At 49.1% G+C, this 69436-nt stretch overlaps 2 protein-coding genes across 4 annotated transcripts; both read left to right on the forward strand.

Annotated features, from left to right (window-relative positions):
• Positions 1-1123: 1123 nt before the first annotated feature.
• Positions 1124-19056, forward strand: CARD10 (caspase recruitment domain family member 10). 2 transcript variants are annotated; one of them, XM_062588390.1, is made up of 21 exons: positions 1124-1194; positions 3152-3370; positions 3736-3873; positions 4205-4530; positions 6807-6989; positions 7940-8095; positions 8224-8349; positions 8518-8712; positions 8809-8955; positions 9702-9817; positions 10039-10079; positions 10774-10894; positions 11375-11555; positions 12409-12532; positions 12886-13126; positions 13439-13508; positions 13851-13950; positions 14448-14606; positions 17018-17139; positions 17777-17892; positions 18148-19056. In XM_062588390.1, the coding sequence occupies exons 1-21, from the start codon at positions 1188-1190 to the stop codon at positions 18353-18355; spliced, it is 3096 nt and encodes a 1031-aa protein (XP_062444374.1). In that variant the 5' UTR covers positions 1124-1187; the 3' UTR covers positions 18356-19056. The 2 variants fall into 2 exon arrangements, with proteins under 2 accessions (XP_062444374.1, XP_062444384.1); XM_062588400.1 differs by having other exon boundaries at positions 9702-9799.
• A 5194-nt stretch (positions 19057-24250) lies between these two features.
• On the forward strand, positions 24251-39471 carry MFNG (MFNG O-fucosylpeptide 3-beta-N-acetylglucosaminyltransferase). Of its 2 annotated transcripts, XR_009957589.1 has the most exons (9): positions 24251-24608; positions 30701-30749; positions 31508-31610; positions 31946-32099; positions 32725-32810; positions 34181-34346; positions 34889-34974; positions 35826-36874; positions 39419-39471. XR_009957589.1 is itself a non-coding variant. In XM_062569272.1 (8 exons), exons 1-8 carry the CDS (start codon positions 24261-24263, stop codon positions 35890-35892), a joined length of 1059 nt encoding a protein of 352 aa, XP_062425256.1. In that variant the 5' UTR covers positions 24251-24260; the 3' UTR covers positions 35893-36882. The 2 variants fall into 2 exon arrangements, 1 of the variants encoding a protein (XP_062425256.1); XM_062569272.1 differs by lacking the exon at positions 39419-39471 and having other exon boundaries at positions 35826-36882.
• Positions 39472-69436: the final 29965 nt, after the last annotated feature.

Here is a 69436-nt window from a genome sequence, read left to right on the forward strand (position 1 = left end):
GGAAATGAATTAAGCTTAAGTCTTGGAGTGGGAAGCATGTGTAATTACAGGGACTGAGACATTGTGTCCAATATAACCCTGCATTTCTCCCAGACATCTGCTAGTCTCAGTGGCATAGCACAGGTTTGGGCAGTCTGGTACGCAGCAAGGGTGGAGGTTATCTTATGCGAGCTCTTTGGAATGCTGTATGGATGCAAATCCATTCCTGGGATTACAGTGGTTGCCTGGGCCGGGAGAAAGGAAAGCTTCCTTGCATCTGCCTCTGGGGTGAGGGAACATCAGGTTGGCGCAGGCCCCTGCGTGCCTTGGGGTCGTCAGGGAGGAGACTTCTGCCTGGGGGATGCCTCCATGCCCAGATCCACGCACAGACACTACTGAGGACCAAAATTAAAGCCGTGGGGCCTCTCCTTGGGCTGGATCAGGCCTCTTGCAACCAGCCTCCTGCCCCGCTCCCACTTTCTCCCCTTAGTCACCCCCCCCTCGCTCCAGAACCAGGCTACACCTTCTGGAGCCCTTAAATCAAAGGCCTCCCCTTACCCACCTCCTGTCCCCCAGCAGAGCTGTGCCCTGCCACGTGCCGAGGACCTGAACCCCCCTGCCCGGGCAGGGGGGCCAAGCCGGGTACCCCCTTCCCCCACCGGTCTGCGGGAAGGTGAAGCCGGGTGCGTTTCAGAAGAGAAGCTGCCAGCGAGCCACATCCTTCCGGAGAGCAGCTCCAGGCCGGCGGGCGGGGTGGGGGCAGAGAGAAGACAAAAAGCCTTTGCCCAGTGCGCCCAGGTGAAAAGCAGCCGGAGGCGCTCGGAGGCCGGGAGGAGCTGGGGGGCTGCCCCCCCGCCCTGCTCTGCTCCCGGAGCCCCTCTGCTCCCCCGGGGCTGCTTTGCGGAGGTGGGGGGCGCCGCTCGCCTTCACCCGGGGCCCGCGCCCGGGGGCCGCCGCACCGGTGAGTGCCGCCAGGGCCCTTCAGTGCCGCCGGGGCGGGGGGAGCCCCGGGGCGGGGGCGCCGCGCCGCTCCGGCTCGCGTTGCCTCGGGGCTGCCGGCTCCCTCCCCTGGCAGCCGGGCGGAGGGAGGGAAGGAGGGAGGAGAGGGGAAAGGTGCAGCGGGGTGGGGAGAGCGCGGCAGACACACCTGCCGCAGCGGCGAAGCGGCCGCGCTGCAGCGGGGCGCAGCCCGCCCGGCAGCCGCCGGCATGGCAGGTAAGGCGGCGAGCCCTGTGCCCGGGCGGGGGGTAGCCGGCTTTCTCCCCCTCCTCCCCGCATTGCTCCCCCGCTCCTTGTAGAGCTGCGGGCCGGGCCCTCGGGGGAGGCTCATGCTGTTTCCCCCCCTTGCCCGCGGCTGCTGCCAGGCCTTTGAGTCGCCCCGGGGGAAGCGGGGAGGGGGCAGCACTGGCACCGCATGTCTTTTTGCACGGGCCAGAGTCAGAAACTCAGAAATTGCGGGGCGGGGGGATGGGGGGGGGGGGGGAAGAGTTGTACCTCTCCTGCCCTTCTTTCCCTAGCTACTGTCTGCTCCTCAGGGTTGGCATCCAGCTTGTCTTTCCCTAGAGTCGGGCTGTGTCTTCAGGCTTGCCAAAAGGGGAAGCGAACGGGCAGAAAAACACGGTGCCTTCCTCTCTGCCAGGAGCTAGGCCTGGAGGGGCCACAGTAGGAGGTGCTGGTACTGTCTCCCAGGACCCCCTTGCCCTCTCTCTCTCCGCCAAGCCTGCCTGCCAAGAAACTGGTTGCTGCTTGCACAGTTCTCCCTGCCCGCTTAGTTTTTTGGAGAAACACTTTGATTTAAAGGCATAAATCTGGTGCCAAGGAGCAGAGCTCAAAACAGGAGGCAAAGTTTGGAAAACAGCACACTTTTTGTTACCTGGTGTTGCATCGCCCTTTTTCGTAATTGTGCCCCTCTAGCAAAGAAGTCTGTCCCGGATGAGAGACAACAGCTTCTACAAGAAATGCAGTTTCCATTCTTTTTTCAACCCTCCTTATCAGTAGGACAGTCTAGAACTTTACCAGTATTTAGGCTCCTAAGACTTTTGGTGCTGAGAATCAGACACTTGAATATCTTTTGTGGACTCAACAATTCTCTCTTCCTTTTATCCTGCATGCAGCAGACCCTGAGCTAGCCATCTCTCTACTTGGAGGATTAACTTCTGCACAGCTCTCTCAGCCATTCTGCTCGCCATACTAGATGGCTGTCTAAAATAGTATGGAATCATTCTCCTCATGGGAATGGGGGAGTGGGATGAGGGAGAAGGAAAAAAAGAGCAGGAGATTTCTTTCTCTTTGCCTTCATGCAACAGGAATGCGTACACTGCCTTAGAGGTTTGTGTGGCTGAGGTAGGAAAGCTGGACTTGATGCCAGCCACAGAGGGGGAGGTAATGGTGCATACTGGGGAGGAAAAATGACTTCCAGGTCTCAGCAGGTTTTTACTGTGTTTTGACTTGTGAGCTCTAAGGATTTGTGCTGGCCTGTGATGCAGGCTTTATTTCTCGAGCGAAAATTGATGCGATGGTTGGGTTGATATCCTACTGGGAAGAGAACAACTTCTTAATGGAGCAGGTTCACCATTGCTGTAAGGTGTCCTCGGTCTACTGACTTCAGAGGGTTTCTGTCTTAGTTGACAGAGAGATTGCTTTGTTGCTGAGTTTTTCCAGTGCCCCAGAGTAATGTGTAGAAGATACAGGGAATTCCCCTTTGCCTCTAGTACCTTGTGCCAAGGTGCTCTGTGGCATACTGCCCTTTAGAACTTCTGTTTGGTTACCAAATCTTGAGGTATGACCCTTTTGAGAGTCACAAAACCCCTCATTCCTGAAGGCAAGGATGGGGAAAAAGGGAAGATGTGTGATGGTCTGGAGGAAAGTCAGAATGTTTCAGGGGAGAAGATGGCCTTTTCCCTAGGCTTCCTACAGTATATGCTCCTAACTCCCCTAGGCACCACTGCCTTCTGCCTCCTGCATATCTGAGGCCCTCAGCTGACACAGCAGGATCCAGCTAGATAGACTGGAAGTCTAAATGGCTGTAGGTGTATTTGGGTCCTGTTACAGAAGAACCAAAGCATTTATGGAATCATACCTTGATTCATGTTCTCCCATGTCTACTCATGCATTTTTCCCTGTGCTCCGCTATTAGTCCTCCGACTTTCTCTCTTTCCTTTTATCCTTCAAGCCCTGGAGAATGGCCCTGTCCAAACCTCTAGCCTCTCAGAGCAGGAGGAGGAAGAAGACATCCTTTGGGAAAAAATTGAGAGCGCACGGCACCAGCTGACCCGTTCCCTGAACCCTGCAAAGCTTACCCCCTACCTGCGCCAGTGCCGTGTGATAGACGAGCAGGATGAGGAAGAAGTGCTGAATTCATGCCGATTCCCTTGCAAGAGCAATCGGACAGGTGGGAGAAGGCACAGACTTGTACAAAGTTAGGCCTGTTTTTGAGGGAGAACCTATTTTTGGGAAATAGTGGATACTCTTCAGTATGTGGTGTTCTGCCCTTATGGCTCCCTTCCACTGCACTGCCACTTGTCTTTGCTGTTGACTGAGATGCTCTGCAGCCAGATCTCCTCCTCCTCTGCTGTGATTCCCCCTGAGAACACACATATGCAGGCAGCACTCCCACCTCAGTCCCATCTCCAACTTGTGCTTCCTGTGGAGGGAGGTAGATTTGGTGGAGATGCTATTTTGTATCATGAGGTTGGGCTATGCTGTTCTTCTTTAGTTTGTAGGGAATTCATCCTACCTGTTTATCCCTTCTTTCAGGTTACCTGATGGACATCCTTCGGCGCCGTGGGAAACGAGGCTATGAAGCCTTTCTAGAATCCTTAGAGTTTTATTACCCAGAGCACTACACTCGGCTAACAGGGAAGGAGCCAGCCCAGCGCTGCTCCATGATCCTGGGTAAGAGCAAGTGCTCTGTTCTCCCTTTAGCTGCTGGTTGCATGGGAAGTGCCAAAACTCTGTGTATGTGCATATCTGTGCATAAAACCCTGGCATGAACTACCTGCTTTCAGGGAACCCTGACAGCCTTGTGCTCTGAATTTTGCAAGGAGGGGGCCATATGATATGTGCGTGGGACCGTGGTGCAATAAGCACCAGGGTGAGAAAGGCTGCGCACCTCAGGAGGCTGTGACACCCCTTGAACGAGAGTGATGGGCAAATCTGTAGACCGTTTTTTCAGGGTTGCCTCTGTCTAAGCAACCAGGACTTGCTTCTCCTTTCTCCCTCCCAGATGAGGAAGGCCCTGAGGGACTAACTCAGTTCCTGATGATGGAGGTGAAGAAGGTGAGGGCTCAGCGGAAAGAGCATTTGCTGAAGGAACACCAGCTCCAGGTGAAAAACCAGGCCTTGGAGCAAGAACAGACCCGGCTGGAGCAGCGGCTGCAAGAACTCCTGAAGGTGCAAGAGCGTTGCCAGCGGCTGAGAGAAGAGTGGGACTCCAACAGTGTGGAGCTACTGAGGCTGAAGGATGAGAACTACATGATGGCCATGCGCTATGCTCAGCTCTGTGAGGAGAAGAACTTGGCTGTGCTGCGGAGCCGGGACCTGCAGTTGGTGGTAGGGTACTGAGGAGTGTGGGGGCATGTCTTGTCAGCAAGGGAGGCGAGAAGCTGGGGATTTGGCAGTCACCTAAGGAATGAATGTGGTGGCACAGCTGAGAAGGATGTATGTGAATGTTTGTGCACGGTGGTGCTTGATCATGAAGGAGCTGATCCATTGTACAGCTGAACATGTGTCAGGGTGCATGGATGCACCTTGGCTGGCGTCTGCTCTTGAGGAGGAGTGTGCCCCAAGCATGGCAGGGCGGCCAAGTGATGGACATGGCATGTGAGACTTGTTGGCTTTCACCTTGTGCTTTCAAGTATTTAGTGCGTTTGTGCAGCATTGCACTCTGGCCTCATGTGCACTGGATGCAGCCAGTTAGCCTGAATTGTGATCTCCTCACAGCTGTGCCTCGTGACATGTTCCCCAAGGCAGGAAAGAGGCAGTGGTTTCATGCTGTGACTGGAGATGTGTCATATAGAAAAGCCTGAAGCAACTGCCCAGAGGAGCTGTTAGGTTGACCCCCTTCCCAGTGGTGGCTGTGTGCTCTTTCAGCCTGGCCATTGGTACCATGAGATGCCCTGTCTATTTCTGCATCTGTTTTCTGCCCTGTCAGCCTTGCTGTATGCTCTGCCAATGGGTGCCTATGTTGTGTCCCATCAGTACAGACCTGCAGGAGACAGCTAATTCTGTCAGGTTGCATGTTATGGGGATTGTGTTTATTTCTTCCCCAGGAAAGGGCTTGCATTCACTTTTTTTCTAGTGATGATCACGGCTATGCATCTGCCTGCACACAAGGCTCTAGGCGTATGTGTGCTGCGTGGAGCTGCCAGCACTCCTTGCTGTGCATAGGAGTGTTTTGGCCCAGAGTCCATCCTCATCACTTCCTCCTCCCTCTGATGATGTTTCAGAGGCTCATGCTGCATACCTGAAGGAATTCATGACACTGCGCTGCAGCTGCCAAGCTCTCACCTCCAGTAAATGCACCCATTTCCTGTCTGGGCAAGGACAGCTGTACCTTGAACTTATTTATAACTCTGTTTTGCCTTTCTTCTGCTGCCTCGTGGTATTCCCACTGCCAGTCTGGGCCTGGGCTTCTTGCACAGCCCTGTGGTTACCTTTCATTCCTTTTCCTGGTGTGCCAGTACTGGGATTCCTCTCTACCTTTTATCCATTATTCCTGCCCATGGCAACTCTCCCAGGTCTCCTCTGAGCAGAGAGGTGAACTCCCTTTGGGTAACTGTAGTGTGGAGAAATCCCACAAGGTCCCAGCCTGCCTTCCACTCCTGACTGCTAAGATCTAAGAATTGACTGGTCCTGGTTGCTCATTCTAGGTCCCTTGGCAGATCTACAGAAATAATCCAGTCCCCGAATTCCTTCTTGGCAATTTTGACAGTGCTTCTTAGGGCTCAGTGGCTTTAATATGTTCCTGCAACCCCATATGCTCCCAAAGCCCACTTGACTTTGAAACTCTTGTTTCCTGATTAACCTCGTCAGTCATTGCAGGTCTGTGAGGACCCCACCACAATCCTAAAAGTAACCAACCTCCATGTCCTATGTCTAAGAAGTGTCTAGCCAATGAGCTTGGGCTCATGTTTCCTCCTACTTACAGCCCCTGAGCTTCTGGTCATGGGATGGACACACTCTGAGGAGTCAGTGTTGATGTAAGAGTGGCCAGACAAGGCCAACATGAACTTCCATCTCATCCAGCACCATGTCTCCAGTGACATGCTGATAGAAGAATGTGAGAGTAGGCAAGTGTGGGGTGATATGTCTGTGAAATCCTGCAGCTTGTCATGATCTGATGCTCAAACACTTCCCAGGTCAGAGGTGTCCTTCTGCATTGAATAGCCTTTAGTGGATTTTTCTGTTGTGAGTTTGTTTCTCAGCTGTTCTAGTTGGAAAGCATTTGTGAGACTGTCACAATTGCAGGCCTTGGTAGGACATCAGAGGTCCCTGCTCCACCTAGGGTCAGGGCCAGCTGCGCTGTGGGTGCTCCAAGGTAGCAAGAAAGTTGTTGCACAAAGGGAAGCCCCTGAGACTGAGTGCACTTAGAGGAAAATTCAGTACAAGTGCATCTTCCTTCTCCGTCCTACAGTAAAAACTTTGTATATTCAGCTGTGTTAACCTTACCTCAGCTGTAGGATACTTTCTTCACTTCGTTTCCCAGCTTTCACATTTCTTGCCTCCAGACCACTTTTCTGCCCAGCTTCCTTTCTGCTTCACTCCCCTCTAAGGCGGAGGAGGTTGCAGGAGGGGCTGTCAGACTATGTTTCTTCTCTTTGTGGCAGGTGGACCAGCTAAAATGCAAAGTCACCAGCCTGGAAGAGGAGTGCAGCCTGCTGAGGAAACAGACCTCTGCGCTGCCCCAGCGAGAGGCAGAGGAGCGGAGCCACCCTGACACAGTGTCCGAACTGTGGGCTGAGAACCAGCGGCTTACAGCATCGCTGCAGGAGCTGCAGGGCATGCTAAAGGTACCTGACAGGGCAGAGCAGGCTCCAGGCCAACTCCTTCCCTGGTTGTGCATACAGTGCTGGTGACATAGGTGAATCACCACTGGAAAGAAGGGGGCAGTCACTGCCCCGGCCTAGCTGATCCCTTCTGCTGGGCAGATTGCTTGCCTTTGGTGGCTGCTGTTGACCCTGGGTCTGGGGCAGTGATTGGTCCTTGTTTGCAACTCTGTGACTCTTATGTGTGCTCACACATGTGACTTTGTGCCTTTCACTGTGGACTGTGATGGTTAACCTTGTATACTCAGGGTGAGAGAGGCTGGAGCTACAGCCTTTGTGCAGACACTACTGCTTGGGGTTGGATCTCACAGAGGCAAGTGGTATTTTGGTTATGGGACTGGAAAGACCTAGCTGGTGTTACGACTCCCTGTAGCACCTGGGAGGCCTGACCTCACACTTGCATCCCCAGCTGGGTGCCATGGAGCCTAGAACAACAGAGGTGCCTTGTAAATCTCCATGTGGTGGGCAGCCTCACTGCCTGGTCCTTCACGTGGTGACCTTCGACAGAGTAGTTCTTTACCTGCTCTGTTTTGGGAGAGATGCTCTTGTTTCAGAGAGATGATCCCTCTCCATTGCCCAGGATCACCTGTGATTTTATAGATTTTGCTCTTATCCCCCTCAACCACAGCCTGGCACAGCCCAGCCTACTCACATGTTCCCTATAGTGGAACCCGTCCATGATCTGACCTCTCATCTTGCCTGGATCTTTTCCAGTCCTCCTGTTTCCTTTGAGGAGATGGGGAGGATTGGACCTGCACACCACACTCAGGCTGAGTGCACAGTAGATTTATACAGTAGTGATGACCATAGTAATGACAACCTGCCTATTGTTCACCTGCTCAGCCAGGCGCTTACCCTCATCTGGTCATCCCATGGTGCTTGCGGTAAAGTGATGGTACCCTCTCACTTCCTAGACACCAGGTGAGTGCCCAGTGCCAGGCTCTGAGCAGATCTTGTTGGACATCTTGGAGCATGACTGGAAGGAAGCTCAAGATGACCGGCAGGATCTCTGCCAGAAACTCCACTCTGTGCAGAATGAGCTGCAGTGGGCCGAAGAGTTGAGAGATAAGGTAATGCATCCCTCACCACTCCTGTTCCTGCACACAGAGCAGGGCATGGAAGAGTGGGGGGGGAAGGGCCTGGGAAGCCACACCACTCACGTCTGGAAGGGCTAATGCTTGCTAATCACTCTTGCCAGTATCTCCAGGAGGTGGAAGATCTGCAACTGAAATATCGGACACTGCAGAAGGACTGTGATCTCTACAAGCATCGGATGAACACAGTGCTGCTGCAGCTGGAGGAGATAGAGAAAGAGCGAGACCAGGTGAATTGTCTCTCCTCTGTCTCTCCACCTCCCAGCAGGATCAGGGCTTTTTTCTCTGCTGTGTATATACCCTCCTTCGCCAGTAGATCTTCTTCAGCCATGCCAAGATGGGGGAGGGGGGGAAGATTACTGTTGCAATCCTCTAAATTGCAGCCTGACTTCTTGCAGGCTATCCAGAGTCGAGATGGGGTGCAGCTACAATACTCTCAGAGCCTGGTTGAGAAGGACCAGTACCGCAAACGTGTGCGGGCCCTGGAAGAGGAGAGGGATGACCTCCTAAGCAAACTGAGCCAAGCAGAAGGGCTGAACAGCACACTGGAGGCCCAACTCCACCGGTGCCAAGGCAACCGCAGCCTGAGCAAGGTGAAGGAGGCTAGAAGGAAAGGGGAGTGGAGAGGGAAAGAGACCAGGGCTGTGTCTTGGGAGATGCAATGGGATGATGGGTCCCTTCTCTCCTAGATGTGCAGCTCTTCCTACTCCCTCTGCTCCAATCTCAGCAGCACCTGGAGCCTCACAGACAACCCTTCCAGCCTGACGAATGGGCTTGTGGAAGCACTGGCAGTTTCTGACATCCCGTTTCTGGGGGACTCTGCCATTCAGAGCATGGTGAGTACTTGACCATGGGATGTTTGCCCTGAACTGAGGGCAGCAGTGATCCATACTGCTCTGGAAGCACACAGAAGCATTGGGCTGATGTATAGCTTGCTGGAAGACATGGAGCAGGGCAATGTCTTAACATGAGAGCGAAACCAAAGTGTGAAGCTTTGTCAGTAATAAATCAGATAAACCAGCCAAAGCTGCACCGAAGTGTGCAGTACTTTGTTATCTGGGAAACAGCAGGGAGTGAGACTTCCTTCACCCTATGTAACACCCCAGAAATTAACTGCCCGATGTAAGCTTATGACCTTTATAAAAAAGCTGTTTTATCTACGTATGCCAGGGGAGAAATCCTAGCTCTTTTGAATCCTGTAGCAAACAATTCTATTGTCTTTAATGGAGCTTACTAAAGTCCCTTTGACCCTTTGAATCCTCATCATACAGCATCCTAAAGTGGGTTACTCGTGTCTCTGGGTATGCCATGGCTAAGAGTGAGATATAAGTACAGGGAGAATCTGATCCCTTCATCTGATACTAGTGCTTGTATTTTGCAAAAAGACAGGATTTGATGGCATGCATCTCCATCCCTGTTCTCTCCTCTGGGATGGGAAGGTACCTCTGAGCACAGGGAGAAATGTGGGTGATCTCTGAAGAGGCGTGTGGTACATCAGGACTATTTGCAACCTAGTCTGAATAAGAGGGATGGGAAGTGCTGGGCACTGGTGTTAGTGCACCTCCCTCTCACTCTGTTCAAGGATGTAACTCCTGACAGTGAGAAGGACATCAATCGCCTTTCCACCTTCCCGTTCCCACCTTGCATCGGCTCCATCCTCCGGCGGCAGCGGGAAGATAGGTGCATGCCCTACAAAAGGTGACTTCTGGGGGGTGGCGTGAGTCTGTGTTCTCCTCTGCAAGGGAGGGGAAGCTGGCAGTCGGGAGTGTGAATAGGAAGGCTGGCTGGGAGCTGCCTGGTGGCTGGACGGTGCTTTTGTGTCAGGGTGGGAAAAAGCTGTGGGGAGGGAATTGATAATGTGATGTAAACAGGTTTTGGAAAAGCTGATGCCTCACAGCACACCTTTGTGTCCTTTCCAGCTTGTCCTGTGGGTCCTTTAGCAGCATGGAAGACGCAACAGGTACCATCAATTTCCCGAAAGGGCTTAGCTAGAAGGAATTGGTGGTTGTGGGAAGAGGAGGGTGAACAGCTGACTACTTCATACCTTTGGTCTGTGTGACTCACTGTGACGGCTCTGCACGCATAACAGGGTGCTATAGATGCAAACATCCCACACTAGACTGTGAAGTACAACAGCTGGAAAAGCTGGCTTGTCTTCTGCAGAATGTGTAGCTATTCACACCTGATTTATTTAATTTATGGAGAACTTTTGTTGATGGGGAACTCTATTTGGAACTGGAAGAGTAGGGGCCAGAGGAGATAAATGCCTGTGTTTTCAGTGATGGGCTGTAAATCTCCTGCAATGGAGATTGGTGCTGGCACATCCTATGGTGGGTGCTGGTGGCTGAGCTCCTCAGGGCACGTCCAGGTGGCCGTGGTTTCTGCTGGGACACAGCTTGTGATTAAAATGCTGATGAGGGGGATGAAAATCTGTTTGTTTTCAGGAGACATAAGAAACCAGTCCTAACTCTTCTGCTCCTCTTTGGGAGTGCCCCTTTCCAGGAGGGAGACTGTTCAAACTCAGCTCAATTTCCTAGTTAGATGCTAGAAAATGCAGAGAAGGGAGGTGACAGACCTCAGCCACCCTGAGACTGTGGGCTCCCTGCAGTGTTCAGAGAGGTGATATGCCCTCTTTTTCTTACTCTCTTCCCTAGGCAGTGGTTTTGCTAGTGTGTCGCTTGGTGCCATCTCCTCTTCTTCCAGCAGCACCTATGCCAGAGTGAAGTCAGAGATCTGCTTGTCCACGCTTCCCAGTCGCAAGGAGGTCACCAGGAGGTGAGTGCTGCTCTCTGAAATAAGCACTCTGTCTGTACTTGAGGAACGTTTCACACTCCTGGGACACCATGCTTGGAAAGCCATTCCTTTCTGCCTTTCTCCTGTGGGCCCTTTTCTGCTAGCAAGAGAGAAAAGAAATGAAGTTCCTGTAGTCCTTGCTTCCCAGCAGGGCCCCCGTTTTCTGGCCTGTTCTATGTGTTACAGCAGGGATGGAGATGGTGCCCTGGACTTAGACAAAAATCTGTCTGATTTGGGACAGGACCAGGAGATCCTGTACTGCGGCTGGTGGGGTGGTAGGGTAGAATGCGCTTTGGGTGTTCATAAGCTCTGTGAGTGCACCCTGGTTATGACTGTGAATCATGGTACCTCTCATGGTACTTGATAAAAGAAATGCTTTGTGACTGGACACTGTGCATGGGGACTAGTTCCTAAGAAAGGCAGCACACTTCAGTAGTTGGACTTGGTGTTTCTCCTTGCCAGGTCCCTGGTGGTACAACTTTCTAGCATGGGGCACCCCATCACCCCATCACCCCAGGAGAAGAGGCTTGGAGCAGATATCTCCATCCTTGGAGGGAACAGGACAGGGATTTATGTTCAGTGGGTCAAGCCAGGTTCGCAGGTCGAAAGTACAGGGCTCAGGGAAGGCTGCCGGCTCGTTGAGGTAAGTCTGGGAACAGGGTCACTTCTTTGGGGGATTGCAATGCTCCTGAGACACAAGGAGCATGAAACAAGCTCCAGTGCAATGCTCCTGAGACACAAGGAGTATGAAACAAGCTCCAGTGCAAACTGGCCTCTGCCCAACTTGAGGTGCGCCTCCATTTCTCGTTTCCAGAGACTGCTCCCTGTCTACAGCTCTGTGCAGCATGAACAGGCATCCAGGTTGCTTTGCAGGCAAGCTTACGAGTGCATGTAAAAATGCTGAGTCTTCTTGAAACATTTCTTTCAGCTGTGGGAGGGAAAAATAATAGAGATACACAAATTAAGACGGTGATGTGACTGTGTGTCCCTGGAGTTCTCTGTCGCCTTGTAGCATTTCAGAGCAGTTTGCACACTACATCTTTTCACACCTATTGCAAAGCAGTTGATTCTGGAGTGAAATTTTGCAGGCCTTCATGACCCTCTCAAGCTATAGAGAATAATTGCTCTGGAGAAAGCTCCTGGAGGGGGGAAAGGAATTTGTTTTGGCAAGAATGACACCACTTGAAATACAGCTAAAGAACTTGAATTAATATCCTGTGACTGAAAGTAAACCAACCTTCTCCTCTCCCCTGACATACACACATGTTCAGTTCTGTAGCAGCCCAGTGTCCAGATCTGGTAGTGGCTGGCAGCAGGTATTTCAGAGGCAGAGCAGGGAACCAGATACAGAATGAGAATGCCTTGTCCTCAGGTAGAGCTTTCCCTGGGCCTGCCTTAGTCTATATCTCATGCATAACTTAGGATGGGTGAGGAGCTGGAGGGGGAAGGAGCCTGCTCTTCTAGCCCTGGGTCTCATGGCATTTGATTCTTGCTAGCTGAGGGTCCCATCACTGAAAGAAGAAGTGCTTTCCCTGGAGAACTGCACCCGGGAGGTCGCCTACCTGAGCCTGCTTCACTGGGACAAACCCTCTAATCTTGTCTTCCAGCTGGACCTGCAAGGTAAGGCCATGGCAGCAGGATCTCCTTTGAGCTTAGGCTCTCTGCCTCCCTTTCCAGACCCTCCATCCTGTCCTGGAGGTAAATTTCTGTTCTCATTCATTCTCTCTCCTCTCCTGTTTAGTCCTGGGCCACAATGTGTGACACAGAGGTTGGCCATAGTTCTGGTTATTTACTATGTCTGGTGTAATATGTGCATCTTCTAAGTTACAGGATGGAGGTACAGACCCCCCCATCTGTTTGCATCCTCTGAACTCCTTTCTGTAGCATCACTGCTGTGCTATCTTGACAGGTTCTCTTGTTGGTGATGGCTGTCTCTTGTCCTTGCCTGTGCTGACCTGTATGCTTCGCTCCAGGATACCAGCCTCTACGTGAAGCCCTAGAAGAAGGGAGAAAGATTTCTGGAGACTCGTTCTATGTACGCACCAATCTATCACTCACAGAGCAGTCAGACCCTTATGCACTGTGCGTTAAGTGTCGGGAAATCATTCATGTCACGGACACCATGCACAAAGGACGGCTGGAATGGTACTGTTCCCGTGTTGATCCCTTGACCTTACGGGACCTGGACAAGGGAACAGTGCCCAACTACAACAGGTAACAGTGTGAGGAGAAAAACACCGGGTTCCTGAGGTACCGGTCCCATTTCTCTGCAATAAGCATCCACTAGGAGTCTTGAGAAGTGTGGTTTGGCCTTTTCCCCTCATGATTGTGTGAGCTGTCCAAGCTTTGTATCGGGGACCAGTGCAGTGGTATCTCGGTGCCCTTGAGAGAATGGGTGGTTGAGTGAGGGATCTTTTATGCTTATCCTTCAGCATGTCTCTGTGGAGGTTGCAGAAGAGGGTCACAGCAGGCTAGGGTCCCTGGGGGCTCTAGATTTGCTTGAGGGCAACCTCTCTGTCTTTTCAGGGCCCACCAGCTTTTGAAGATCCAAGAGAAGGGTCAGATGCCCAGGCAGCAGAGGGGCCACAGAAATAATGTAAGCCAGAGAAACCAGCTTTAAGAACCGTGTGTGTGCACCTATGTTCACTCTCTTACCTCAGCACACAGTCTGCCCTGCTCTGACATTAGATCTTTAGGGACATAGCAGCTTAGCTTGCAAGCAGAGCGGGCTCATATAGCCCAGGCAGCATCTTTGCTCTGTGACTGCTCCACTACCTGCTCCCTGTTTCCCAGCCTGAGCCTGATGGTGGGCAGGCCTGGTTTCTCTCCACATGTGCCTTCCATCTCCTTTGTTGGGGGGTACTCTGCAGTCAGCTGTGTGTGTGTGTGTGTGAAGAGATCTGTGCTTTCAGCCTTAGTGCCCTCACTTTCTCCTCAGCTAAAGAAACGGGCCTTGGACCAACTACGCCTAGTAAAATCTAAGCCACAGGGGAGCCCGGGACAGCCCCCTCAGCAGTTGTGGCTGGATCCCTGCTCAGGTGAGCTCTCACCTCTACAGCTGCCCCATCACCGTTGGAGACTCAGTCATCCTCTGAGGGCACTGAAGGTACATGGGTACCTAGGATGCCCCAGTCTTTTTGTCCAGAATCCTTCATATTACCTTCCTGATGGATTTTTGGGAAGCCTGATCATATTTAAACATGCTGCTCCTTCTCCCAGGTTTCTAGGGCTCTCTATTATTGCTGTTATGGTTCTTGGGGTCACCCGGCACATTATGGAGAGAAAGGAGAATAAATCTGTAACTGTAATTCCAGTGACTCTCTAGATGATGGATAAGGGAGGTTACAGCTGGGGCATTGGCTTATGGAGGAGTGGTGTTTCCAGTGGAAGATCTCTCCTGGGACATGGGACCTGTAGCTGCATCCATGAGTCAGGACTAGGGGATGGTACAGGGAGAACATGGGAGAAGGCTGCTGGTGGCAGCCCTATCTTTCATGTTCTCATCTTTGAGTTTTTCTTCATTCCTGTCTTCCAGACCCAGACAGGAGCCTGAAGCCTTATAACCTGGTGCACCCTGTGGTGGTCCAGACACCTCGTCCTGTGGTGCTGTCACCTGATTGCATTGCACCACGGCTCATCAGGAACTTGCTGGACTTGCCCACCTCCCGTCTGGACTTTCATGTGTGCCCAGCAGGTAGGTGGCAATGAGCGGTTAACTTGCCCAAGGATGTTTTAGGAGTGACTGTGGCTGAGTGAAGTAAAGTACACAGATGTCCTAATTTCCAAGACTGTCGTCTTGTTTTTACCTCCTGCTATTTATTCTTCTGTGGAGGCCTTGGTGAGTCCAATTCAGGGAAGAGGTGCTGTTAGCTCAGGAAAACTGAGAAGTGATTGGTGTCATGGAGCTTGGAGAGGACATGAGGTGTCAACAGCTAAACTGTGAGGGTCTTAGAGTCTTCCCAGGCAATACCTGTTGTCAGGTCAGCTTTCAGCCATTTGGGCTGAATGTCTCCAAAGAGTTCCCTCTTCTTCTTAACTGTGCCCTGCCCTTTGGCCCATAGGGAAGCCAGACCTCTCTTCTGATCTTCTGAGGCACAAGGGTCTTCTGTCTTCCCTTGAATGGGTGGTGATGGCATTGCCTTGTTGCTGCAGGTGGCTCTTCCCAGAGATGAAGCCCCTGCCCAAGGTGAGATCTGCAGATTGACTTCATGCTTATCTTGCCTCCACCAGAATGAGAGCATCTCACATTGGTTAGGTCCTCCACTTCCTCTGTCAACAATGTGAAGCTGGCACACAGCTGTAGAGGCTGCTGGGGAGAGGGCTTTTCTCCCATAGGGAATTTTCACAGAGAACAAATCTGTCTTTTCCTCCTTCTTCCTTCATTTTCCTTATACCTCCCTTCCGCGGTGTTTAGAAATCTTCCTTTGCCAAATGCAGAAATGAAAAAAGTCGATGTTTCCTTTTGCAGGGTAGTAGTGGTGAAAAATCTCTGCTTTGATGAAAAGGGAAGGCTCTGCAAAAAATAAATTTCTTCTGCTGGGCTTGTTAGCTAAGCAACTTTGCCATATATCCTGTCTTACTAGGCCCTCTGCAGGGTCCCCCTCACATTGCGTTGGGACATGCTTCAAAAGCCATTTACTGCAGCTGGGACTTTGCATTGAGAGCACAAACTCTGTTTACTCCTGTCTGCTTTGCCTGTTGTGTGGGAAATAAGGTAATCGCAGGAGTCCTGAGCATTTTGCTTTTCTGCACTGTCTGCATTGTACCTCAGAGAAATCCCCAGCCAATGCAGAGTAATATAAGGCAGGTGATCTTCAATAGGAGCTTGCTGCCCTCAAAGAAAACAGATGGCTTTATGGGAGTTAGCTTTACCAGGGAACTGCCTGTGTGGCCAGGCCCAGTTAGCAGAGGATACCCAGCTGACCTTGGGCTTGGGAGAAGTGGAGAGTGGAATGCACTCTGGACTTGATCCCAAACATGCCTTATCCTGAATAGATTACATTATTTCTGCTTTAAGAATGAGAAGCAAAGGCAGCTCTTGAAATTCTTGATAGGGCTCCCTCCTCTTGTCATGTTCATTTGTTCATTCTGGGGATAGGCGGTGTGGGCAGTTGCCCAGGGCAGCAGTATCAGCAGGTGGATCTCAGTGCCTGCTTCAGCCACGCTGGTGGCTCAGCCTGCTGCTCCTGAGTGAGGTGTGTGTGTTGTCTTGTCTTCTGATGAATCATTGCTTTAACCCTGCCAGACCTGCTGTCCTAGTGGCCTCCAAGGCACCCAGTTTTCTATCTCAGCTTCATCTTTCTGCTGCTCTCCTGTCAGGGTGATCTGGGCCCATGCCATCTCTGGCTTTCTGTCTTGGGAGAAGCACAGCTCTGTTTTCCTGTGTGGAATGAGAGGCTTTGAGGAGGCTGTTTGGGCACTAGCAATACTTAGAGCCTTGTGAGCTGATGCACACCAGGATTCATTCCTTGAGAGCCTGCAAAATGTTTGCAGGCCCTGCAGCTCAGTTGCCATGTGCTGTCTCTCTAGGCCCACCCGTTAGCACTGGGAGATGGTTCTAGCTACCACCAACAAAAGGACGTTCAGCTTTCCCCCCCCCATCTTCCTCCTATTTTCCCATGCCAAGATACACACTCCCACTGCTTCCCTAGCCCTGCTGCTTGCTGGAGCCGTTTGTGAGCCCATGTAGCTCAGTAACCGTGCAGAAACCTTACCTGGTAAAATAAAATGATTAGTTTTCTGCTGGATTCTGTCTGAGAATAGTTACAAGGTGGGAGCAGGACAGTGTGGCGGCGGGAAAGAAGGGGATCAGGCCTGTGAGCTGGCTTAGGCTGCTGTGATACTGCAACACAAGAACTGCTTTTGCCCTGCAAGGTGTCTTCAGCTGTGATATGTTGCTTGTTCTGTAAGCAGAAAGCTGCAGGAAATCCATGCCAACGTGTAATGCTATATAATTAGACTCACTCTCCAGAATCCATAAACACTGAACTTGATTAAGTATCAGCATGGTTGCAAATGTGCGGGATCTGAGGTAGAAAGTATGTGCCAAAGGGAGAAGTGGCTGATGTCTCCCTTTTCATATCTTTCTTTCCTCTTGGCTTGCAGAGAAGCTGGCAGAAGGGCATCCCAACACTACCCACACTAAGGAGGACCCTGTGTCTAGCAGTTCCCCCCAGGACCGGAGGGAGCCCGGGCGAATCCGCATGATACGAGAGGCAATGGAGAAGGTGCTGAGCTGTATGATGTGGAGAGAGAGGAAAAGGATAGGGTATCTCATTTAGATCCTAAGGGGAGAGGGGACAGCAGAGAAGGGGAAAGAGGGAGAAAAATGTTGAGAGAAAAGGAGTTGCTTATTTGGGGACTGTGTGACTTGGGCATTTTAGATCCAGGTGATGTGGGGCTGTGAAGCAACAAATACAGGTCTTCTCCTGAGTCTCTGTCCACCCTGGTGAAAGGAATGGTGACTGGGGATATGTAGGGGAGATGATGGAAGATGCCTTATGCCAAAACTGCCTCCCTGCTCTCGCATTCCTTATCTTCACCAAAGTGGCTATAGCTCTACTCAGGGGAGATGAAGAAGATGTGGGTCTGTGACTGATGATGGAGGAAAGGATGTGAAGACAGACTGGCTGAGCAGGGGGTCTGGTGGGCTCTTGGGTCAGACTGACTGTGATATAGTAGATGACCCTGCTCTTCAATTCTCTGCTTCCATCTTGGCCCTGGCTGTAAATCCTACATTTAATGGAATTACTATCGGGAAAGCAATGATATTTCACAGTATGGGGTTTGATTTAATGTAACTGTCAGGAACAGGGGTTATTTCTTCTCCATTTAAATCAGTAAATCTATTTGATTTCCTTCCAGAATAAACACTGCCTGTTAGAGCTCGGAGTTCAGAGTGTGAGGGATCTAATTAGAAGTGAAATATACCCCATTGTTATCCATGTCGAGGTCACGGAAAAGAACGTTAGAGGACTCAGGTAAGAGGAGACCAGTATGGATGGAGGATATTAACGGAGGAAAAAAGAAACCCTTGACTCTATTCAAAGGAAGAGACAAAATACCCAAATGGGAGTACTAGCTATGTGTATGCCAGGTGCGTTGCTGTGGGAAAAAGAGCAGGAAAAGCAACTTTGTGTGAGTGCATGTAGGGATCAAGGTGGGAACACTGGCATTTCCTCCCCACTCCTCACATTTCTCTACACAGGGTAACACGTGTCCCTTTGATTCCCCAGGAGCTTGCTGGGGAAGCCAGGCCAGCGGGACTCAGAGGTGCTGAAGGTGTGCCGTGGTGCGGAGCAGGCGCTTCACATTCTTCCATGCTCTTGGGCCCGTGTGGATGCCCAGGCCTGGAGTCACGTGGAGGAGCTGGCCAAGGTGGTTCGGAGTTGCATCTTTCAGGAACAAATCCGCCCACTGTGGATTGAACAAGGCGATGACTGAACTGGGACCTAGCAGAGCTGGTACTACTGCCAGCTACCTTTCTCAAGAGCTGTTTTCAGAGGCCCCTGTCTTCCTGAACTCCTTTAGGCAGAATGTCTTTTCTCCTCGAGGGGATGCTGTCAGCAGATGCCCCTGGGGTAGTTTTTCAGGTTCTCTTGAGGCTGCACAGAGTGGGAGAGTTACACGTTAACTCCCCAGACACAGTTTTCCATGTTTTATTGGAGAGATGTCTTCCACCTTTATGCTGGAAATTGCCCTCAAGGTTAATTTCCCATCCCTTTGGGCCTACCTTTGGCTCTAGTATCTGGTTAGGTCACCAGATTGGACACTTGATTGTGAAATCAGGGTGTGTAGAAATGCATTGTGCACACACATGGGCTCACGCACGTGTGCGTACATCCAGCCTTTCTTTTGGTACCTCTGAGACCCTTTTCTCATCACCTCTGTCTTCCCCTGCCCATAGCACTGTGTGCTGTGGGTCCTCTCCCCATCTTTCTCTGTCTACCTCACCTCCTGCCCTGAGGAGCAGGAAGCAGTGCTTGTTTGCAAGAACCCCACTGCAGCTGGAGTGACACTAAGTGGGTTTTGCAACACATCCTTGTTTTATGGGAACTGTACTCTTTATTGCTTATAAATTATTAATGGACCCATTTATTGGCTACTTGCATATAAAGGAGAATTAAATATAATTTATAATGGGACTAGGTGGTGGGTTGTGGGTTTGTGTATTAATGTAAAGGGCTGATTGCTACATAGTGGGATATTTTTCTCCTTTTGTTGAGGCTCCTGTACAGCTGTCTAAGGGAGGGAGGAGCATTGCTCTTGCTGTGCTCTTGCAAAAGGTGCTGCGAGAGGATGGGTTAGAATAGGCCATAGATTAAGCTCTCTCCTGCCTCTGCCAGCCCAGCTGTTTTCTGGTCTCTTTCCCCTTGCTCTTCCTGTGCAAGAGGAAAAAGGGGGCAGGGACTGTGGGAGGTCCCATGGGGCAGGAAACTGGGCAGAGGGCTGAGCCCACTGTTCCTGCGGTAATGGGAGAAGATAGGCTGCCAGCGTTAGAGAGTCAAGTTCTCTCTGTGTTCTCATCTCTGTGATTAGCGCACTGCTAGTGCCATGCACTTCTGAAACTCTGAGCAAAGATTAACTTGCTGATCTTCATGGGTCCCCTGTGAAGTGTTATTTCAAGCTCCAAACCAGTTGCAAGTCTTTTATGAGGACAGGAGGTGGGGGGAGGGGAAAAAAGAAAAAGAATTTAACCTACAGTCATTCAAATGTAGAGCAATGTCCCAGAGCTGCCCTGGAGCAATGCAGCTATGCTCCCAGGGAAGTGGGGACTGGTGCAACACCAGCTCCTGATGAAAGCTCCCGGATGACAGGCACTCTGGGGGACACAACCTGGGCATCCCAGCACTGCCAGCCCTGTGGGAGGGTGGTTGCCCTGCAGGCAAACAAAGCAGGACTCTTGTTGATCTGATGAGAAGACAAGTCCCCAGGCAAGCTCTCCTCCACCGGGGCATGGATTTGCAGAGGATGGAGGTTAAAGAGATTAAAGCTTGCATCTTTTCAGGGAAAAAAGTAGTGCTCAAGTACTTAGGGAAAACACTCGCTGTGAGGCGTGCAGGTTCAAAACCAGGCAGATCCGTATCACCCCTCCTGGCACTGGGAGACATCACCAAGGAACTTCTTTAAGGCCAGGCAGGATGCTGTTAAACAGCAAGCCCCTCTTCTGGGAAGACTGGCTATGTCCCCTGTGCCAGAAGGCTGGCAGCCTGCTCGGCACCTACTCAACCCCTGTATAACAACCCTCCGCAAGCACCTCCCTGGGCTGTCAGCTTTATCATCAGGAAGGAAACTGAGGCAAAGAAAGGTTGAGCTGTGGAGCAACCCCCTCCAAGCAAGGCTGGCATTTCCTGTCTCTCTAACCAGCAGGCAGCACTGCCTAGCCCGCTCCCAGCCTTCTTCTAGGCCCACTTTTTGTCTGTGTTGTCTTCCCCAGAGACCTTTAGAAATCCTGCTTCAACCAGTTCTGGACATGGGTGAAAAATGGGGCAGAGGGTTCAGAGGCAAACGCTAATGACTCCCTCACCTTGTCCTGCACAAGCCCACCTTATTTGTATCCTCGGAGAGGGGGTGGCTGCCTGCTCGGAGGAATGAGTCACAGGTTAGGTAACAGGCAGAATGCAATTAGCAGCCCTGGGCATCAATTACCAGCTGTAACAGCCTTGTACAAGCTCCTGTAAAGAGTCATTGAGAGCAATTTTTCTCCCTCCAGAGGGGACTGGCAAGGTGGCATGCATGTGTCCCTGTGGGAAGCTGCCAGCCCTTTCCATGCTGCCCACCCCTGCTCCTGGCAGAGCTGTAGCAATATGGGGTCTCTTTCCCTTGCACCCTACTGGAAATGTGTGGGTCAGCCCCTCTGCAGGGCAGGGCTGGACACCAAAGGGTTTCTGCCCCCCCAGAGCCCCTCTTGCGGAGCAGGCTCGTGGCTGTAGGGTGGGTGAGCACAGTGCCATTTCCACTAGGACAGTGACAAATGGCCCCCCAACACAGGTGCTGCAGAAGAAAGAAGAAAGAGAGAGGCTGTGCTCACTTTTAGCTTCAGGAATGTTTTGGTTTGTACATAGTTGGGTCTGACCTGTTCCCCTGCCTGACACTCTGCTCTATTTGAATTTGATTTATATTTGCAGCCCCCAAAGGTCTCTTCTGGGGAACATTATTAAGGATGCTCTAGTGTATCACCCTTCCTTTCCCAAATGATGTTCTTGGCTAGGGTTGGGAGATGCTGCAGGATGGTGGGGAGCTATGAAAGATGCCTGGGGCTGCAGGCATGGGGCCAAAGCACTCAGAAAGGTTAATTCATGCTTGAGAAGTGGTGGCTAGCAATCACAATATTTAGCACAGAGACAGCGGCTCAATCATGCTAGCTTCACATCCCCACAGTAATGTAAGGCTGGAAGGTGGATGACATGCCCTCCTCTCGCTCAGATCAGCATAAGAAAGCATTGCTATTCAAAGGGATCTAAACATAAATTCTGCAAGGACCCTACAAAGGGACCTGGGAGATACTCAGGAGATGTTCTTGCTTCAGGGAAAGGGTGGCAGCCTTGGAGTATTGAAGAATCAGAAAGTACCTGGGAGGAGGGAGAAGAAAAGCATTCAATGGGCTTTTCCTTAAAGATGAGAAAGCCAAGGACAGGGCAGGAGTGAAAGTGTTTGTATTGTACGGGGGTGTAAGTGTTGAAGCCTGGGGAAACTGAGCATCTGCCTTTAGTCTTAGAAGGAGATCTTCGCTGTGCCCCCATGACATGCCTGTTTTTGGACACACAGCAGGAGTGTGGGACAGAAGGACCCTGATCCCACGATCTGGCACATGCACGCAGTGAATGGCAGATATACAGGAGGGCTTTTTGTCACATGGCATATCCTGGGAGCCTCCCCCCTACCCTAGTCTCTCCCCAGTCCCCATCTTATTATTATATTTTGGTATGCTCAGACTTGATGCCCACAGCCACTAGCTCCCTAAGGAAGCGCTCTGATTTCAGCAATTTATGTAGAGCACTATCATCATCGTGCTGTCCCCACGTATGCTTTGACATGGAGGCTGGGGTGGGGGTGTGCATGTCATCCCAGCCCTGGGCTGATTATCTCTCTATATCCCTCAGCTGCTCTCTGAAGGGTCCTAAAGATAACATGAAGGAATGGCAGGGGATTCTAATAGTCACCCACCCTATTGCTGGCTGAGTATCACACAGCAATTTGTGGTGCTGATCCTAAGATTTCCTATCTGCAATGATCCTTGCTTTGGAGGGGCTCTCACGTATCCCTGATATCCCCCTCCCTGGGGACAGCCTGCTCCTCAGCATGCCCAACCACCCTCACAACCATGCTGGCAGACGGTGGGCTGGAGTGAAGACGATGCAAGGGAGATGCATGGCTCTGTCTGGCTATGGGGAGGTGGTAAGGTATGAGGTGCTGTGAGGGGAGAGAGATGGCTGTGCCAGTTTCCTGCTCTGCCTGTGGGACTCATCTGGGATTCTCCATAGGGGGAGAAGAGAACAAACTTGCCTAGGAAATGGGAAAAGGAAAGAACATCCTGGAAAGCACAAGAGCCCAAAAGGACAAGCTGCTGAGCTGAATCCTGCCGGAGGACATCGGGAGGCTCGGAGCACCAGATTGCAGCATGGTTTGGGGATGGGACTTGGGCACTTGTGTCAGGGAAAATGGATATGAAAAATCCAGAGCCTGAGTGCCTGGACTCCAGGAAAGCCAGGGCTGCAAATAGTTTCTTATGCCTGTAAAGTGCTTTCTGTTTCCCTTGCACATACTGTGTGCAGATGAGTGAGGTCTGCTTCTGCAGTGAGTGTGGCGCTAGACAATCCCTCCTTATTTAATCCTCTGCTTATGGAATGGCCTGCAGGGTGCTGGCAAACTGCTCCTTTCTGGGACATGCAATGGCGTGGCCTTATGTCTGTCTTCTCACCTTATCCTCCCACTACAAATCTCTCTCTGTCCCATGAGTCAGAGTCCCTTCCCCAGTGTCTGCCCTATCTGACACAGACTGACAGTCAAAGCAGCCACTGAGCTCTCAACTGTCCTCCCCTTGCTTCACACTTGGACAGCTCTGCTTCCCTGTCCACACAGTGGGTCAGGGTATCTTGGGGGGGGGGGGGGGGGGGCTAGTGGAAGCAAAGCTAGGCTTGGCCAGCAGGTTAAAACAGGACTGGAAGAGATCAGCCTTCCCTGTACGTGCAGAAGCTAAGAGGGCATGAAGATCTGGGTGGGATATTAAACCCAGCAGTGATGACTGAGGCACAGACACCAAAAGGGAGGCACCAGGCCTGAGCAGTTCTCCCAAGAACATTTTAAGATCCCATGCCTTAAGCTCACTTGCTTTGCTCCCTTCTACCCCTCAGCCTGCATCTGGCTCCACCCTCCCTTTCTCTAGGAGGCAAAGGATTGAGCAGGGCTCACACCCACGTCCTGCCTCCCCTGGAAGGCAAGGAACCCCTCTTGCACATGGAGACTGAGATAGGTTTTTACTGAATTGGCAAAACAATCAAGCAACTGGTTTGTCCTTGCAGATCAACTTCTTCGTCACACTGGGGAAGTCCCTGCATGGGGATGGCTGCCCTGGCACTGCAGACGGGACAAACCCACTTTCAGACTGAAGACCCCCCCCTTCTTCCTCCATCCTCCGTTCTCCATCTTCTTCCTCCCCCGGGGCTGGTGCCCCGCCCCATGCCTGGAGGCGGGACCGGGGCCAGGGGTTGGGGCTGGCAGGGAGCAAGGGCAAGCTGCACACAGAGGGAGCAGGTGGTGAGACAGCCCTGTGGTCTGCCCCATGCATGGCACCTGGCCCCTACCCTGCAGCCCCTCTCTGGTCGTTTGCCTCCACCCAGCAGCCCCTGGCTTGGATGCGTGGGCTGGTGTCTGCTGGGGACCTAATGGCTTTGGTCCAGACTTCTCATTGATGGAGCTGATCTCTTTTATTCCTGTTTTCTACTTCTAGCCTGGGACTCTCAGCCTCTCCAGCAGGAGTGGGGATGCTTGCTTCCCACATGACGGTCTGTGCCAGTCACCTGCCAGTTGCCTTGGAGTATTTGCCTGTCTTCTGTCCCTGCCTCGCTGAGTGATCAAGTCTCCTTGGTCTGTAGAGAATCCCCCTCTACCTCTGCCCTCAGGGGCTGTTGTCTCCTTGGCTTAGCCCTTGGGTCTCCATGAATCTTCTTTTTTACTTTCTGCTCCACTCCTGTCCCATTCCTTGGCTACATCCTATCTGGACTTCATTCTCGGCTTGTCCTGTCCTGTCAGAGGCTTCAAGAAGAGTGAACAGATTCATGTGGAGGTAGAGGCAGAAACTGTCCTTGGCTGATAGGCTTCTGACTGCAGTGGGAACACTTCAGGAGCCATGGGCCGCCGGCTCATCCGTGGTCTGTCTGGAGCCACTGTTTTCCTTGTCAGCATGGCTCTTCTTTCTGTGAGGCACCATGGAGCTCAAGAAACAGCCAGATACCTTGGGCTTGGAAAAGAGATGTTGGAGAATTCAGAGCAACAGGCCAAAGTGAGCCTACAGGATGTTACGGGAGGTGGTGGCAGGAGGCAGAAGGACCTGCAAGCCAATCCTCAGGATGAATACAGGACTGGGGGAGTTCTGAAGTTTGGGGACATTTTCATAGCTGTGAAGACAACCAAGAGATTTCACCAGAGCAGGATGGAGCTGCTCCTGGACACATGGATATCCCGGGCAAGAGAGCAAGTGAGTGTGGATCTGGACTAGTGAGGAAGTGTTTGGTGGCAGGGCAGGGATGAGATGTCTATGGGGAGGGATAAAGGCCAAAGGAAGTGGAGACTGGGCATTCCAGTCTCCTCAAGTACTCTCTTTCAATTCCTCTAATTTTCACCTCTGTTCACACTGAAAGGTGGATGCTACCCACCAGAAGATTTCACTGGTTCAAGGAAAGGGCCAGCAGAAAGAGTGAAGGCATTGTGTAGGCTCTTCCCATAAAGGCTGGGAGGATGAGTGCTTTTAGACAAGCATCAGCAGCCCCTAACATAAGCCTAATTCCTTGGCCTTGAGGCGGGGGGAGGGATTTACTTTTGTTTTTTTGTCTAGTAACACTGGGGATGACAGATTGCCTGGGCCATGCCAGCTTGAAAGCACAGACCTTCCTGAGCCTGCCTGAAATGGCGGCTTGCTACGCCCAAGCAACATGTGTTTGCTAAGTTTCAAGTTGAGTGGCTTCCACCCTAGCCTTAGACCATGATACCTGATGACATGATTGAGCCTGGGCGCAATTTGCTCTGGGATGGTCTAGTGCATTGCATAGGAGAGCTGGAGGATGTGGGCACAAGGGAAAGTGGCTGAAGGGGGTGGGTGTGCAGGAGGTATGTTTGTAGCTTTATTCACTCCTGTGCGTATCGGCATAATCAATTCCTTGTTTTCTTGGCAGAACACCTTGTGTCCACACTCCTGAAGTGATGTGTGCATTTATTTGATTTTTTTTTAACTGGGCCCTGATGTTTCCCCCCTTTGCCAAGGAGAGGTTGGAGTTTTGCTTCCTGGTAGAAGAACTGATGTAGGGCATTTGTATCCATGATTGGTGGTGCTGTGCAGACTGGCAAAAGTGCCCCCCCTATTGCCTGAGCTCTGCTTCCTTGCACTTAGAAGAGCTTTCATCTCCGTACACTGATGCAGGCTCCAGTCTCTCTAGCAGCCCAGCTGGCTAGGGTTCAGAGGTCTGGGCCATAAACTCTACTTTTCAATCAGTGCCAAATCCTAACTGCAGGACTCTGGGGGAAATGGTACTTCTCTCCCTTGCCTCCACTCCCTTGCAGAGCTACTCTCCAAGAAAGAAAAAATCCTGTGGCTGTCCCCAAAGGTTTTGTTGTTTCTGCCTGTGTGTAACATGTGGCTAATAGACAAATTCAGGCCTCAGTGAGGAAGGGAGATGGGGCAGACATATAGGGTAGGAAAGTGTTTGAAGTGATGCAGGGTTTTCTGAGTGAGGGTGGTTTTCCACTTTATGGTACTGCAACTGTTTGGTCTGCTGCGGTTGCTGCAGGAAGTTGTGTCCTATTTTGAGTACACTTCCTTTCCTGTGCATGTGTCTGTGTTAGCTTCTGAGATACCCTACTTCCTCCTCACGATGCACTTCTCTGCTTTCTCCTGCCCTCAGCCCAACCGCTCTTTAGAGAAAACAAACTCAGCTGTGTACCTGTACTATGGTGTGGGATAGGCAGAACACTGGCAGTAAGATAGTGGGGTTGGGGTATTTGGAGTGAATTTGTAAGAGGCAATTCACTTTTTCCTCCTCATGTATTTGACAAACATACATCTGGCCATCCTGCTGATGACAAGAATTAGATAGCAGCTTCCCGAACTCATCTGAGCCTCTGTGTGCGGGATATATGGCAGACAAACTATGCCCAAACCTCCAGCAATGATGTTGAATTTTCCGTGCTGCTACCAGCATGTAGGAAAGCTTCACAGACTGAACAGGAAAATGGGAAGGGGAGGATAGAACAGGAGGCTTAGTCATTTTTAAACATAGTTTTTTTTCATTATTATCAGATTTTACTGCAAGTTCTGTATTTTCCTCTTTTTTCACTCTCAAAACTCCTGTTTTTTTCCTTTTTTTTTTCCCCTGAATGGCTTTGAGGGCAGGAGAAGGAGAAGTATATGATAGTTAAAAGCTTTCATTTTTTGTTGAAATAAACTGCTGGAATGTTTTTTTTTTTTTTGAGGTGGGCAAGTTTTAGATTTTGAAAAATCAACAAGATAGAAACTCTTACTTAAAAAAAGAAAAGCTCTCAATTTGCAAAGGGCATTTAATGGCTGTGGGGGTCAGGGATAGAATACCAGATCTCTCCTAATGAGGCTTTTTGAATAAACAAAGACAGACCTTTAAGTGACAGTCTCAGAGACACTCAGGTCTCAGAAGCACTAACTTGCAGGGATAGCCTCCTTCTAGGGTTGACTTTGGTCTTGCTGTCTTGTTGGCCGTAACTCATGACTGGCTCATGATTCAGTGGGACCTTCTATGCAGGTGATCAGCTGAGAAGTTTTAGCATTTGGCTGTGTTTCTGATGCTGGGATCTGCATGATGTCCTCCCTGAGGAAGCAACCTGGACTTCAAACGACAGGCTTAGGTGACTGTAACAGGAGATAGGACTAGCTGTGATCTTTATAGTTAGAAGAGAGTCCAGGGGCCCAGTTTAGAGTCCTATATGTTGGACTCAGTCAGGTACATAGTAAGAGAGAGAATGAGAGAGAGATTTCCTAAAACTGTACTGTTTAAATAGAAGAGAAGATAGGCAGCTAATGGGAGACAGAGACAGAGAAATATGGGATGGATGCTCTTCATTAGATGCTGGACCATGCTCTTTTTTCTTGAGGACTATTCTATGACAAACTTTCCACTGGAGCTTGATAAGGAGGGTGTTTCAATGAAAGCACTTTTCACTGGGTAAAGCTTCATCTATGTATAAGTATGAATTTTGATGGCTGTTAAGCTGGAAAGCATTTTGACATTCTTAGCCCTATAATTTTGAGAGAGAAGGGTCTAGGCTTCTGGTCTGAAATAGCATTTTATTTGGTAACATAAACTAATTCTAATCTCTCCTTTTAGAAACCCAAACACTCAACTGATTGAAATGAAACCTTTGAACAACCCATTCTGAAATGCTTTTCACATTTTCAGTGTTGTGAACACATTGGAGATTTTGAATCTCAAATGTGTTATCCAGGCAGGGGAATAGTTTCCTGCACAGCTGTACTTTCAACTCTGCTGATGTGTTTGCATTTTGTAGGTTGTTTCTGCCTGGAGAAGGGATATCCTGAGAGCCTGGAATGTGCTTGTGGGCCTGGACTGCCAGCTTCCACATATTTATTCCCCTTTTCCAATTTTTCCTTGTTAGGCTACGCTCCTAAATTGAGCTGAAAAGGCCTCAAAGCCCAGTGTTTACCATTACATGGGCACTACTCTTAGAGAGCTGCCAGGCAAGGCTGTCTGAAACCAGTGGCTTCAAGGTTTCTGCTATCACTGGCCATCTGGCAGGCATTCTCTCCCACTCAGCTATCCCAGCTCATCTGTTCCAAAATTGGTGGATGCCTTCCTCTCTACACCACTCCTCAGGCCCGGATTGACTGCCCCATAGCAGAAGTGATGACTGTCCTGGTCAGCTTCATGTGTGCGTGAGAGTGGGGCTCTGTGATTCCCCTCTGTGCTGGCAGGAGGAACTGTGCCAGGTGATGCTGGGCAGGAGGGAAGCGGGGAGCTGTGGCTGAACAGCTGCATGGTGAACCAGCCAGGCCACATGCCAGAATGGGCTTGTGGATAGTCAGTGAGAGGCACTGTGGGAGACCATGACCCACTGAAAGTCTGGTGAAGCATAGAACAAAGCATATGGTGGGGAAGCTGCTTCTGTCCATCCCATTTGCCTGCAGAGACACCTCTGCTCTCATGTCCCCAACAGGGAGAACAAGTCGGTGTGCGCAGAGCAACCTTCTAAATCTCTTCCAGGCTCCATTAGTATGAACAAGAGGAGCTGGTGTCTCCTTAAGACCTGCATAGCCAGAAAAACCACTTTGGGTAGGTTTTTTATAGGGCCCCTCCTCTTGCTTTCCCACCCTGGCCATCTTGTGTGGCTTTGCTGAGGATTGCAGTATGGCAGTCACTTGGATACTGACAGCAGCTGTTGTTTGAGGTTCCCTGCACTCAGAGCCACGAGAGATGGAGAAAAGAGGGCACACATAGATACCTGTGCTGCTACACTCTCGTTTGCGACAGAGCAGCCAGGTGCGCCAAGGAAGCCGAGGGGAGCTGGAGAAGGCAGGGCTGTCTCCCACACACACTCATGCCCCGCTCTTTGTGTTTCTTTTGAAGAGTCTGGTGTTCCCCTTGGTGACGATGCTCCTTCATCCTTGGCTTCCTGCAAAACATATGTCTCCAAAAAACCTTTTTTCATCTCACATTAAGAGGAAAGTGGGAACCTCAGAGGATTTTCACAAATAGAAAGTCTGGGTTCCTATTTTAAGTCAAATGGAAGATGGTGTTTATTATGTATATGTTTTCTACTTGGTCTTATATTTTTAAGCAAGTTATTTCAAGCAGCACTGTTTTTGCATTTTTATAGCGTCAGAAATTTTCAGTGGTTTCAGATCTTTTTGTTAAGAAGAACTAATTTTTTTAGTGGACATTTCTAGCTTTGATATGCTCTCAAGGAAGAAATCACATGTCACTGAGAATTCCTGCCTTGCCTGAACATGAACTTATAGTCACCTGCTCCAGAGTGACTGCTTTACCTGAGACTTAGCTAATTGCTTCCTTTCCCATCATCACCTTTTGTGGTTTAAAATAAGAGATTTTACCATTGGAATAGGGTAGGAAGATATGCACAATTAGTTATTGCCATTCAGCTATTGGAGGGTTATTCTTGCATTTGGCATAATGAGACCATTCTCTTAATTCCAGTGCTACCATCTCTTTCAGAGGCAGCTGGTCTCTGAGGGTCCTTCACTACCTTCCTTTGGTATCTGGAAATTTCTCTTCCTGTACCTTTTTGATGGGGCACATCTTTCAGCCCAAATGCAGGGTAGATGTCGGGAAATGGGGAAGGAAGGACTTGTTTCCTTGTCAGAGACTTTCGGCGCAATGACGGCTCCTAGGAGCTGTCATCTGTCTGCCTCTTCCGCTTTGTCCCTGCCTAGGTGCTGTGTTTAACCAGCCTGTAGGCAGCTGGTGGAGAGGCAGTTTAAGGCTTGTGGCTCCTTTTTGATTTCATGAAAGCTCATTTTCTGCCTGAGGGGAGCTTTTCTCCCTGAGCTCTGATCCCTGCTGGCCTTGAACAGGGGGAGATGTGCCACATAATGGCAGTGAGGGGGATTAAAGAGGTCTAGAGGGTGGAGGAGGAGAAGGCTGCGAGGAAGCAACGGGGGGCTATACACACTTTACACACAAACAGATGTTCTCCATTTAACCTGAGCTGCCTCTGACCACAATGCTTTCATTTTTCTACAACCACAACTTAAGCCAGCCTCCCTCACACCCTCACACAGTGTTACATGTCCCCTTGTCCCAAGGCAGCAGACTCCCAGGAAAAATGAAGTGACACAAGCACAGATGGTGCCAGCACAGGGCAGTGGGCTTGTGTGGTGACAAAGGAAGCGCTGACTCTTCTCCTCATGGCAAACCCTTGTGTGCCAGTCCCTTTGGGACTGTCCAGGAGCAAGCAAAGCTTCCATCCCTGCAGTCTCAACCAGTGCTGACCAACATACCCCCAGTGCCTTTAGTGGGAGAGCCCTGACATGCACTGAGAGGGTGACCCAGGCTGCCTTGTGCCTGTCCCCTCGCACCCCATCTGGCTGAGCTCCCCTTGCAGAGGGGCACTTGGAGAGTTGAACTCCTTTTCCTTTTGATCACTCAAACCAAAGGGAAACAGCTTTCCTGGCCAAACTGCCCCCTCCCTCCCCTTTCCAGTACACGGGGGAGCAGCAGCTTAAAGCAATCGGAGGGCAAGAGGGGCAGTGTGGGGCCTGTTTGCACCTTCTGTGATCAGGGCACTGGGGTCTAAGAGGATTAATTGGCTGCGATAGTGAGAAGAAGGCCAATGCTGGCGGAGGAGAGGTGACAATAGGGCAGTCAGTGATCTCTGCCCGGATGGAAAGTCCAGCTGCTGCCTGGTACCTGGAAGAGAGCGCAGCATCAGAGGCTGGCATGGGGGTGGGAGAGGGGCTACTGCAGCATGCATGCATGGAGTACGTGTCTGGCCAAGGGGAAAAGCGGATGAGCAGCCAGGAATAGCTCCATCTCCAGACCTCAGAGTGACTTCCTTCTCTCATTTCCCCAGACATACGTCTTCACTGATGAAGAAGACGAAGCCCTGAAAAGGAGAATGGGTAATCACCTTTCCTATAACACCATATCCTCCTCCTTACCTTCACCCCTTTAACTTTCATGGCTTTTGGAGGGGATCATGCAAGAAGGCTGACTCTCCCATGCCAGGTCTGCATAGTGGAGTATTCCCTTTGCCATGTCCCATGGGAGGGCCTTGCAAAGCCCACCGGGTTGAGCTATGATGACTTGCTGTGATTTGGCTCCCCCCCAGTGCATATGTCTGACTCAGGATAGGAGATAGTCTGCCTTAAAATGCCCACAGGCAAAAGCCACTCAGTACAAGCAGCCTTAGAGAAATCTCTATAATCCCTATATCCTGGCTAGCAGTGGGCTGAGTGGAAATGTGGTTGACAGGCAATATGTGGCAAAGCCAGGTTGTAACCTTGGGCAAGATGCTTCACTTTCCCTGGATATCAGCTCCTAGTGAGGAAAAGGATGGGACTTAAGTGTCTTTGCAAGGTGCAGTGACAGTGGTGGGAAAAAGTAGATGTGCCATTCATGAGGTGAAGTCTAACCCTGAAGCAAAAGAACAGAGAGTGATCTTCAGAACAAGGCTTGCATGGGTGAGCAGCCTGGGAGGTGAAGAGCTAAATGGGTGGGAGAAAGCATCCATGTGGCAGTGGGCTTGGATGTCTGTTCAGGGGGATGTGAGAAGGCTGTCCTTGAACCAACTCTCCTTCTCTTCTGCCCATACGGTTTTCCTCTCCAGGACCACAGGAAGCAGACCATCCCTGAGTGACAGCCTTCTTTCTCCTTGCAGGTGACCATGTGGTGTTCACCAACTGCTCTTCTGAGCATAGCCATCTTGCCCTCTCGTGCAAGATGGCTGCAGAGTTTGACGCATTTCTGGCCAGCGGCCAGAGGTGAGCTGGGGCTGCCATGGGCTGCTGGGGTGGAATAGATTTGAGCCTGTGTGGACATGGACCCCATGAGACAGGCTAATTGGTAGGCAACCATTTACTGAGGAAAAGTATCAATATGAGGCTGAGTGGGGAAGAAGGATGACACTTTATCCTTGTTAGGGCCCTGTTCCCAGAGGAAAAGAAGAAGTTAGGCACTGAGGGTGTGTGTGATCCCAGGCGCTTTGAAATCATGTCAGTGTGCTGCTGCTCAGCACCTTTGTATGGCAGGCTGTTGAGAGAAAGATATACCCTCCTTACTGAAAACCTCTTCTGTCTTCATTACCATCTCCCTCCAGCTGGTTTTGCCACTTGGATGATGACAACTATTTGAACCCTCAGGCCCTCCTGAAGCTCTTGTCCTCCTACTCTGCAGCGTGGGATGTCTATCTAGGGAAACCCAGCCTGAACCGACCCATCCGTGCCTCTGAAACGCTGCCTAACAATAAGACGGTATAGTCCATGGCTCGTGGCAGGGAGGGAGGGGAATGGATTGTTTTTAATGCTTTGTTTCATTGACTGTAGCTGTACCATGATGAAAAAGGTCCAAAGAGCCACAGATAATAAATAAATATTGTAGCATTGATGGGAGCCACCCAGAGGAAGAGGAAATGGTGGCCCATGTTGCTGCTGTGCCTTTGGGTACCCATCTGTAAGGAGATAAGTCTGCATTGGGTGGCCCACCTGCTGCTGCCAGAAGGGACTTGGCTGCTCCAAATTGGCTTGCTGTGCTTTAACAAGGTGGTGGTGTTGAGCCTGGATATCCAGTTAGCCTTCTTTAGCACAAGAGATATTATTTTGCCAGTGGAGTCTCCACCTTTGTTTGCTCTTTTTTCCTTTGGCTGAAAGGGGAACTGCTGTGCTATATTAGCATCCCTGATTATCCTGGCTTCCTAGTCACATGAAGTCAAAATCTGTGCTGTACTATCAGCAAGACCTTGATCTGGGCAGCAGTTAGGAGGACGACAGTGGAGCTCTGTTTACTCTGCATCAAAGCTTGGTTTCTAGTGTTTCTATCTCAGGGAGTATGGTATCATTTGAGCCACTGCTGTTGACTCTCTCTGCGATTTCTCTGCAGAAGTCTGTGCGTTTCTGGTTTGCCACGGGAGGTGCTGGGTTCTGCATTAGTCGCAGGCTGGCAAGCAAGATGGCACCTTGGGCCAGGTGAGCTGTGCAGTTGGTGGGTATGTGAACCCTTGGGGATAAGCATCATGGATGCACATAAATTCCTGTCACTGCAAGACCTGGATTTGTGTATGTGGTGTCTGCAAGGGTGCAGAGTGCCATGTGCAAGCGTATGGAACCAGAGGAAGGATGTACCGTGTGGGTCTGTCACATTGTTAAAAGCAGGCAAAAGTAAGCATGACGGCAAACATGATGATAGCATGACATACGCCCCCTTTCCCAATTCCTTTCAGTTCTTGGTTATTCCCCCACACTATTTCCCACTTCTTTCACCCCCCTCTGGCTGTTTAATAAGTACTTTCCTTTCCCCTTACTGTGCATCCTTGAAACCCCCTCTTCCTCCCTCTTGAGCTGATTTCCCAATTCCTCCACCCCAAACCCTCTCCAGCTTCTTCCAGTTTCCACTGTCAGTTCCTCAGCTGGAAACAGCTCCGTGCTCCCCAGGTGCACGGAGAACAGAAGTAGATCTGATACCTTCCAATAGTCTAGCCTATGATTATTGTTAGTGCAGGATGATGTTTTCCAGGATGCCCTAGGTCATATCATAGGCAATAAGCACATGTACCCATAGGCAATGACTGTGCTACCCTTAACTGTATCTGTGCATACACAGAAAGACAGATCTGATCCATAGCAGGTGGTCCATGATCCCATTTGCATTGGTTTAAGCTGAAGCCCATGATACACCCAAACTTGAAGATGATCTGTGATCCAGGGTAAAATTAAAGTGGCATGGATAGATAATTCCTAACCTGGCATATGCCACTACTGTATTAGAATGTTCCAAACATACTAGAACTAGCTGAGGGGTGTTACAGTAGACAGCACTTTGTGCCATGTGGCTGTTTCCAATTGCAGCAGCTTTAATGCTGCATTTACCCTGTCATTAAACCATGGCTAAGAGTGTGGTGTTACATTACAGTGGAGCCAAAGGGTGGCTAATTCCTGCTGAAAGACACTGCCCTGTTCCCTTTTCCCTCCTCATCCTGGCCATGTTGTGCCACTGCTTCTCTCGTGCTTGCTTGTCAGACTCCTCGGTGAATCTGTGCAGCTCACTAAACAGGCAGAAAAATAATTTAGAAAACTGTCAGCTCTCTGAATCAGCTGACTGAGGAACTGGATAGGTGTCAGGCACAGCACTGGACAACTGGTGGGACTGCATGGTTGGGGATGGTTGAAGAGCAAACACATCCCCACTTTGCAGGCAAGCTTCAGTGATTTCTTGCATATTTCCCAATGTTTACTGTGGTTCCTCACTTAAGTCCTTTACTTATCTCCAGCACAAGTGGATGCCTATATATCTATCCCTCCACTCTTTTCCTAACCCATGCAACCCTGCTCTCTTCCAGCGGCAGGAACTTCCTGAGCACCTCAGAACTCATCCGCTTGCCTGATGACTGCACCATGGGTTACATCATTGAGTGCAAAGTCGGTGGACAGCTGCTGTTCAACTCACTCTTCCACTCCCACCTGGAGAACCTGCAGCTCATCCCCTCAACTCAGCTCACACAGCAGGTGAGTCGGGCCGGGGGGGAGTATAACAAGAGAGAGATGTGTGAGGAAGGAGAGATGGAGGAGGGGAGCTAATTGGCACATTGCCTGATTAGTGGCAGGGATGCAGATTGAATCGATTGCCTGCTCTTTCTTCAGGCCTCCTGAAAAATGCTTCCCTGAAGAAAGGGGCAGATATTGCCAGCAGCACAGCTGCCAGTCACACTGCACCCTGGACTGGTGGTGGGAAACAAGTTTGTGGGAAATGAAGGGAGGATTGCAGAAGGGGTCCTTAGAGGAACATGACATCAGGAAAAGGAGAGCTGCTGAGTGCTTGGGGAAGGGGTTTTGCACCATGTCTACCTCACAGAGGGAGATAACAAGAGGTGTGGGGGGCTTGGAGAGGGCAAAGGGCTGGCTTGGTGGACCATCATGGAAAGGAGGAGAGGAAGGTAGAGGCCAAGTCAACAGAGAAGGAACAGGATGGGGAGTTCTGTAGCCCAAAGCAAGTTCCTTGCTTCTAAACTCATCACATGACCCTTCTGCCTCCCCACTCCTCTTTGCAGGTCACCCTCAGCTATGGTGTCTTTGAGAACAAGCTCAATGTTATTGAACTCAGTGGTCCCTTCTCGCCCCAGGAGGATCCCTCCAGGTATGGGGCATAAGTGCTCTGAGGATTGCTGTGGTTTGAGCCATCAGCCAAAATGCTGGGAGTAGGAGGCAGCCAAATGGGATGCAGGAGGTCTAGAATGGGGGACAGAAACTTTGCAGTCACATGACCTACTAGGTGAAGGCACAACTTTAAGCTGCTTGTGAATGCTTACAAACTTTACAAACCTTTTTAGATGAGTGGGAAAAAAGGGGGATCAAAATATTTTGTTTGGACAGTTCCAGAGTCAAACCAGCAACTGTATTGCTGGTTTGCTTCACATTTTGAGGCTGAACAAGCTAACATCTACCCTACAGGACAGGAACTGAAATGTTCTTTTGAACACAAAAAAGGAAATTCTATTTTTTTCCCCTGAGAAATCTGAAGAGAAAAAAGAAAAAGGTTCATTTCAGGCTGACTGCAAACAAAAATGTCCTTTGATTCATCTTCTCTGCTTTGAGTGAGCAAACCTAGAGTTGTTATTTGCAGAGCACTAGTGGGAAGTTCCTGACTGGAGATGGCAGGGGTGAAAAGCAGTGAGGCAATGAAAAGAGCATCAAGAGAATCATGCAGTATGTGCTGGTGTATTGCCTATCTCATTGCTTATAACTGGAGTGAGCCTCCAGTGGGCTTGGGCTACATGGCCTGGGGCTGGACCCAGGTGCTAGAGTGAGGCTTGGCTGCTCGACTTTGCCAAGATGAGACATCTTGAGAAGTGCAAGCAGTCCCCAAGCACTGCAGTGCAAGGAGAGCATCTGGTGTGGGATGGAACATGAGAGACAAGTCCTCTATTCTCCTACTTTGCACTGTGGTAAGAATTGTCATCTGACCTTCCTTCACTCTCTTCCCAGCAGGTTTCGATCACTTCACTGCCGCCTCTATCCGGATACCTCCTGGTGCTTGCAGCCTGTTGGCTGGTGATATTTTAAGCCTCAGCAAGTCTCCTGGTGATCTCTGTTCACCTTGTGCTTTTAGAGGATGGGACACTGAATAAGCTTGGTGCTCTCAACTTCCCCCTTGCAATGATGGCTTTGGGGCTGTGTGATGGCTTTTTAAGTCTTTGATGAGTACTGGTGACACAAGACAAGAGAAATCTGTGCCAAAGATGAATAACATGGGATCAACACATGCATATGGCTTTCCCTCTCTGCTGGGATGCTTACAAGGAACAGAAGCAGTATACCTTCTTGAACAAAGCAAGGGTTGAGCATCTGGATAGAGATGGGGGCCTGTTGCCCCTTGCTGTGGATTTACCTTGCTGAACTAGAAACGCCCTGAGTAGGGGTACCCAGTAACTGACTGAGGGTTGTTGATAGTGTGTCTTTGTCTGAGCAGGCCAGCTTGCTTCCTCCACACCTGCCTGTGCGTACCCCATTGCCAACTCTTACCAGCGACATTCCCTTGGCTGAGAGAGTGCTTAATCAAGGTCTGATTCTGATCACCCTACATGGAAAGAGAATGTGGCCATTTCTGTGCTGAAATAGTGCTGGAAAAGCACTCCCCTGTAAAGGAGAGATGAGCAGGAAGTAGAAAAGAATCAGGAATCCCCCTCTGATCTGACAAGCGGGGGGAATGGGATGGGAGAAAAGAGGCAGAGAGGAAGATGGTTTCTACACTGAACGTTGAAGGCTTGCTCTTTTATGGCCCTGCATTATTCCTCTCTCTTCTTACCTTCCTGATATGGGGTCAGGATAATCTTTTGCTCTAATTACCAATCTGCCATTGGAGATTAGATTCCAACTCCTACCTGTGTGAGAAGAGACATAAAGGATTAGAATTGGCTGAAAAAGAGGAGAAAAGAAGAGATGGAGAAGGAGTGCTCAGGAGCGGATTAGAGGTTATAGTTTTATAATCTTCCCTGTGCCCCTGACCAAAAAAATTAAATCTTGAAGGAATGGAGACAGTAAGGCAAAGAGCTTTTTTTTTTTCTTCTTTATCTTTGCATTTCTTTCCTCTAGACACTAAAAGCGTCTTTCTTGCTTCCCCTCCCACCCCTCCATCCCCGCTGAGTGCAATGGGGAGAAGGAGCAGTCCTAGATAGTTTAGGAGTTTTCTGGCACATTTGTACAGAGTCTCTTTTTTCAGTACAGAGCCTAGCATGACACCCGGACAATTCTGATCACTGGGGAATGAACCCTGGTGAGGTTTTTTCGCTCGTACATATGGTTAAATGGTTGGTGGAGAATGTTTCTTGGATAGTCGGAAAGCAAAGAGTCTGTTTTCAACACCAGTAGTGCCACAAACATGTATTTCTCTTTAAAGAGTATTTCAAAATACACTGCTGGGGTCTATGAAAGTTTCCTGTCATCTCCAGATGAAAGGACCAATGCCCTTTCTCCAAAGAGCTGCTCAGCTTTGATGTTTATAATGTGACTGAGCCTGCTGCTTGGCTTAAGTGCCAAGGGGGAGTATCACTGCACCTCTACCATTCTGAAACTGGCCACCCTGTCTCCCTACCCCCCCCACAAACAAACCCCAGCATCTCCTACACAGCATGCAAGTTTTAAAAGAGAAGAAAGGCATCAGAGAGACCTTCCACCTCAGCAAAGAGGGATCTAGGAATTGATGATCATTTTTATTTCTGGAGAACCAGAAAGCATGGGCCTGGGGAGCTGTTTCCCAGGCTAATCATTCTTACAGGCATTAGCCAGCTTGTGAAGCAGCAGAGAGCTCTGCTTTCTTCTCTTGCACAGTCTGGCTTTGAACTGAAAATTCTTCCTGAACATGGACAGGGACTAGTGATGCAAATGACCACTCTGAGTAATGAAAAACACTTGTCTCACATAGCTATGTGAAGCCAGGAATCACGTGGTTCAAAGCAGAGGCACCCAGCTGCTGGAAGACAGGTACAACATACAGATGAGTTTGAAGTCCTGTCTATAAGACAAATGACTTGTTTTAAACTTAACCAGAAGATGGAAAATGCTTCTATGTGGAGAAATGAGAATCTGCAAGAGAAATCTGCAATACTTGGATATTTCCTCCTTTTTCCTATTTAAACTGTCAGCTCTCTTGTTAATCAAACCTTTGGGTTAAAAAGCCAGTCCTATTTGTAGAAGTCCTAAGGGCAGTCAAAGCACAATGTGGTTCATATGCCTAGCAAAGAAACTAGTACAGCAGACTCACTTCCTTGAGACAAGGAAGACACTCCTGCAAGACACAGGAGTTCGAAGCCCACTTTGGATCCCAGCTTCAGCTGGTCTGAATTGGCCTGTTGCTATTTGCATGGCTGAAGATCTGATATTAAATGGGTTGAATCCTTGAAGGGTTTCAGAGGGATCAGTCTAAGACAGGGCTTCGTTGCTGAAATAGTAGGTACCACTTCTGTGGAATATGGTTTCCTTCTCTTATAAGGAAACTGAGAACAGATGAGAAAATGTCTTGGGCAAGACATCTCTTGGACTGTAGAGAAATGAATGATAGAAAGTTCTGTTATGCCTGCAACGGCACTGCACTGGAAAGAAAATTGCTTCTCAGTGCTGATAAAAGGAACCAGGATTTCTATAAGAACAGAGAGACAGCTTAAAGGGACATTCTCCACTTGAAATCTGATCAGTGTTAAAACCTGAGTTAAAATTAGTTTCAGGAATGGTTCCTGCTCCTGGGGTTTGCTGTAATATGTTGTGATTTTACAGTCTTATTTTTCCTAGTTTATTAAAATGTTTAGCTGCTTGGGGAAATGAGAAACAATCTCATGTGAAACTATCACGGGCTATTTTTTTCTTCTTTTTCATGATTTTCTGATGTAACAGTTAAAGATTTTGTGAAGGTTCCCCTGCCTCTATTAATCTTTTTTCTTTCTTTTTTATTCCCCTCTTCAACCCATTTCAGTAAAAAGCTTGTCCCAAGAACTAGCAGGGATGGAGACATGGTTTTTTTTTCTTTTCTTTTCTTTTCATTTTACTGGGAAAAATGGGATCAAAGTCAAAGGTGTTGGCATGACCCTGCTGTTGTACAACATTAAGTGTAATTCAAGGTTTCAAGTACAGAGACCTCAGCCTGCCCAACACCATAGCAACGAACAGTATTAATGGTGTTTAAACTGTATACTGAAGATCCAGAAAAAGGAGAAGGAGGGGAAAAAAGCAGTTATAGGATTTAAAACGTAAAGTATTAAGTGAGCCTTTCATGTTAACAATATCTTTTCTTCACTTTCCCTTTAGCTGTGAAGAATTTTAATAAGGAAAGCCTTAGTTGACAGTGCAGAAAATGCTAATGACTATCCTTTCTTTAGTGGAAAATGAGAAGTTAGCTGAAATAGGTGGGAAACTGCAGTTGTTGCTAAAGGCTTGAAGGGGATAGAGAAGAATAGCAAAGCTAGACAATGCTTCTGTCTCTGGTGCCAACTCTTCTTAACAACTCTGTTGCTGAAGGAAAACAGATTTCTAAGCCACTGGGAGATTTAGCAAACTCATACCCAGATTACAGCATTTATATCTCTCCCTAGGCCTCTTGCGAAAGATGCAACCTTCAGAAGACTAGCAGTTTATTAAACAGAAGCCAAAAGATGAGAAATAGGAATGGGAGGAAAGGAAGCTGGAAGGAAAGAAACCACCAAGAAGGGCCTAAGAGAGAGCTCTGCATTGAAAGTGCTGTTTGGGAACTACCCGCAGCAGTGGGAAAACAGGTATTGCCTGAACCCCCATCTATGGATGTTTTTGTGATCAGGACAATGGTAGCCCTCCAGGGCCACAGAAGATGCCAGTCTGTGTGAGAGGTCATGCTGAAAGAAGTGGGAATCAGGCCTCTTCAGTGCTGTTGGCCCCCAACATTTTTTTTTTCCTCTGCCCTTGCTTATAGTGCTGGCTCTTCAGACAGCCTGAGGTTGGGATCAACAGCTCTTTTCTTTCATTCATTTATTTTTTGTTCTCAATCCTTGAACAACCCTAGAAGACAGCTAGGTTGACATTTTGCTCCACTGGCCACCTGGGCTCTATGCATCAGTCTTCTCTGACTCCGAGGAACTACATCTTTGTTCATAGCAAGGTGATTGGATCTAAGCTTTCAAATGAACCCCAAACAAGGCTTGAACTCCTATTGCTGTATCTATAGTGATGCACTTTCATGCTCTACTATGCACTCTTTTCCTACTGTCCCTCGGTCATAAACAGTAAACCGTGGGCTCTGTGTGAAGCTACACGGTGGAACTCATTGGTGTCGGACAATGAGTCAGTCACAGCTTTGAGTTAATTGGAAACAAAGAACCACACAATGAGTGGAAGTAAACTCCTACTAAACCCAAGCTGATGATAAGATCCCTCTGCCCCCAAGTCACTCTAACCATTGATAGAAGAAAGCAGGAAGAATCATTGGAGGGACAATCCCTGCTTCTTAGGGTGCAACTTTTTAAACTTTTTGTCTGAGTTAATTTTCAGCCTGTCCAGCTCTCTATCCTAAACTGTCCTCTCATATAGCTACATGAATGCTCGTGCCAGCAGAAGGAAGGATCAGAGCACACGTCTGTGGGTGGATGCAAAGGTGAATGAGGGTGACCATTCCATTCAGTAATTGCATGGGCACAGGGAAGCATAAGCCATCCTTATGTTCTTCCCCTAGGCACCTGCTAGCAGCTGGTGCCAAAGATAGGATCTGATGCTAATTGAGACTTCCTTCTGTTCCAAGTGCCACTGGGCTTATGGCTCCAGTGAAGATGATGTGACTGTTAGCGTAGACATAAGCAAGGCCAGGAAGAAGAGCAGTATCAAAAATGCACAAATAACCAGTACTGTTCTCACCAGCTGATGTAGGATTTTTTTCCTCTAGATGTTCCACCCAATTACCTGTGAGGTTAAAGCAATGCAGAGCTAAGCCGCTGTTGCTCAGTTAGCATTGCCTCTTTAAGACTGTTCCTTGACAGCCTGAATTTTCTGTTGCTCCCTGTTTGATCCAGCCTGGACTCCAGGAAAGCTGGGAACTCATCTCTCCCTGTTTGAACTGTATGTGATTAATTACAGACCTTGAGAATGGGCTGCTTGCCTATTTCTCATGTTTAAATTGCCTTCCAGGATTTTGCAAGGCTAAGGAGCCTCTTCAGATGTCGTGTCTGACTGTGCTTTGGTCAAGCATCCCTTGGTTTTGCTGGGAGCTGCATCTGATTCATAGTGAACTTTGAGAACAAATTAAACAGAGTACTTTGTGCATGGATTTGCTGGCCCTGACCCTTCTACTGCTCCTTGAGGAGAAGACTGTTGATCCTAGCAACAGAAGAAGTGGGACTAAGCAGGGCAATTGGTTGGGGAGGGGTGCTGCCACCCTGTCCCTGCCTTCCCCATCCTGTCCCCAGAAGTGGGACAAAGAGAGAACTGCACCTGATGCCTTTGGCCACAGCGTATCATGCAGAGGATATGCCATGAAATATCTGGCGTTTTCACTGGAGAGAATCCAGCAGCCCCAGCTGTGGCTTAAGGCCAGCTTGTGCTTGGTGCTGGACAGGGAGAAAAGTGGTGCCTGTCCCAAAGCCCTAACAAGTAAAGACAGGATGGAAAAGGGGGGAGGACTTAGAGGAACAATGGAACTGTATTTTCACATCAAAGAATGGGAGAAAGAGATGGTCCTGGGGACAAGGAGGACAGGGATCTGAAGTAAAGATCTGTTTCCACCCACAAATACCATGAAGCAGCAGACCTAAAGGATGAATGATAAGCACAGGGAAAGGGAGTGAAAACAGGAAGAGCATCAACCTCTCCTCTGCAGTGTGTCTCCTTCCTGGGGAGATCTCAGTGTGACTTGGCTTATATGATCACTCAGAGAAGCAGTGCACTGTGGCACTGGGTAGGATGAATGAGCTGTGCAAACTCTGGCCCTTTCTCGCTGCCCCACTTTTCTCTTGTTACTATCAACTTCATCTTGAGCAAAGCTGGATGCAGTGGCTGACCAAGCTCTCTCCAGTTGTGACTGTGTTTTTTCATGTGTGCAGGGGCTAATGCTCCTTTCCAAGCTCTTGGACAGGTCTACTTCCCACAGGCTTGGAGCAGGGTGCAGAAAGACAAGATCTCAATGCAGTGGAGGGAGAAGCAGAGCCTCTCCATACCCTCCTCTCTTACCCCCAGCACACAGCTAGTGTTGGACAGCGTCTGTTTTTAGAAAAAGTGGCAGATTCAACAGCTGAGCTGATTTTCCAAAGGGACATACAAGGCAGACAGCTTGCCATCTGCTCTGTTGTCCTGGAATAGTGGCTTAGGGGGTGGGCGAGAGAGGAGGAGGAGAAAGGAGGAAAAGAGAAATGGAGGTGGGGGGAAAAGTGGGAATGAAGGGCAAAGAAGGAATAAAAGATGGGAGAGGGAGAGAGGTGAGGAAGAGATCATGGGAGTAGGGAGTGTAAAGGTGGATGCTTAGCACGGGCTGGGGGGTAGAGAAGCAGGTAAAGAGAAAGGAGAGCTATGTGAAAATGGGAATGTAGTGAGGGAGAGGTGCTGAGGGGAGATGGCCAGGAGATAGGAATGGAGGCAAAAGGCCCTTGTTACGACCACTCTGGCTGGATCCATCTTAGTACTGCGAGCCACAGGGGCAGCAGCTCCAGTCCTGACCCTGGGTTACGCTGGAGAGAGAGCCTGACTGTAAAAGAAACAAACTGGAGGTAGTGGCCTGGATAACCATTTCCCTTCCACCCACACAGCTCTCCCTGTTTGCTTGCCATACCCGCCCCTCCCCGCCGCGTTGGCTTTTACTGAGTGCCGCAGGGCAGGGTTTGAACTCCAGGTTTGGCAGCAGAATAAATAACAGCAACATTGGCCTCTCTAGCCCAGGAGGGAGGAAGGCTGGTTTTAATCAAAGGTAAATAACAGCCACTATTCTCTGACTCTTAATCCAATTTCCTAGAACTGGAAAATAACATTGCAACTTAGACACGTGGCCCTGGCCCATGGGAGAGGGACAGCAGAGATGGCAACTCAGCCAGCCAGCTGCTGGGCACTGCACAGCCAAGGAGAGCAGAACTGGGGGAGATGCGACCAGGCAGGTAGTTTGTTCTGGCTGGTATGGGACTCAGTTTTCTCTTCTGAATCTTCCTAATGGATTTTACTGGCTATAATAATCCCAAGAGGTGGAGCAAGCTGGCTGGCAGGCAGCTCATCCTTGTGGACCCTGCTCTGACTGTGGGAGAGATGGGGACTAGCTGATGCCCTGCATCTGCATCCCTGAAGGGCATTTTGTTTTCCATGCTGACCCTAAAATGGTCACTGTGAGGTCATGCTTCCTGGCATATAGATGTGACAAGAATCACCATGTATCCTTGCTAATAGGTGAGTGTGAGCAAGTTTTCAGTGTCTGAAAGAAATGTTTATGTTGTGACTATCTGGGAACACAAGGGTCTGGGTGACTGGAGAGTTTACTGTCTGACTTGATGACATATTAGAATCAGAGAGAATTAAGGTGCTGGTGTTATCTAGCTCTCAGGATGTTTTCTAGTTTTCTGTAGCAGGGCCAGCCACCTTAAACCCCTCTTGACAGATGTTTTTCCAAACTGCTCTTAAAATCAAGATGTTCTAGTCCAATCAACTGGAGTCAGATTGGAAAATAAGGCTGTTGGTAACAAAGCATTGGTACTGAGTTGATCCTGGAAAGACAGATTTGTTCTGCCACTCTCTGCCAACACTGATTTATAGATGCCCAGGGAGCAGCCCTATTGGGCTCTTGGGCACAGCTTTCTCCTCTGTGGGGCAGCAGCTCTGAAATTCTCTGGCACAAAACTGGCCTAGTGTGGCCAGACCATGTTTGGAATGAGGCAGAGACACATACTTGAGCTGAGGACAGAGGATGCCAGCTGCTTTCCAGTCCTTTCATCTAGCAAAATGACCTGGCAGCCCATGATATATTTCAGCTGCTGTGGAGACAGCACACATCCACCCTGTGGATGGACTGTGATTTCAAGACCACTTTCAGACTAACCTCTTTGTAAATCTCCAGGGCATGGAAAGAAACCTCTGCAACAAGAGCTCCCTAGTGCAGGATGTGTCCCAAAACACACAGTGGTTGTGTGAGTGCCAGTTCCCAGTTGTATGATGTGGACATATCAGGTGTAGGTAGAACAGCTGGGTCCATCCTCTCATCTCAATCTCTGCTATTCCAGTGTGGATGCTTTGAGCCTGGGCCCAAGTAGCAATGGTGATAGGGTGTCTCTGGGAGCGCCCAGATAGAGCTAGGGCACCACAGGCCAGGAGTACTGCGAGTCTAGCCTGAGGAGAAGTGAGGCATATCCTGCATAGGGCTAAGGTACGTGCATGGCTGATTCTTAAGTTGTCCTGCCCAAACAGGACAGAATTATGTCTCTGGAAAGGCCTCATGTTTATTCAGCTCCCCAGCCCTGGGCACAGGCTTTGCTACAAGTTACCAGCCCTGCCCTTAAAAATACAGCCCCACTGCTGAAATTATTGGTGGGAGAGAGGACATATTTTACATCCATTTGACTGTGTGTTTCTTCTCCATCTACTCAGTTAACTCCAGGAAGCCCACTATCTTTTTAACTGAAGTCTCAAGAACAGCCCCTGCCCTCTGGACCAGAGAGGAGGCAGAAAAGAGGGCAGGGGCTGTGGGGCCTGGGGTTGGGAGGCTGTGGGCTCTGGTCAGGACCCTGGAAAGAGCCGTCTTGCTCTGACATTGCCCTGCCTTGCCCTGCCCTGTCTTGCCTTGCCTTGCTTTCCGTCCTTCCACGCTGGAGAGCAGTCTCCTGGTATGGCAGGGCAAAGCCCTGCTTTGGCTTGCACTTTGCACCAGCCCTTTTTTTTCACTCTTGCTTAAGGACAGCTATGCAGTGCTATGGCTCTCTGTGCAGCTGCTCTGAAGATGTGGCTTAGATCTGGGTTATTTTTTGCAGATAAATCCTCTTTTCTATCAGATTTGACATCAGGCAGTCCCTCCAGACCCCTCCCCTTTTCCCTAACTTCCGCTTTCTCTTCCCTGCCCTGTGTTCTCTTTCTCTGCATGTGTGTCCTTCCCTCTGTATCCCTCTCTCCCTTTCTTTTTCCCTATAGTCAGCTCTCTGTGAATATCATTTCATCTGCCGTCTTTCTCCTGCTCTGCATCTCCACATTACTCATCATGTCTCCACTGCCCTCTGATGTATCTATTTTACTGCTTTACTCTCTGTATCCTTTTTTTCACTCCCTCTCATGGTTTTATCGCAGTGGTCATTTACAGCGCTCTGTTTATTTGAAGAGCTGCCTGTGCCCTGGGGTTCTGCATGTTGGGATCAGGCTCAAAATACCTAGTGGGTGCTTAGCTTTTAGGGCCCAGCTACCACTGATGGAGTTGGGGGTCCTGTGCAGGAGACTTGTTTCACACATTGCTCCTTGCCTTCCAGGTGATCTAATGAGGAACTTGCAGGGTGGTGGAAGCAAACAGCAATCCTAGAGAAGGAATTCTGTAAATTCCTGAATTCAGGTCTGGAAGAGAAGCTGGAATCACTGACACCAGGACCATATCCATAGATGGATGATGTGGGGTAGGCTCCTGATAAAAAAGGTCCCACATCACAGAAGAGCTTTACTCTTCCCTTTCAGCTTCCCTCGCAGTTGGGGCCCACGCAGAACAATGCATGTAGGAACAGGGGAGAAGGCCATACAGAGATCTGGAGGGAGTGAGAAAGTGTGCAGAGAGCTGCAGCCAGGGTCTATTCCAGGAATCTAATGCAGATTCCTATCTCCCTTCTCTCTTTATCAGAGTCCAGTCTGGGTGGGACAGGAATCCAGCCCTGACTTTTCCCTGAGAGTTTTGCAAACCCTGAGATGCTCCCAAAGCTTGTCCCTATCACACTGCTTCAGGACACCAGCAATGTGCATTGACTTCTTTGGTAGGGGCTGGTACCTAGCAGGCAAGAGAACAGGCTGAGGGCATCTGTGCTACTTGGAAATGATCCAGTTTGGATAATGGGATTTCAATTTCAGCTGCAGAAAAGCATTTTCATTTACAGTATCCCAGGGAACTCCTGGCCTGACACCCTCTTGGTTGGGGTTTAGCCAGGGGACCATGGAGAATGGGACCTGTGCCAACACCTTGGGTACCTGCATTTGGGCAGTGAAGAGAAAGGAAGGAGGAGTTATTGGCTGCCTTTCACTTGTTTTGGTGCCTTTAAAACTGGATCCCTTGTGATACTGACAGGCTCATTCACAGGTAAACAAACTGCAGAATTTGGAGATTAAGTAAGTGGGTCTGGTAAAACAGCAGTTGCATTCCAGCTTGCTTGCTCACCAGGTGACACCATGGCATCCAGAATAGCTCAGACTATTTGGAAGAGGCAATGGGTTTTCTATCAAACTGGAGTTGTCCTCTGTAAAGTGACATATCTGTAGCAGACAAAATTTTATTGGCCTGTGATTCTTCCAGCACTTCAGCTTAACAGGAACAGAGACTGGCTCCACACTGTCCGTGGCTCAACATTTAGATGGCTGTAGGAGGGGGAAGAGAGGGCAGTGGTTCCAGCCCATCTTTAGTAAAAAGCTGGGGAAAAGGAAAGCCCAGTTTCTGCTCTACTTTAATGCTATCATTTTACTTCTTGGATTACTCTAAGGCCGGGGAAGAACAATATCTGCTCCTAGCTTCCTCCCTGGAATAGCTGCCATGTACAGCATTTTAAGGCCACAAGCAATTCCAGTGGCTACATGATGTACTTGGCCCATGCTAAAGTCTTTTCTTGAACTGCACATCTAAGCAATTTCAGTGACTTCTTCCAGTGCAGGACACAGTGCTGTTCCACTTGCTGAAGCTGCAGAGCACCACTGTTTACTCTTCTAAAAGCAAACTCCTTCCTCTGTATGTGGTGTTTTTTTGTTGTTGCTTTTGTTTTGTAATACCTGCAAAAGGCAAATCCTGATGGAAGTTCTCCTCAGGCTCAGCTGCCTATCCATGATATGAGGGAGGAACACTCCCTCAGGAATGCATCCAGGGCTCATCTCATCTACTTTCACCCTGGTACTTTGGGTGTCCAGCACCTCACCATCTCTTCCTCATAGGCCCCTGAAACCTTCAGCACAGCACCCCAGTCTCAAAACCAAACTATTTCCCTGCATAATCCAGTTTCCATCACCTGTTTCCAATTTACAGTTCTTCTGAACGATAACCAGACCTAGTATTCAGCATTTCTGCAGCACTTGAGTTTGAAAGGAGCTTGAAAGGAGCATTGCTAATTAGCTCACATCTTATCTGTCAGGTCAGTGTTATCCCTGCCTGAATGACTTTGATACCAAAGCACAAAGTGGCCAGCTCCACAGAAGTGCCTAAACTCCTCAGATTATAGTATCAATCTCTCCTTCTCCCCTCTGCCGATTTCAATAGAAGGTCACCTCTGTAGCTCTGGAGCTGAGAGATAATATGCTAGGTTTTCTGCCAGTGTAAATCAGTATAGATCTGAAGGGACTTCAGATCCATGCTCTGCGTACACCATCGAAGGAGATTTCTTAGCATGGCCTGGGACTCCACCGGCAGCTCTGAACCTGAGTGTTCTGCCTGCAGGCAGAATGATCCCTGCCAGTTTCACTGTGGCAGATTGGGGTAGCGGAAACCTAGGGTAATATATATAGGGTCTCCGGAGGAAAACCTGAAGTGAAGAATGAAGGCATGCATGTCCTAGAGCGATCACAGGCCTCCCAGTCATCCAGAGCAGGTGAATGGCCAGGACATTTTCCCTCAGCTCTGTGCAAACATAAGTAAGGGGAGACTCACTCAAAGTGGCAAATGCACCCTCTCCCATCACAAGGTCAGCCATCTGAATGGCACAAAGTCTCCAGGATGACAGCATGCTCTTCTTCAGTCCCTTTCACCATACCTCTGATTTTCTTGCCTCTTGGAGCAGAGGAGTGGGAGATGGACTTTTCCTCCCACAGCACTGGAACTGTATCCAAAAAGCCCCTACTACATTTCTGCAGCAACACTTGCTAAGCGACAGAGCAATGCCTGCCCCTCGCACTCACATGTGCAGAGCCACACACTGGTTTATCATCATTTTTGTCCCTGCTTCCCCATCAGGCTGGCTCTTTGGGGGGTTTTGGAGGCAGCACTGACTGGACTCTATGCTGCTTGTGGGCTGGCTTACATTGCCACTGGAGTGATGCCCACTGTGGCGACAGGGGTGAGGCAAGCTGAGATGCAACTTTCCAGGGGAGTGTGTGTGAGGCCGGTGGTGTGCAAAACTTAGACAGTCCAAATAGTCCAGAAATGGGGCCAGCAGAGGGCACTCCGATACCACCGCTCACCCACTGGACCGAGCCCTTGGGTTAGGGAACACAGCCACCCCTAAAGCCCTTTTCAGCTTTGCCCTAGATGTAGAAGGCAGAGGGAGCAAGAGCAGAGTGAGAGCCTGCAACCCTGCTTGCTTCTCTGCATGAAGGGGCAGGAGAAAATGGGTGAGGAAAATGCAGAAGCAAGATGTCACAGGAATGTCCCTGCTCTTCACAGCTGGCCCCAGTCAGACCTCTGTAGTTCCTCCACAGGGACACTGGTGGTGGATACAGTGTGGGTAGCTCTGGGTGTTGCCCTGTGCCCCTGTGCTATGAGTGCAATGTGGCTCTGGTGCAGGGCAGCTGAGGGAGGGTGATGCCTTTCAGTCCTTGGCAGGACCACAGAGTCTCAGGCTTAATACATGGGCAACTGCATGTCCATCAGTCCCTGGGACCCACTGCTGACACTATCCCTTTCTTCCACAGCTGTCTATCCTGGTGGTGTCCCTGCCACCCAGATAGAGCAGCTCTGGGCACCTCTCAGCTGTCTCCACCTTGCAGACAACCTGCATGAATATGTCCAGGGTTGCCTTTCAGGGTGGATGCTAGTTGAAGCTGGTCCCTGGGCAGGTATGAGGATCTCCCTTACTGGGGAATGTAGCAGCCATTTCAGTACTTCTGCTGGCAAGAGGTGATTGTGGCAATGGAGAGAGGCGTGGTGGACCTCTGACAGGTAGAGGAGTTCTTGTGAGAAAGGTGAGGGACCCAGCAATAATCTCTTCTGGAGAGGATCTATTTTGGGCAGGCCAAAGTGCAATAAAATCTTTCAGAAGACCTGCTGGCAAACCTTGCAGGAAGCCAGGAATTGCTACTGTAAGCCCTTTCCTATCTCCCAGAGTGCGGCACACTGGTGTAGAAGGGACCAGTTGTGCTGTCTTTGCAGCAATCCAGGGCAGCACATTGGAGTGCCTCACAGACATCACTCTCTCTTGTCATATTGGGCTGAAACTACAAAATTGGAGGTGCCTGAACTGGCCTGTTCTTTCTGTGTGAGGTCTAGGTACCTTCCCCGTCATAAAGTAGTTTGACAGCTACATGAGAAACTGAATTCCCCAGAGGTCTTGGTGAGGGGAGTCTCCTGGCTCCTCTGCGGAGATGTCAGAGAGCAGAGCACCTTCTTACGTGCTCTGAGAGCCTGAGTGCCTTGCAGTTTTGCTGCAATAAATCTGGAGCAGCTATAAATCTGGAGCAGCTGGCTTAAGTTCCTCCAAGGTTCACAAGACAACACATCCAGCCTGATGTGTTTTGTTTGCCCACTCACTATGTTTCTAATTGGGATGTTTGTAGTTTGCTTCTTAGGAAATTGCTTCTTAGACTACAGTACCCACAGTCCTTCACTGGCAGCTTAGCACGTTTAGGGAAAGTGAAATGCAGACCTCTGAATTGGATCTTTCCTTATCTGACCCGCTCAGGCAGCTGGATGTCTTCAGTACAGCTTGGCCTGTTGGCAGATGCACTTCCCTGGTTCATCAGGAAAAGACTAGTGTGTTCAGTGGGCAAGAACTGTGGCTATGGTTCCCTGCCCTTGCCCAGAGGCCCTTTCTAGACTTCAGTCCCAGCAAGCAGGGGCTCCTGAGTCTGTTTCTCTTCCATTCCTGCAAAGCCCTGTCCAGAAATGAACCCTGCAGTCTGGTTTGGGAGAGATCACAAGGCAGAAACAACAAGCATAATGAACCATATTTAAAATGATTTTTTCCCCCCCTGCCTTTGGAGTTTGGTTAATTTATAATCTATAAAAGTCTCTGCATAATTGTGTCTTGATTAAAATGGTATAATTAGGCGCTCTGGATCTCTCTCCCCTTTCCCTAAGATTATTTCTGTCTAATTGCTTTAATCTGTGTTTTCATGCACCCACTAGAAAATCAAAGCATGCTCCCATGAGGATGCGGGTGAGAGTGAATAAAGCTGACGACTCATTAAGTGTGGCGGAGAGAGGAAACTGCATCTAAATCACAACTACATTAACGAGGTAAAATAAAAAATCGAAAAGAATAAATAACAACTGAGAAAAGATTTTAAAAACCCAGCAAAACAACCTGACATAGATTTTAATATTAATTAAGAACATACTGAAGAGCAAATTGTCTGTCATTAAAGCCAGTTTCCTCCATTGCTGATGGAAAGAGAAAGGTTTGAGAATTTTAATTCCTGAAATCTGATGATGTTTTGTCGAGGGGGCAACTTGTGCAGAATACAGCCCTGATAAGGGATAGAGGTAAGTTTCTTACATGGAGATTGAAGAACCTGGATAGGAAGGATATCAGTGGAATCCAGCAGCTTAAAAGCAGTCCCAGCATTAGCCTGGATTTGAGCGGGAACTGGATCAGACCCTAAGGAGAGCAACACTTGGACTGCTGCAATAGGGACAGGATGAATGGATGGTTGGATTGTAAGGGATGCCTGACAAGACCCTCAAGAGTTCAAAAAGTCCACCCTCTGCCCCAAGATCAGAACAAGCATACCTCTGTCTTCCTTCCAGGTGACTTTCTGTCTTTTTATCAATGATGCTCAGGCTACAAACTCCGCCACCTTTCCAGCTAACCTCAGTAACCCACAAACTGGGGGGGAGGGGGGGGAACTACCCCGCTCCAAGAGAGGATTCAGATGTAAACAAGGTATACTTTAAAAGCTTCTGGTTATGTTTGTGATTTGTTAACATCTGCTTTAGTCTTCTGAGGACATGAGAGCCCAAGATAGTGCTATCTTCTATTCTCTCTGGCTTGATGTGGTTCTTACTTCCAGAGAGGACTAGCTGTGCTGTTAGTTATTAGCCTAACTCAAGTGCAAATACCCACTGATGTAGTGTAGAGATGCTGCCTTAAACGTCTGATGTGATGGAACAACTTTAGCACCAGGCTGTCACAGCACTGTGTATTTTCAGCAGTGCTAAGCAGCCCGGGTGTGTCACTGTATAGATGCAGCTGGTCTGCTCTGGGACCCAGAGCTTTGCATGATGCGGCACAGACGTGATCCATGGCAGGCCTGGTAGTGCAACAGCCTGCAGGATAGATGGGCCCTGTGATTTCATCTCAAGTCTCCAGTTACTACATGATTTGCCCTGAACTCACCCATCACTTCTTCATTAATATAGGGTGGCATGAAAGTGGGTATTTACATGTGATTCTCTAAAGGGGCACAGCCAGTTGCCTTGACCGAAAACTGATCAGTCTCTGTCTCCTTGTGACCATTGTACCCATGCCTATGCTCCATATTTTTTCTGGCCATGAATATAGCGGTTAAGGAAAGTGAACATGAAAGATGCGTGAATGTGGCAAGGGAAGCCATGAACAGCTTTGCCTGAGTGGTGAATAGGAGCTATTTTCTCAGCAGAAAGCTCATCTTAGCTGGATCCTGGCTGCAGGGCAGGCCCCAAAGCTTGTTCCTCATTGAGGGAGCACTTTGCCCCTGCCCAAGCAAGTAGGTGTTTCAGTGCAGGGTTGGGGCACACATGCTATGCTGGGTCACAGCACCAGCTCCTGGTCCCCAGGCTTCCTATGTCAGTGGCTCTTGAGGCCTGGGCATGGAGGGGGGTTGATGTTCACATCAGCATAGCAGCTGATGGGATAATACTGATGAAGGAGGATCAACTGATTGTAGCCCGTGAGTTCAAGAAGAACCTAATCTAATTAAGTGGAGACCACTATTAAATTACCAGTTCTCTTTTAACATAGCCATTTTAAGTGGTTTGGAGTATTTATAGTAGGCAAATTAGGGAGAGTTTGTCTTGAGATTTTGCTTCTGTGTAAGGGAGAGATGGATAATGTCAAGACTTCTGCTCTGAATTATTTCTCATCCCCAGCCAGGAAAACATTGTGCTCATATTTCAAGACACTAAAATCTGACCCCTACTAGCATCTTCTTGTGCCTGTGGAGGGGATATCTGGGCTGTCTCTATCTACTGCCCCCAGGAGCACAGCTGTTTCCTTTTGTGATCAGCATTTCTTAAAGCAAGTGTATCTTGTGCAAGTATCTCAGGTCAGTTAATAGCCTTGAAAGGGCAAGAGGAAGGGCTGGGTTGCTATGGTTGGAAATTGACAGCCAGTTTGCTCTTGAATTTTGATGGGAGCTGGATGGGTCTCTCCCTGGTGGTTAGAGAATGAGTAGAGAGGCTCTTGGCCTCACAGCCTGGCATAGGTTGCTGTTTGATGGAGTCTCCCCAATTTCTCTTCCCCTTATTACTGTCTCTGGCAGCATGCAGCCCTCCCTGTTATTCTGCCTGTAATTCCATCTCTGGGGGAGTTCCTGTGCAGCTGGATCTGTGTCAGATGATCCCCTAGGCTTTCAGAAGGGAGGTGGTGGGAAATGCTCTTTAGGAGCTGTTTCCTTGCGTAAGAACAGTAATAATCCTTAGCCCTTTATCTAAAGCTTTTATGAATGTTAATTCATTAACCTCTCACAATCACCCTCCAAGGTAAGGATTATTATCCACAACAGTGGACAGATGAGGGAAGCTGAGATACAAAGTGCCTAGCCTCACGCTGTGGGTGGGACAAGGTGGTTGGAGGGCCACCAGTCCTCTGATGCTCCTAAAGCCTGTCTCTCTTCTCCCAATAGGATGTTGCCTGGCTTCTATGGGACCCCCAGGCTGTTAACAAACCTTTCTGGCAATGTTTGCTTTTCATCTGTGGTGGCTCCAAAAGAGCCTTCTGCGGTAGTTCGAAGTGCTGAGCCTTATTCTTCCCCCTGTCCTCCCTTCTCCCCTCAACTGTGACTGTGGGAGGCCTTAGCCGGTATTGCACAGAGGCCGTGGTACTGCTTTTTTTTTCAGATGTCTAGGTCCCCATTGTGGTTCTGTGTTTTTCAGACCACTATCTAGAATATTGATTGAAAGTAGAGAGGAAAAAGGAAAGAGAGAGACATGGAAAAAGGGAACAAAGTAGAAGACCTAGAAATGAGATACCTTTTTGTCTTTTCCCTTTCTCATCTCTCTTCCAACTAGTTTTTTTTCTCCTCTTAACACTGTGCACTGTGTCCCATTCCTGATGTGAAAGATAAAAAAAATAAAGGATTAAAAGATTATACAAAGTGGATGAGACAGACTTTGCTGCCTCTCTCCCTCTTACTGGGAGAGACCTCTGGGAAACCTCTGTCTCTTCTGCTCTCCCCACCTTCCATCTCTCCCTTACCCCTCCCATCCCTTGATCTTTGGAGATCAAAAGACCCTCCTTGTTTTCTGATAGAGTGAGCCAACCTGGTCATCTTCAAGTCCACTCATTGATCCTTGTTCTAGGGCAGACAGGCAGAGAGAGGATGTGTGTGTGGGATCACTAACATTATGTCTTATCTGTCCCTCTTCAGTAATTCCAGCATCTCTCTTTTCTGAGATACCCTCCTCCTCCACCTGGTGGTCTACCTTGATAGAGAGCTTTGTGACAAAGCTCCAAGGTATCCTGGGCCAATTGTGATGAATTTACAACTCATAGCAACATGAAGCCTCTCTTGGAAGGTAAGCAGGTGGAAAAAAGGCTGAACAAACAGGGTGGTGGATTCCCCTGCCTCTTTCTCCTCTTGCAGAACAGGAGGAGAAGCGCCCCTACCAGCACAGCTGAGGCCAGCCCTGCTCCTGAGATCTTCACCTCTGACAAATGTGCTTCTCAGCAGCATGTCTGATGGAGCAGAGATTTGCTCCAGTTCACTCCTCAGGTGTTGAGGGTGTGAGGAGAAACATGTTTAATGCACTTTGGGTTGGTTCATCCCACGTCTCTTTCATAGGATACCAGTTGCTCCAGCGTGGCTACTGCTAATGGGACCTTTCGAGGGATTGAATTGCTACATTGTGGTTCCAGACTAGGACTGGAAAAAACAAGCCTTTCTGACCTTATGAAATTTGCAGAGGATTTCACTGTGCCCTCCTTGCTTGAGTTTGCTATCACTCCTGATCTTGGTGGCACAATAACAAACAGAGTCAGGACTGAGCCTGGCTCCAGTTGACAATGTCCATTTGTAATGTATTGCAGCTAGGCTAGGGAAGAAGATTGATTCCATGGTTGGAGATGTTACCTCATCCCAGGAGGACCTGCTAGCTATGACATGCTCAGAGACCTCTCACTCTGATGGTGATAGCAGCATGCAGCCCCTGCCTTCTCCTATAGATCCACAGGTGTTAGGGGAGAACCTGGAAGTGCTTCTACCCTACAGGCTCTGAGGTGGTTAATGTCCAATGCACTCGCAGCATGCCACTGTAATGAAAATGGGCTCTGTTCCTTTCAGCAAAGAATGAAGCATCAACGTAACAGTGTGAGAATCGTTCATATGATGTAGCACTTACACAGTGCTTCCATTCTCCTACAGTCATTGCATGCAGCTACAAATGTAAAAGGAGCCGCATATCTTTATTCTTGACAGCTGTCAGTCCTCAGAAAACAATCCTTTCTCTCCCTCCTCCTGGAGTCCCCAAGCCAAGCTGGGAGGTTGGGAGTACACGAGCAGGAAAGAAAATCTGCCAACTTTATGTTTCCCCCTCTCACTCTCTCTTCAGCTGCCGGTGAGGGAGGTTGCAGGAAAATATTAAAATAAAAGCCAAGGCCCAGAGAAAGCTGATTCATCCACAGCCCAGGGCCAGCAGCCGACTCCAAGCAGAGCTGTAAAATCAATCTGTCACCGCTCACCGCAGTATAGATCAGTGAAGAGATTCTGACTGCAGCGAGGGCAGAGCCCAGCCTCCTCCTGGGGCCCTCTTTTTCCCAGCCACAGGACTCAGTTATACCCCTGAGGCAGACAGACAGACAGACAAGGGAAGAGAGAGAGAGAGGGGTGCAAAAGGAGAGATCAGCTGGCTCTGTGAGCTGGAAACCCTCCCAGCAAGACTTCTTTCCCTGGCAGCACTGAGCACACACCGAAGGCAGCAAATTCAGACTGTGGCTGCATTCCGTGCTTGCCTCTTCCCTCCTTGTGCAGGCACCTGGCACAAGGACCAGGTGATGAGGGAAAGGAGGGGAAATGGTTGTCTTCACTCCTGCCCCCAGCTGCCAGCAGTGCTGTTCACATGGAAAATTATTTCCTGCATTCCCCAGTCCAGGAGGAGAGGGTTAAAATCAGTTTTATTGTTGCCTTGTGAATCCCGAATTCTAGGCTATCCTGGGGCTTAACAACTCGCTAGCATATGTTGGAATAACACTAGGGAATTGCTCTAATAAGGACAACTCCTTTGTTCACCCCTAACAGCATCTCCAATATTAGAGGATGTAGCAACCCAATGGATGAGCATTAGAGGGTGAGCAGAGACATGTAAATCAAGGGCCATTTCCATTTCATTTGAAGGGAGCTGAGAGAGGCTGAAGAGTGGTGGCCTTAGAGACATTGGCTGGGTAGAGTTAGAAGCTGATTATTCTTCTATAGGACTGGACAGATAGAGTGAAGTGTCTCTGCAGCTGACTTAGGCGAAAATGTCTGTGATGTCCCTAGTAGGATTTTTTCTTGGTGAAGCTATTTTTTTCTTTTTAAGTAAGAAACAACTGAATCTTTTCAGGGTTTTAGCAAGGTCAGGGCCTCTGAAAAATAAAGACGGAGGTGAGCTTTTGTAGCCTGTGGATGGTCAGCTGCAATGAGATGAACAGGCATCCAGGGACCGGTTTTGAATCAGATCAAGGACCCAAATGTCGCACAGTGCTGGTGATGCTTACTTTTGCTTGTCTCCTAGAGTTGTTCTGTTCTGCCTAATTAAAAGCTATTCCTGGGTCAGCAGGAGTGTGAGCAAGTACCATTTGATCCCTGTGGGACATGGCAGCACAAGGATCCTGCCCTAGCGCTACTGAGTACAGAATGTATCTGTGCCAGCAGGAAAGGCTGGGAGAGACCATCCCAAATGGCCTGTGAAATGAACCTGGAGGAACTCAATCAGGAACAAATCCTGCTCTGATTTGGGATGGAAACCTTTTCTGCCACTTCAGCGCCTTCCAAGATTACATAGTGTCTGTTCTTGGAAGAGATACAAAAAGATAGAAGCAAGTCTTCTTTCCTCTAATTTTTAACTTTAAAAGATCTTAGAGAGAAAAAAACCCACAGTCATAACCCCAAGAAATGTTGAAGACAAGGAAACTAGCATTGATGGTTGTCACAGGAAGCTCCCTTCTCCTCTCATCCCAGGAGGAGTGAGTGGCTTTGAAATTTAACCCACTGAGAACAGATATCTGTGGTCCAGGAAGCATCCAGAAGTAGTGTCCTCAGAGCTACTCACTCTCTTGTATCTCTGAAGAGTCTGTCTTTGTGTGTGCTTTCCCACTTGGGTTTGTAGGTGATGGGTAAAGGAGAATGCAACAGGCTTCCTATGATACATTTTCCATAGGGCAGATACACTTCTGTGTTTTTATCTAGCAAACAAGGGTTTTTTTTCTTGCCATCTAGGCACTAAGTGCTTTGGGCTAGCTTTGCCACAACTTTGGGATCCAATTTTGAGGAATCTGTCTGGCTCCTTTGCATTTGTTGCCTGTGTTTGTAGGGAGACAACTCATTTCTGTAGGGCTGTTTGCCTGCATGTACAGTGTTTGTGGGATTAATGGCATTTCTCTGAGGCTGTTGTAGGCATGTGAGAAGGCTAGGGGCAGTCCTGTACTTGCTGAGTTTGGATTTGTGTGAGGTTATTTCACCCCCAACCTCTAGAAAAATGTGCAGGGGGTCAAAGGAGTTCTTTGTAGGCCTACTATATGTGAGATTGGAATAATTACATTGCTTTCGTATTTCTACAACATCTAGCAGGATGAGGAGCTGATCTGCAGTTGAAATTCTTTAGATGCAACTGAAAATCTCAATATTATGTATTTAATAATACAGTTGCTTGTAATGGAGTATGTGTGGCAGAGTAATTTCTCCGTAGTTCTTGCCCTGCATGAAGGAAGTCACTGACTTCCTATCAGTGGTTGCACGTTTGTGTGTGTGTGCCTGTGCGTGTGAGTGCTCTGTGAAGCAGATAGATGTCTGTTTTCCCAGAAGCTGTTGTATGTTTACATTTATGCTTAGGAACGTCTTCATCCAGCTGTTGGGTGTGTATATGTCTGTGGTAGTTAGGGATGCAGATGGCATCTGTTCAGCTGCAAGTGAAGGTTTCAGAGCATTTCTGTTTGTTGCTGCAACCTTTATGTGTGTTTGTGTGAAGGACATGGTCAACTGGCACAGGAACATGTAGGTATGAATTGGTCATGAGTAAATGTAGGTGTTGAGGGAGGTTTCTAGCATCAGAACAGCCAGGGGCCAGAACAGTCTCTCTGCAGGGAGCAAATAGCTTCACAGTGCTAAGATGGACTTTGAGACATTTCGGAGCAAGATTATATGATATGGGTGCCTGGAATAGCAGGAGACTGGACCGTACATCCCAGGAAGCCAGTTCACATCCAGTGTGCTATGTTCCTAAGTTTCTTTGCAGCTGTTGCATCTCTGCGCGTATCTGAGTGAAACAGACAGTCCTTCTACAGCTGAGGTGAGTGAGGAGTATGTAGCATCCCTCCAGCTGTGGTTTGTTTGTGTGCGTGCCCGTGCAGAAGGTTAAAGGCAGAGATTATTTATGTCTAGCTGTCATATATCTTTGTGTTCTTTGTGACATTTGGGTAATTCCTTAGGAACCACCCTGTATCTGGAAAAATGGTTTCCCAGCAGATATTGCCTGTGTGCGTGTTTGGGTGCTGAGCTGTGGCTGGGTCCCCAGCAGCTGATGCACATGTATGTTTGTTTCTATCTGTGGGCAAGGCCACCACCAGTGATGGCACATGTGCGTTTGGATACAGAGAGATGGATTGCTTTCCAGTATGCTGTTGCACGTGCGTGTGTTGGTACATGGGTATAGGTGATATTTATGAACTGTTACATTTCTGTGTGTGCTGTTTTGAGGAGGTGTATGAAAGGCAGAGAGCCTCCCTAAAGCAGTAGCGTGTGTGCATTTGTACATGGATTGAGGGTTCTTCCCCAACACCTGTTGCATTTGTGTATGGATGTGTATTTTCTTAACAAGTACTGCAGGGGCATGTGTTGAGTTTTACTTTCCTGCAGCTGTTGTGTATACCTATGTCAGTAGGTGTGTAACTGTTATATGTATAGGTGCATGTATGTAGCTCTTCAGAAACTGCTGCTTGTAAGTGTCTGTGTAAGTGTTGTTCCTAGAAACTGCTGCATTTGTGTGTGGATAAGTAGATCCCAAGTAACTGTAGCCTCTGTGTGTGTGTGTGTGTGTGTGTGTGATTTCCCAGCAGCTGTTGTTTGCATATGTGTGTGTGTGTGTTCCTGGGAAGCTGTTGCATGTTGTGTGTAGCTCTTCAGCAGCTGTTGCAAGGGAGTGTGAGTGTGTGTGGTTCCCCAGCAGCTGTTGCCCTGTATGCATGTGTGTGTTTAGAGGTGTGCAGTTCCCCAGCAGCTGTTGCATGCGTGCTCATGTCTCTCGTGGAGGCCCACCCCTTTCCGCCTGCACTGGAGCAGTGGCTGTGCAGGCGAGGAGAGCTCAGAGCTGTCTCCATGGGAAAGGGACCTTCGCCTGTCACAGTCTTCCCAGCCAGGACAAGCCGTACCGGCCCTGGCCCCAGAGTCCTATCAGCCGAGCCCGTGGCGAATTAATCACTTGCGTTTTAAATGCCAATACAGCCCTTTCTGCCTTCTTCCCTCAGTGATGCGGATGCGGCGAAGGCAGCAAATCCTCTGGCTGTGTGTGTCCTCCCTGGATTGCCGCTCCATCCCTGCCTGCCTTGCTCGTTTGTGTGCGTGGCTGGGAGCACTCCCTAGGTGCAGCCGGGAATGAGACAGCTGTGGGGCAGGGGACAGCCCAGTCTGGAGGGGTGACACAAGGTGGGGGATACCTCACACATCTGCAGGGCTGCGAGTTGCTTTGAGACAGGGGTCTTTTGTGCCCCCACCTTGTTCCTGTCATGCCACGCATGGAAGTTAGGAGCAATCGCCCCTCCAGAAGCAGGTACGTGTGTGTGTGTGTGTGTGTGTGTGTGTATTACGTTTTTCGTGCAGTCCTTGTGCAGCTGCCTCGCGTGTCCTCGGCTCCCTGCTGTCGTCTGTGTCGCCTCTCAGAGAACCGGCTGAGATTGGAGGGGGAGGACTGAGGGGGAGAAGGGAGAATGGATGGACTGCCTTTCTCCTCCAGCCGGTGCATACACACCCTGAGGGGTGGATGTCTCTGATCTGAGGATGAAGGCGAGGGGTGAGTGCAAGGAAGATTGGGAAGTGAAGCGGGGGGAGGGGGGGGAGAGAATGCCCACATGGGGAGAGGGGAGGGGGAGAGGTTTGGAGAGAGGTGCTCCCTTGCTGTGTGTGTGTGTTTGTGTGTGCACCCTCTTGGGACTGGGATGCTGAATAGGTCCTGGGCTTGCTGCATGCAGCTGGTCGGCTGGTCTGCTGCTATTCAGACCTTGCAAGAGGAGGAGGGGTGTGTGTGTGTGTGTGTGTAATATGTATATATGTGTTTGTGTGTGTATGTTTCCATATATATGTATAGGTCTATCAAAATACACACACACACATATTTGTGCATATACAGATATAGATATACATACATATTTATATTGCTTGCAGTTATAGTGAGGAGAAGGAGACACGTTCATCTGGTAGCCCCCTACTCCCTGCCTCTTTGAAAACTTCATTAGGGAGCCTTTGCAGAGACTGGTCTGTGTGTGCGTGTGTGTGTGTGCGTGCATGCACGCGCAAGCGCGCGTGCGTGTGAACACTTGCCTGTTTTGGATGCTTGGGAGTGAGTAAATCTCTGCTCTGCCTTTACATCGCTCTGCTGGGAGGCTGACTGGCTGCAGAAAAGTCACTGCATGGTGTCTGTCGAGTGTGTGAGTGTGTGTGGGGGGGTGGTGGGATATGGATATTTACACAGGGGTCCAGGACAGCTAATTGGATGCATATGTATCCGTTGCTTGCAGGGTGTCTGCATGCCCATTTATTCCACCAGAGACAGCATGCCCATATTTTTATGCATAAGGATCCTCCTGCTTTGGGGCATGGGATGTGGGGAGGAGAAGCTGAATGAATGAATGGGAGCAAGAGGAGGGGGAAGGAGGAGACGAGGGGGAGTGGGGGAAAAAGAAGAACAGACGCATCCCAATCTCATCCCAGGACAGGCAGGAGTGCACAGCTGCTGCTGTTCCCATTCCAGAGCTTGGATCTGGCTGGGGAAAGGCAGCATAAATCTGCTAATGCTGCAGCAGGGAGCGTATTCAGGAGCTGCTGTGCGTAATGCCCTCTTATATATGTGCTGGTGTCATTCCCTCCAAACCTCTGTGTGCATGCATGAGAGCACATGTGTGCATGTGTGTCTGTGCATGGGGCAGGGGTGGGGGAAGCTGTCTGTGCATAAACAATATGCTTACAAACATCCTTGCAAGTACCCGGGGAATGAAGTGTTGATGGTGAGAAAGAGCTCATCACAGCTCTTGTGTACTGCAGGCGTGTGCATCTTGCAGTTTTGCACAGCCCATGAGCTATTTCTACCCATTCTGGGCTCAGGCAAGTGTGTGCTGCTGGGGGCCGGTGTGTGCACATGAAGTGAGTGCACATGAGCAGGCCAGACTTAGGAAGTGCTTGCCCTTCTGTTCCCCTAAAGGCTGGAGAGCACAACCTTTCTCCCCTCCCTGGAGGCAGGGAGCTATATAACAGGCTATAAAGCAGGGAGAGAATTCCCAAGATTGACGGAGGAGGCAAAGATTACATGTGGGGAATATGTGTGTGTAGGCTCTGTGTCCCTGGAAGGGGTGTACGGGATTGGGGGGGCCTAGCTGCATTGCATGTTGTGAGCTAAACAAGGCATTTGTCATGTACTGGGAGGTGGGAGGAAGCGGGGTGTATGTGATGTGGGGGAGTCAGTCTTCAGGGGGATAAAGGGTCTTGTGCCTAGGTACAAGGAGATTTCTGATAAGCAGCGTTGCCCTCCCCCTGTCCTGTCCCCACACACACCATCACTCTTGGGTCCTGGGAAACGCAACCTAGCAGCATCACTAATGCCATATTCAAAGGAAGCTTCATTTAAATGGAGCATGAATTATTAATATATTTAAATACAGCCCCCCTCTTGCTTCCCTGCTCTGTGCAGACCATACTAGCAGCAATGAGGAAACTGCAGGGAGCAGAGGGGTTCTGATGTGGTGCCAGGGGAGAAAAACAACCGCTTTAATCCCACTGATTTCTCCAGCCTAGAAACCCTCTCCCCCAGCCCCTTCCCCATCTGCCATCCCCTTCATATCATTTTTCCCCCTTTTCCATTGTTACATGGTTAGATTGTAGGGCATCAACCCCACAAGCATGCAGATTTGCCAGTAGGAAGGAAGCTGCCTTCATTGCTCTCCCCCCTCAAAAGCTACAACACCAAGGGAAAGGAGATGGATGCTTGGCCCTTCCCTTCCTTAGCCAGCCCCAGGCGAGTGGGTATTTGGGAATGTGTTGTCTGATCTGCTGTGCTGGTGCAAAGCCAAGGCATGGAGCAGGAGCTGCTTGTAGAGTAGAGAGGGCACTTGGGGAAGAGGGGCATACAAAGGTGTAGTTTTTGCTGTGGGGCAGCTTGGGGTTAAAATCTGAAAGGCAGAGCGGGAAGCAGGGGAGGAGGAGCAGAAGATAGCTGTAATGATGTTTGTGATGCTTGTTCTTACCTGGGTCATGTCAGAAGCCAGATGCAGCTCCAGGCAGAGTGCAGCTGCCTCATCTGACCCTGTTAAAGAGTGGTAGAGCACACTGCCCACTTGGGAAAAAAGCTAGTGGTCACACTGGGCCTGTTGAAACCTTCCGGTCTTGTCAGCAGCCGTGTCAGAAAACATCAGCATGCCTCTGAAAAGAGAGACCTGGCTGCTCTCCTCCTGCTTCCCCTCCCCCAAATATTGCTTTTTCCTTAGGTCTTCTGTAAATGTGAGCCTGGACTAGCTTGTTTCTTACATTAATGTGAGGGGGCAGAGAATGTGCAGAGATCACCTGTGTCCTCACTCTCTTAGGAACTGATGGGAGCGACTTTGCTCTGGGAAAGGGATATGACATCCTGCAAACCTGCTTGCAGCCTGCACCCATGCGCAGTGGCCAGAGTAGGACAGGAGCAGCTCAGGAAGGGTACAGGCCAAGTGTGCTCCAGGGAAACATCCAAATCTCTGGGAACAGAGGAGCTTTTGCTTTTCTCCTCCATGGAGTAGTGAGGGGTCACAGGCTGATGGCGGGTGTGGAAAAAGCTGTCACTTCCCCAGCAGCGTTGTGGGATGAGCTGGTGGGAATTGTCCAAGCTTGTCATGATGCTGAGTTGTGATGGGTGCTTGTGTTCTCCTTGGGCTTTGTCCTGCACCCGGTGAGCAGAGGAAAATCACCTGATGCCTGACTGTGCGGGATAGTGCCTCAGGGAAGGAGGACGTGGAACTGAGCCACAGAGGAGGGGCAGCCTGAATGCATACGAGCCAGTCTCAGCAGGCTGTGGGGGTCCTTGAGGGGTGAAGTGCTCTGTCTGGGCTGCAAAAGGGGAGTTCAAAACTCAGGGACCAGACCATAGGGCTGTGATTCACCTCCAGCCCTTTTTATCTTTTGGGTTTGGATGGCTTTCTGCAACGGTTAACCAGAGAAGTCTATATTTAAAGCTCCAAATGAGTGAAGTTTGACACTTGAGAAGTAACAGTGACTGTAAGACTGGTGTTACTGTTGCTTCAGTTGCAAGATAGTCTGGTAGTAGTTATAACCTTGCTTTAGCAGAGCTATGTTTGTGTCCTGGCTTTCCTGTGCTCCTTGGCCAGTGTTAGTTTTGTGGCTTGCTTTGTTGTTCCCTGACCTCCTCCTTAGGAAAACAGGGATTATAGGAATCTCTGGGTCTCCTGAGAGCTCAGAAATACCTAGCTAATGCCTCAGATGAACTACCTTGCTTTCCTCATAAACAGAGCTGACCAAATAATTTTCTGTTGCTGAGGAGAAGTGACCTCATTTGCTCAACACTTATAAGCCAAGAGGAAGCCCAGTTCCAGCTGACTGGCTGAGCTACAGAAGAAAGAGGGGGAGGACAGGGGGCTGTTGCTGCTCTGTCCACAGCATTAGAAGGGGTGGGAAACAAGCTTTTAGGAGCCATGTTGATGTGAATGACTATAAAGGTTTGCTCTCTAAGTGTTGCTTCTTGCAAGGAGTCCTTAAGATCCCCAGGCAACCCTGGTTTGTGCAGGCATGGTGGCTACATGGTGCTTTTCAGTATAGCACCAGATGCCATGGGGAGAGGCATAAGATCAAAATGCTGGAGGAGAAGTAGTCCAGCTGTTAAAGTTGAGGCTTGTCCATCCTCCAGCATTGGCTCAACTGATGTGCTGAGCCGTTCCATCCTGTCTGTAGTCAGAGGAGTGTATCTCCTGCTTTTCAGTCCCTTAGCATGGAATTTTGCTCCAGGCTATGTTCGGCGAGCTAATAGTGAAACACTAATTTCCCCTAGGTGAGAAGAGGCATGTGGGGATCAAGCCTCCATGTTCTCTGTGTAGAGGTATTCACACATGACATTAATACCTGTCTGCTTTTTGGTAAGCTGTAGGGGAAGCCATGTTTGCAAGGAACTTGGCATGTTTTGGGGTTATGTGGTGGTCAGTTATTCTGATAGCAGAGAGATACAGTGACACTGTTGTGAGGAAGGGTCATCAGTAACGTGATGTGTGGGACAGAGGGTCAGAATAGTAGGATGGATCCCTAGCTCTGCCACAGCTGGCCTGTGTGACCTTGGGGAAGTCCCTTCTTCCCAGCACTCCCCTGCACTCATGTCTCTTTTGAATAACTTTGGTTATGAGTGCATCATGATGAAAGGCGCTATAGATGTGCAGATTGTGTCCCAGGATGGAGTACGGGCTACCAGTTGTCTTAAGGCAAGGTGTCATATGTTTGTATTCATTCTTTCCATGGCTTATGTGCTCAGTCAATAGACCAGATGGGTCAGAGTGGCCTGTATATTTTTACGTTGTTATATGGACTCTGTGAGCTATTCTTCCTCCAGAAACATTGGTGTTTGCCTGAGAACATGTATGTTTGTGAACAGGGAGATAATCACTTCTTTTTACTGGCTTTATCTGTCCTGTCCTCCTGTGTGCACAGGTTGCACTGTGTGCACATAAAGTCTCTGTGTGTGCATGTATGCCATTTCTTCCTTCCCAGTTTCATCTCTATTACTCACGTATATGTACATGTTTGTCTGTGTGCATTTGTGTATGTGCTGTGTGATGTATATAATTGTATATAGTTTTGTTTGCATAATGAGCATATAAGTCTATGTGTTTGTATGCACCTCTTCTATCTCTTGGACTTGCTCTCTCTTCTCCATGTGTTTTGTTGTGTGTGCACATGTGTATAGTTCTGTACCATCCATCCCTACTGCCCATGTATCTTCTCCCATCCACTCTAATGAAGATGCTTCTTCAGCCCAATAGGGAGAGGTCCTGTGTTTTAAGAGAGAAGCTGTTCAGTTGTATTCTGTGATGCCACATATATGAAGTGAGTTAGCCTCCCCCCAACACTTGCGTATACAAGCTTATCCAGAGGCATCAAGACCTGAGGTGTATATATGGGTGGGTGGATGGGTAATGCTGATTCCTGCTGTTGCCAAGACTTTAGCAAGACCCACCTGGAAAACCTGGGTGCTGTGCTTGCTGAAGGATAGTGATGAATTGGAGGCAGTTCAGAGGGGAGCTACAAAAATGATGAAGGGGCTGGAGGGACTGATTTATGATGAGAGATTGAAAGAAAAAAAATATGTAGAGCTTGGCTAGATGATGATATGATAACAGTTTATAAGTGTTTGAGGGTTGTAAACACCAAAGAGGCAGAGGGATTATTTAAGGTGGCACAAGATGGGCAAAGTCAGTATTAAGAGATGAAGCTGAGCAAGGTGAGGAACGTCTGGCTGGCTCTAATGACACATGCAAATTTTCTGGTGTGAGGGCTAAGACAAGTTATGAAACAGTCTCCTGAAAAATTAATGGAGATGCAATTGCTTGCTGCAAAGAAATATATGGTGGTGAAAAGGGGTGGAGGGGAACAAGTTGGACTTGGTCAGTGGTGATGGTGGAGTGGTCCATGAGACCTCTTCTGGATATGTAGGATTGCCAGGGAAATTCTGAGAAACATTTGACTGACTTTCACCTTTTATTGATTTCCTGTCTCACTGCTGAGGTGAACCTGCAGACACTGTTTTTGAGGGAGCAGAGAGGTGATGTGGAAGGAATGAATAAAATGAATCTGATGGAGGCTGGACCTTATTCCCTTCTCCCCTTGATCCTTTGTGGGTGGAGAGGTAGTCTGGGAAGCAAACCTGCAGCAAGTGGCTGAGAAGGGGAGGAGGGCTATGAACGAAGAGGGGATCTGCTATAACAGCTTTCTAGGACAGTGCAGGCTGGACTTTCCAAAGCAGTCAGAGATGGTTTGGCATGGGGACAGAGGGGTCAGGAGGATCAGTGTTTCCTCCTCTGACTTCCCAGTCACAGATGGCCCAGAATTGGGACAACAAGGTCAGAAGGATTAACACTCCTCCTTCTTTCCTCATTACAGTCTCAGGCCAGGAAAATTGAGTCAGATCATAATAAAAGGATTAGTGTGGAGAGGCTGTGGTGAACACTGAGATAGACAGGTCAGGAAAATGGAAGAAAATTCAGGGGGGTTGGCCCTATTACAGATGGTCTGCTGAAAGGGCTCTGTGTTCAGTGACAGAAAAGGGATTTGGTCTTTCAAAGTCTGGAACAGCACATGGAGGGGACTAGCAACCAAGTACAGATAATACTCTGAAGAAGAAACCGAGGTGGGATGACTGGTTGAAATGATCTCAGAGGTCCTTCAAGCCATGGGAAAATGTCCCTCTTGAAACAAACTGTTGTTTGCTGCCTTGTCCATCTTCCTCCAATATGACCTCATGCACCAAAATGATATTGTTCTTTCTAGCTACTATTTGCCAGTGACTGCAGTTCCAGGGCAGTGTGGCTATGGAAAGCCATAAGAATGTGAGAAGGCCCCACCAAGCCAGGTGAGAAACCCTTCTAGTGCAGAATCTTCAACAACAGTTAACTGAGAATGCCCAGAGGGAAGAGTATAAGGACAGGGCAACTGTGTAGTAACAATTCCTCTGAATACTCTTTCAGCCTCCAGGGGTGTGTGGTTGAGATGTGGTGTGCTAGAAGACTTGTCGTACACTTTATAGGTCTCTGAATTTTTCTTCTGTGAGTTTGTCCAGCCACTCTTCAAACTCAGATAAAATATTAGCATCTGCAGAATCTTATGGTAGGAAATTTCACAGCTTAAATATGCACAGTGGAATGAACCATCTCCCTTTTGTTTGTCTTGGATATGTTAATTTCTAGTTTCATTTCCTGCCTCTTGGTTCTTAAGTGGGAAGAGACAGTTAACACCTGTCCCCGCTACCTGTTCCTGTGCCATTAGTGGTTTTATAGATCATAATGTCTTCTCCATCATCTCTTCTTCAGTAGCCCTTCACCTTTCTTGTTTTTGCTTCACCAGCTCTTTCTCTCTTGGTCACAGCAGAGCAGCTTTGCAGCGACAAGGGAGCATGAGACATTTCTAGGTGAAATTCAAGGTGATGTGGCGGAGAAAAGCTGTGCCAGGTCTCATGCAGGAGAAGGCTTTTGGTCATCCCAGCTGTAGTGGCATGGTGTAAGAGGAGGAGAAGAAGCTGGATAAGGACTCTGAAATCAAATAAATGTGCCCTGGTTCATTAAGCTAGGACTGGGCAGGACCCCAGGAAACTTTTTTTTTTTTTTTTTTTTTTTTTTTTTTTTTTAAGGGGAAAGGAATTTTGAAGTGCATCTAAGTGTGCCAGGTTCTCCAAGCATGGGCTGTGGCATTCATCACAGGCAGGAGTTGAGAGTGGTGGAAATGGAGCAAATGAGAACTGAAAAGCCAGAAGTGATGGAGATCTGGGAGGGGCTCGGATTTGGTGATGTACACAAAAACAGAGAGGAAAGGAATGATAGATAGTGGGTTAGTCTTTAGACACAGGGGTCCTAGGAAAATATGCATTGGATAAACTGCTGGTGTGGTGGACAGTGGAGGAAACTGAAGAGAGAAGGAAAGAAGAGAGAAGGCTTTCAAGCCTTCTCTCCCAGCACAGGAAGTCTTGACCTATTTGGAAGTGGTATGCAGAAGTCAACTCTTAGGTTAGAACTGGGCTCTTATAAAGCAGACTGAGAGATTTAGCCACAAAACTCATACTGAAGTTAAGATTTTCTCATGTTTCCCAGTTAGTTGAGACCAGGTGGTGGAGAAAAGATGCATGAAAATGAAATATCAGCCATCTTGTGAGTGGTCTTCGGACAGAGCAGGTTCAGAGAGAGGAAACTGGCTCATGCCAAGAAGAAAAAGGCCCTGGTAAGGACTGGAAGAGAATGAAACAATCTTGCAGTATAGGAGGGTATAGGAAAAGAAGAATGTGCTTTCAGTAGCCCTTATAACATCTCCCACAAAGGAAAGCTGTCTCCTGTGTAACTTATGAACTCAAGGATTCAGGGTTGTAGGGGATTGAGGTGAGTGGTGGGAGACTGGCTCCCTTCAGAAGCTGTCAGATGTGACCTAGGCCAGGATGGGCAGTAGAGGGAGTTAGGGACAGTACTGGTGCCAAGAGGAGGAGATGAGAGGACAGGTTTGATGTGAAGGAAGGGGTGAACAGGGGGTACTTTGGGAGGAAGAAGGCAAGGGGCCAGGGAGGAAGGCTTGAACAGCATCAGAAGGAGAACCAAGTGGTGGCGAGGGGTTGGGGCAGAACAGAGCTGGTCTCTGAAGCAGCTATGACTTGAGATCGCAGTCTGCTTCCCACTGAGTGCCTCTCACAGGGCAGGGAGCTCTGCTCTAATCCCAGCAGCCTGTTCCCCAGCCTGGTTTCAGCACACAGCAATGCAGCAGCCTTACTTTTTGTTACAGACCAGGGAAGGTGGAGGGACACGTTTCACCATACTGTGTCCTTGTAAGGCTCCTCTGCCAGTAGTAAAAAGAGTAGAGATGGTGAGAGAAAAGATATTTTTTCTGTTTCTCCTCTCACTTTCTATCCTTTGCTTTCTTCTGTCTCCTCCCCAATGCCAGTTGTAACCTTTCTTTTTGACTTTCCCTAGTGACATCCTCTTTTCCTGCCTGCTCACCTAACACTAGCTGCACCCTGTATTTCTGTCTGTTTTTCTTTGGTCTGTGTGATGGATCAGTGACAGACCTCTACTGTAATTTTTTAAAAGCAAAATTTATCTTGAATTGAGCAAGGTTATGGGAAGCATCTTAAGGCATCAGCCACATTTTCTATCTCTGCCTCAGAGCAACTTAAAGGATGGCTTGATAGGATTAGTAGCAAGAGCAAGACTGGACAAATGGATTTGGCAGGGGCTGGCTGGTGGGCTCGAGGGAGTAGGAGCTCACTGTGCTAGAAAGTGGGAGAGCTAGACTCTGCTCAAGGCCTTTACCATTGCCTGCTGGGGCTTTGAGTTCATGGAGGCAGCTGGGCTGAAACTGAGCACAGTCCTAGACATTGCCCTGGGAGAGAGCAGTCTTGCCCTGCAGGGATGTTCTTTGTTAAGCAAGGCTACTCAGTGCCAGCTGGGTGCTTCAGGGCCAAGGCATGGGGATATTGCTCTCTGCTTCAGGGAACATTGCCCCAGGTGCTAGTAATCTCTGCAAAGCCAGGGCCTGGAGGGACATGCTGGTTGCAACAGGAATGTGTGTGGCTGGAATGTGTGTCAGGCCCCAGGAACAAGCCAAGTTGCTATTCCCTATGGGCTTTGGTCCCTCTGGCAAGCTTCCTACTCCTTCCCCAGCCTGCTGGGTGCTGCTGGAGGTGTGAATTAGCAGTCTAGAGGCATGGGGATGCCCTGTCATTACAACCTGCTTTCTTTGTTTGACTTCTGCTTCTCTCCTCCCCTTTTTCTTTTCATGTTTCTGCAAGTGAACATTTCAGAAGAAAGTGCCACACTCACGGGTGACAGAAGGGTGGCAGGCCATATAAAGCTCTCTTTTCACAGATTGGCTACCACATTGCACAGTCCTGATGTGTCTGTGCCCTTCACTACCTCAGTGCTTCCCGGCTGCTGGCAGTTGTCCTACCACGCAGTGTGCTCTTCTTCTCACCCTGCACTTCTTGCCAGAGAATGATTGCTCCCGCCAGGAGTAGGAGATGGTGTGGACTTTGCAGTCTGTATTGGGCTGCCCATTTCAGTTCATTTCACTGGTGGTGGCCAAGCTGATTTGAACAGCCACCTAGGCACAGAGATATCAGCTATATATCCCCAAGAGGGATCTGTGTTTGCATTGGGCCAAAATCCCAGGTCATTTGTTCTCTGATACCACAAGTGACTGCTTCCCTG

Source organism: Rhea pennata, chromosome 1, assembly GCF_028389875.1.
Source record: "Rhea pennata isolate bPtePen1 chromosome 1, bPtePen1.pri, whole genome shotgun sequence".
NCBI classification, from domain to species: domain Eukaryota; kingdom Metazoa; phylum Chordata; class Aves; order Rheiformes; family Rheidae; genus Rhea; species Rhea pennata.

Excerpts from the sequence above, each read along its gene's own strand:
- CARD10 (XM_062588390.1), top strand. Across the intron at positions 6,990-7,939 it reads AGCTGCAGGGCATGCTAAAG|ACACCAGGTGAGTGCCCAGT; the intron begins GTACCTGACAGG and ends CTCACTTCCTAG. Across the intron at positions 10,895-11,374 it reads CGCAAGGAGGTCACCAGGAG|GTCCCTGGTGGTACAACTTT; the intron begins GTGAGTGCTGCT and ends TCTCCTTGCCAG.
- MFNG (XM_062569272.1), top strand. The coding sequence starts at position 24,261 with ATGGGCCGCCGGCTCATCCGTGGTCTGTCTGGAGCCACTGTTTTCCTT. Across the intron at positions 30,750-31,507 it reads AGCCCTGAAAAGGAGAATGG|GTGACCATGTGGTGTTCACC; the intron begins GTAATCACCTTT and ends TTCTCCTTGCAG. Across the intron at positions 31,611-31,945 it reads TTTCTGGCCAGCGGCCAGAG|CTGGTTTTGCCACTTGGATG; the intron begins GTGAGCTGGGGC and ends ATCTCCCTCCAG.